This window comes from Haliotis cracherodii, unplaced genomic scaffold (assembly GCF_022045235.1).
Source record: "Haliotis cracherodii isolate W230 unplaced genomic scaffold, xgHalCrac1.p SCAF_18, whole genome shotgun sequence".
Lineage (NCBI taxonomy): Eukaryota > Metazoa > Mollusca > Gastropoda > Lepetellida > Haliotidae > Haliotis > Haliotis cracherodii.
In genome coordinates, this window is record NW_027266273.1 from 21,617,291 (window position 1) to 21,678,238 (window position 60,948).

General features: G+C 41.0%; 1 protein-coding gene across 1 annotated transcript; it reads right to left on the reverse strand.

The window, feature by feature from the left end:
- Positions 1–16,864: 16,864 nt before the first annotated feature.
- LOC139465398 (dual oxidase maturation factor 1-like) lies at positions 16,865–58,986 on the reverse strand. The gene is made up of 9 exons (XM_071247103.1): positions 58,937–58,986; positions 27,341–27,503; positions 27,113–27,170; positions 23,893–24,027; positions 23,497–23,562; positions 21,686–21,839; positions 20,192–20,403; positions 19,616–19,752; positions 16,865–19,284 (listed from the first exon to the last, which is right to left on the reverse strand). Exons 2-9 carry the CDS (start codon positions 27,500–27,502, stop codon positions 18,742–18,744), a joined length of 1,467 nt encoding a protein of 488 aa, XP_071103204.1. The 5' UTR covers position 27,503; positions 58,937–58,986; the 3' UTR covers positions 16,865–18,741.
- Positions 58,987–60,948: the final 1,962 nt, after the last annotated feature.

Consider the following 60,948-nt stretch of genomic DNA (forward strand, 5'->3'; position numbering starts at 1 on the left):
CTTCAATTTTCGGGGACAGTGAGGGATAAGCATGATTGACTAAAGTATACTATCCGCAACAAGGTCAGACTGTCAATTGTCAGTACTATGCCCTAAAACTGCGGCAGCTGAGGAAGAAAGTCGAGTAAACTTCCTCTCCGGTGTTCACCTCTTTAAATTAATTGTAAATACTTTTCTTCTGAAGAACCTTATTTCTTCTGCCGTTTTCAGATGCGGAATCAGGGAAACTAGACTTGCTTAGGCTATGAGTAATATACACACATACGTATCACCTCGTCGTTAGTCATGACGCAAACTAGGGTGTTCTTCTGCTCGAGGACACAACGCAGTGCACATACACAAGTGACAGAGGGCGCTGCTGCAGATTGTGGCTTCCCACTTCCCAGAGTGTGGTCTCCCCGTGACTCTTACTTCTCTGACCTAGTACCCTCTGACCTTTATCTTATCCTTAAACTCAAATCACACCTGCGCCGTAGAGTTTTTACCAGCAGTAACGCTGAGGTGATTGGCGCCCTCTAGGCCTTCTGGAAGCGACAACGGGGAAGACGTCTACAGGGCAGAAGCTGAAGCATCCCTGAACCAATTGTGATGAAGCCAAAGAAGATTAGATAGGAGATAATGTGGAACACCTTTTATTCTGAACAAGTTTCCAGGTGGGGGCACGAACGTTTCGATTACCCTCCTGCATATGACACTGGCCTTTTCACCCGGAAACTTATGCTATATCTGACTAAGACCGCACAAAAACATCGCTAAATGTGGGGACATTTGATATCTGTGAATATTGATGATATGATCCGGTTTGTAGCTCATGTAGGGGTCACATTATACAGCTCATTTAGGGTCACATTATACAGCTCATGTTGGGGTCCCATTATACAGCTTATGTTGGGGTCACATTATACAGCTCATGTAGGGGTCACATTGTACAGCTCATGCAGGGGTCACATTGTACAGCTCATGTAGGGGTCACATTATACAGCTCATGTAGGGGTCACATTATACAGCTCATGTAGGGGTCCCCTATACAGCTCATGCAGGGGTCACATTGTACAGCTCATTTAGGGTCACATTATACAGCTCATGTAGGGATCACATTGTACAGCTCATGTAGGGATCACATTGTACAGCCGATGTAGGGGTCACATTGTACAGCTCATGTAGGGGTCACATTATAAACCACATGTAGGGTCACATTATACACCTCATGTAGGGATCACATTATACACCACATGTAGGGGTCCCCTATACAGCTCATGCAGGGTCACATTGTACAGCTCATGTAGGGTCACTTTATACAGCTCATGTAGGGGTCACTTTATACACCACATGTAGGGGTCCCCTATACAGCTCATGCAGGGGTCACATTGTACAGCTCATGTAGGGTCACTTTATACAGCTCATGTAGGGGTCACTTTATACAGCTCATGTAGGGTCACTTTATACAGCTCATGTAGGGGTCACTTTATACAGCTCATGTAGGGGTTACATTATACACCTCATGTTGGGGTCACAAAGGGCGTGCAATCTTAATGTGATTTATGTCATGTTGACCTAAATAAAGTCTTTAGATGGTAGATGTTAATAGCTGATCCTTATGTCTTATATGTCTGACGTAAAGGACATCCTCATTCCACGGGCAGGAGTAAGTGTATTCTAATTTTGCTCAATTTTTTATTCCACTCAAAGACTCCACTCCATGTTTTACAGTATGCTGTGATACGTGACAACCGACATGTTGGAACGCTGTAAGCGCTTTGTTAGACACCCGGATTAACCTGCACAGTGTGACCCAACTGCACAATGCTTACAGCATGTCAATGTGTTATTAATCCCAAAACACATTGCTGGTCGCTACCGCTTCCTGGTATCGGCAAACAAGTCTCATGCTTGTGAGAAAATAGTTGCACCGAATCAGATAAAACGTCTCACCATGACACTGTACGTCCTGATACACTACTTACTGGTCTGGTTTGGTTACATTTGTTTGTGTGTTTGTTTGTTTGTTGTTTAACGCCGCACTCAGCGATATGTCAGCTTTTTGACGGCGGTCTGTAAATAATCGAGTCTGGACCAGGCAATCCAGTAATTGACATCATGAGCATCGATCCACACAATTGGAATACGATGACATGCACCAACCAAGTCAGCGAGCCTGACCACCCGATCCCGTTAGTCACCTCTAATGACAAACATAGTCGCCCTTTATGCCGCGGGTTGCTGAAGACACGAAGGCATGGGTTGCTGAAGACCTATTCTACCCCGGATCTCCACTGGTCGGTTTGGTTGCAGGCCGATATCGTAAAGCAGAAGTACTGTTGTGCTGAAGAACTGTTGTGCGGCATCAGGTAACAAACATACGCTCGCTTTTTCATACAAATTGTGTGAGTGTCGGGTGTTACCGTTAGGTCAGGACATGTTTTTCGGGAACACCTGGTGTCATCACAGATTTTCAGTAATCTGTGTAATCCGCTATTTTGCTTTTACGCCCAATGAAATCTGTTTTGGGTGGATAATTTAAATTGATTCTCTGGCGTTGTCGGTATATATTTAGTGCATGGACTGTGTCGCGAAACGTTCATAACTATTTTGCTAGCGTTCAGTATGTTACAACATTACAAATACAAGATCATTGACAATTACCACATACATCGCACTAACACCTACACCTATTTCTACACCTACATAGTGATTCAATATAAATCACTATACGGAACACCTGGTGTCGTCACTGATTTTCAGTGATCCATTCATATACTTTTATTGATATTTTGGGTTTTACGACCTATAGGTGGCTAATCGAAATTGGTTATTCTCTGGCGTTGACGGGGTAAAGTATATTTCTACATGAGTATCAACAATTAACAGAAGCATTTGATAGCATATTTCACATAAACTTACTTACTAAATCTAAGGCCATTGACGGGGTTAAGTATATTTCTACATGAGTATCAACAATTAAAAGAAGCATTTGATAGCATATTTCACATAAACTTACTTACCAAATCTAAGGCTGAAACCGAAATAAAAGAATTTAATAGCTATATTCAGTTCTTTAAAAAGTAATTCGCGAACACCAGGTATCATCACTATTGTTATTAATAAACACATGCTCATTATATAGTCGGAATCGCAAAATCGACTTTTATATGAATATGGAAAGGGTTTTATCGCTTTTATTTCCCTACGGTTGCATGTGGTCTTCAATCTTAAAGACATAAATGGTGGATCCATTCAGTCAGCTCGGCATGCAGGTGGAACCCAACGATGAACACACCCATCTGTCGTATAATAAACCCATAACGTTATATCAAGCCACAATGTAAAATGAATGGGTGTGTGCTGTATTCTGATTGGCTGGAAAGCGTTATTAAATGGGAGTGGGTCCCGGACATGGCTTGATGAAATAGATACTACATTAATGAAATAATAGGTTTGCTCTATATCTATTTATTAGAGAGAGAGAGAGAGTTCTTCGGAAAACAAAGTAGCTTTTCTATTTTACAATATCATAAGAAGGCAAAATTAGGTTGGGTCTCGCCTTATTGATACAAGCCATCAATGTACATGTATCTAACATATTGTTATGGAAATAATAGGTTTGGCCAATGTCTCCTGTTATCACAGCAATCAAAATTAATATGATCGTATACTAGTATGCAGTTAGAACAGTATATTGTACTCCCTGGCGCGACCTACTGCTTGTGGTGTTCCGATTAATTGAAATAATCGAATATTGACCTGAAGATCCAAACAACCAAGCTATCAAACGCAATTTTCAATTTTCGAACGCTGACGCTTTTACCCCTCACTTAAGTTCTCAACTGTTCTCATATTTTATAACGGTTTTTCGCGACTTCCTACTTCGCACTTGGAGGGGGATAAAACGTGTGATTGACGTCAAATGCTGTGTCTCAGCTGGCGGGAGCTCGCTTCTGGTTTCTTTCTCTTTAATTTTGTCTCGTTTCATAAATACAAGTATGAATATTACTCACACGTTGACGCTTTACAGCAGGTCGCAGAAATAATTATTTTGTTATAACATTGTTTTAAAATGTGCCACTTAATGCGAGTCACATAACACTCTGCGGTGTTGGATCCTTCAGAGGGGCAGACCCCTATTATCCTTGGTTGAAACTCGCCAGGGTTTTGTTTCCTGGGTTTTCAGCACCAAACTTGGGGGTATGTTCCCCATCTAGACCGAGAGCTGCCTACACTTGCTCTATCAGTATGATTTTATATAGGTGTCTCACACACATGAATTGTTTGATAGACATTACTTAGAAGTTGACGGATGACAAAGTAAACACAATTTATGGAATCCAAATATTGTGTCTACTTTGTCACACACGTGCTATATCAGTATGACGTCATATAAGTATTTCATTCACATGTTTTATCAGTATGCCTTTATATATCTCATATGCATGTTATATCAGTACGCCTTTATATAAGTATCTCACACACATGTTATAGCAGTATGCCTTTATATAAGTATCTCATACACATGTTATATCAGTGTGACTTTATATAAGTATCTCACACACATGGTATATCAGTATGCCTTTATATAAGTATCTCATACACATGTTGTATCAGTATGCCTTTATATATCTCATATGCATGTTATATCAGTATGCCTTTATATAAGTATCTCACACACATGTTATATCAGTATGCCTTTATATAGGTATCTCAAACGCATGTTATATCAGAATGACTTTATATAAGTATCTCACACACATGTTATATCAGTATGCCTTTAAATATCTCATACGCATGTTACATCAGTATGACTTTATGTAAGTATCTCATACACATGCTCTATCAGTATGCCTTTATATAAGCATCTCACACACATGCTTTACTAATTAGTATGACCTTATACTAGTATCTCACACGCATGTTATATCAGTATGACTTTATATGCGCATCTCATACGTATGTTATATCAGTATGACTTTATATACGCATCTCATTCGCATGTTATATCAGTATGCCTTTATATAAGTATCTCATACACATGCATTACTAATTAGTATGACCTTATACTAGTATCTCACACACATGCTATAACAGTATGACCTTATACTAGTATCTCACACGCATGCTATATCAGTATGACCATATACTAGCATCCCACACGCATGCTATATCAGTATGACCATATACTAGTATCTCACACGCATGCTATATCAGTGTGACCATATACTAGTATCTCACACTCATGCTACATCAGTATGACCTTATACTAGTATCTCACACGCATGCTATATCAGTATGACCATATACTAGTATCTCACACGCATGCTATATCAGTATGACCATATACTAGTATCTCACACTCATGCTATATCAGTATGACCATATACTAGTATCTCACACTCATGCTATATCAGTATGACCATATACTAGTATCTCACACTCATGCTATATCAGTATGACCATATACTAGTAACTCACACTCATGCTATATCAGTATGACCTTATACTAGTATCTCACACTCATGCTATATCAGTATGACCTTATACTAGTATCTCACACGCATGCTATATCAGTATGACCATATACTAGTATCTCACACTCATGCCCTATCAGTAATACCTTATTACTAACTAGTATATTTATCGTATCACACCCATGTTGCATCAGTATAGCCTTGTATAAGTATTTTCGTCATATCACACAGATCCTTCGCCATTCTCACGTCATAAGTATTGTTGATATGTGGCACATGACTCATCGCCACTTATAGAGGATATTTCACGTGTCTCGTGACGGGGGAAAAGGAGATACCCCTTGAAACAGAAATGGCGTTTTGCGAAACGAACGGTCTCGATTAACGAGTTAAGTGAGAAATTTACAGTTTATAACGGAATATTTTCAAGAGAATAACAAACGTCATGGACCGATAATAACTCCATAAATTACCATCTGTCATGTGAGACAATTTGAGGGGAGGCCACTCTTGTATGACAATAGTTCCGTCAAAGTGTTATGTTAACAGCAGTGAAATACCAAGTGTTATGTTAACAGCAGTGAAATACCAAGTGTTATGTTAACAGCAGTGAAATACCAAGTGTTATGTTAACAGCAGTGAAATACCAAGTGTTATGTTAACAGCAGTGAAATACCAAGTGTTATATCCACTGCAGTGAAATACCAAGTGTTATATTCACTGCAGTGAAATACCAAGTGTTATATTCTCTGCAGTGAAATACCAAGTGTTATATTCACTGCAGTGAAATACCAAGTGTTATGTTAACAGCAGTGAAATACCAAGTGTTATGTTAACAGCAGTGAAATACCAAGTGTTATGTTAACAGCAGTGAAATACCAAGTGTTATATCCACTGCAGTGAAATACCAAGTGTTATATTCACTGCAGTGAAATACCAAGTGTTATATTCTCTGCAGTGAAATACCAAGTGTTATATTCACTGCAGTGAAATACCAAGTGTTATGTTAACAGAAGTGAAATACCAAGTGTTATGTTAACAGCAGTGAAATACCAAGTGTTATATTCTCTGCAGTGAAATACCAAGTGTTATATTCACTGCAGTGAAATACCAAGTGTTATGTTAACAGCAGTGAAATACCAAGTGTTATGTTAACAGCAGTGAAATACCAAGTGTTATGTTAACAGCAGTGAAATACCAAGTGTTATGTTAACAGCAGTGAAATACCAAGTGTTATATCCACTGCAGTGAAATACCAAGTGTTATATTCACTGCAGTGAAATACCAAGTGTTATATTCTCTGCAGTGAAATACCAAGTGTTATATTCACTGCAGTGAAATACCAAGTGTTATGTTAACAGAAGTGAAATACCAAGTGTTATGTTAACAGCAGTGAAATACCAAGTGTTATATTCTCTGCAGTGAAATACCAAGTGTTATATTCACTGCAGTGAAATACCAAGTGTTATGTTAACAGCAGTGAAATACCAAGTGTTATGTTAACAGCAGTGAAATACCAAGTGTTATGTTAACAGCAGTGAAATACCAAGTGTTATGTTAACAGCAGTGAAATACCAAGTGTTATGTTAACAGCAGTGAAATACCAAGTGTTATATTCACTGCAGTGAAATACCAAGTGTTATATTCACTGCAGTGAAATACCAAGTGTTATGTTAACAGCAGTGAAATACCAAGTGTTATGTTAACAGCAGTGAAATACCAAGTGTTATGTTAACAGCAGTGAAATACCAAGTGTTATGTTAACAGCAGTGAAATACCAAGTGTTATGTTAACAGCAGTGAAATACCAAGTGTTATGTTAACAGCAGTGAAATACCAAGTGTTATATTCACTGCAGTGAAATACCAAGTGTTATATCCACTGCAGTGAAATACCAAGTGTTGTATCCACTGCAGTGAAATACCAAGTGTTATGTTAACAGCAGTGAAATACCAAGTGTTATATTCTCTGCAGTGAAATACCAAGTGTTATGTTCACTGCAGTGAAATACCAAGTGTTATGTTCACTGCAGTGAAATACCAAGTGTTATGTTCGCTGCAGTGAAATTACATGTGTTATGTTCACTGCAGTGGAAAATCAATTGCTATGTTCACTGCAAAGAAATATCACTTTTCTCAGCTTCGGAAAATTCAGCCTTCCACACTTAAGTATATAATTAGATTAAATATGAGGCACAAAGGTAAACTACCCAGTAACTTTAATTGGAGAATCAAACACATAACTCTTCGAAATGGATTAAACTAGTACCCTGGGGCCCTGTAGACACCAATCAAACATCATTCCCCTGCCATAGAATATTATTCATATTAAGTAGACTAAACATTTTGGGCATTTAGTCAAACTTCCACTTAAATTTAAGATAACATCTTTCCAACGTTTTCTATGAAAATTACACATAACTCGCACAAGTAGAACTAAAAACACAACTTCTACCAATGTGGAACAACAAATATCATTATCAGTATCAAAAGTTTTAAAAATTGTGATAGGCTGCAGGTTTTATAAAATCCATCAAATAGACGAACGTCAGCAAGTACATGTAGATTGTATTCAAACAATACTATCCAGGATATTAGATTGAATAAGCTTTTTGGAGTGGTTAGGTTTAAAAATTAGACATCTGTGGATGTAAGTACTTTTCTTATTTCATCAAAGGAGGCACACATTGATACGTGGAAGGCGCTGTGCCTTGGGGCATTCATACCTGTGATCCTGTCACATAATATGAAACAAGTCAGACATCCATTAAAATAATAAGGTGAGGTGAGGTGAAATTGGGTTTAACGTCGCGTCCAAGATTATTGCACTTATATAGCGACGTGCATGCACGTGTGTGTGTTTGTGTGGCTGCTTGTACTAGTCCGGACTGATGCCGATTTATAGTGCTAGCCCACTGAGATACCATGCCGCAGTTTAACATGAATTTCCCACTCAGACACAGTATACTGACTACGAGCAGACCAGTCCTTGCTTTAGCCCATTAATGCCGAGCGCCAGACAGGGTAACAACAAGTACCATCTTTTAACGTCTTTTGGTATGACGCGGCCGAGGATCGAACCCCAGACCTTCTGCTCTCCGGGCGGAGGCGGTCTAAAATAATAAGAAAATGAGTAAGAGATTACCCAAGTGTCCCCTAATACACACTTGTACACTTGAACACCCCGATGTGGAGATGTAGCTGTAATTTGTCATGCCATTTCACAGAAAAGTGACTCTCGACTTTGAATATAGGGTAGTGCTTGAAGAAATTATTTCCACCTTGATATTTATCTTTGCTTATGCTCATCTAAATGCTGACTATTTTGAACAGTTTAATAATAATCATAATCGTGGCGTGGTTTGATTAACGTGGAGGCTCTTCATAATAGAATTGTTCTGTGAACTTTTGCACACATTTAATTGTCTGATGATTCTCGGAAAAATTCTGTGTGGGTTTGACTAGGCAGCACGTCCTGGGAGAAGTCCCACTGGCTGTCTGGGCTGCCTGTAGAGAGGGCAAGGGCCCTGAGCTGATGATGAGCCTAACCAGCCTGACTGTGCCAGGATCACCCAAACCCTCTTTGCAACATTTATTTATTTTCATCTGTAAATAATAAGAAGAAGAAAAAGAAGTTATTTTGCGTCATATTGCATTAACCAACTGAATCTACACGGATCTATATTATTTTTGGAACATGGGATGTATACCCCTGTGCGTCGACTTAACATGGGAGGAATATCCGAGCGTCTACTAAACATGGGAGGAATATCCGAGCGTCTACTAAACATGGGAGGAATATCCCAGGTCTTCTTAACATGGAAGGAATATCCGAGTGTGGACTTAACATTTGAGGAATACCCGCGTGCCGACTTAACATGGAAGGAATATTCGAGCGTCTACTTAACATTGGAGGACTACCAGAGCGTCTACTTAACATGGGTGGAATACCCCACTGTCGACTTAACATGGGAGGAATACCCGAGTGTCTACTTAACATGGAAGGAAGACCCGAGTGTCGACTTAACATTTGAAGAATATTCCAGCGTCTACTTAACATGGGAGGAATACCCAAGGGTCGATTTAACATGGAATGAATACCCGAGTGTCGACTTAACATTTGAGGAATATCCGAGCATCTAATTGACATGTGAGGAATACCCGATTGTCGGCTTAACATTCGAGGAATACCCAAGTGTCGACTTAACATGGGAAGAAGACCCGAGTGTCAACTTAACATTGGAGGAATATTCCAGCGTCTACTTGACATGGGAAGAATACCCGAGGAGTGTCTACTTAACATGGGAAGAATACCCGAGTGTCGATTTAACATGGAATCAATACCCGAATGTCGACTTAACATTTGAGGAATATCAGAGCCTCTTCTTGACATGGGAGGAATATCCGAGTGTCGGCTTAAAGCGGAGGAATACCAGAGTGTCGACTTAACATGGGAGGAATACCCAAGTGTCGACTTAACATTGGAGGAATACCTAAGTGTCGACTTAACATTGGAGGAATATCCGAACGTCTACTGAACATGGGAAGAATACCCGAGTGTCAACTTAGCATGGAAGGAATATCCTAACGTCTACTTAACATGGGAGGACTACCAGAGTGTCGACTTAACATTTCAGGAATATCCGAGCGTGTGCTAAACATGGGAGGAATACCCAAGTGTCGACTTAACATGGAAGGAACATCCTAACGTCTACTTAACATGGAAAGAATATCATAACGTCTACTTAACATGGGAGGAATACCAGAGTGTCAACTTAACATTTGAGGAATATCCGAGCGTCTAATTGACATGGGAGGAATACCCGAGAGTCGGCTTAACATCGAAGGAATACCAGAGTGTCGACTTAACATTGGAGGAATACCAGAGTGTCGACTTAACATTGGAGCAATGCCCAAGTGTCGACTTAACATGGGAAGAATACCCGAGTGTCGACTGAACATTGGAGGAATGCCCAAGTGTCGACTTAACATGGGAAGAATACCCGAGTGTCGACTTAACATGGGAGGAATACCCGAGTGTCAACTTAACATGGAAGGAATATCCTAACGTCTACTTAACATAGAAGGAATATCCTAATGTCTACTTAACATGGGAGGACTACCAGAGCGTCGACTTAACATGGGAGGAATATCCGAGCGTGTGCTAAACATGGGAGGAATACCCGAGTGTCGACTTAACATGGAAGGAATATCCTAACGTCTACTTAACATGGAAGGGATATCCGAGCGTCTACTTAACATGGGAGGAATATCCTAACGTCTACTTAACATGGGAGGAATATCCTAACGTCTACTTAACATGGAAGGAATACCCAAGTGTCGACTTAACATTTGAGGAATATCCGAGCGTCTAATTGACATTGGAGGAATACCCGAGTGTCGACTTAACATTGGAGGAATACCAGAGTGTCGACTTAACATTGGAGGAATACCAGAGTGTCGACTTAACATTGGAGGAATACCAGAGTGTCGACTTAACATTGGAGGAATATTCCAGCGTCTATTTGACATGGGAAGAATGCCCGAGGAGTGTCTACTTAACATGGGAGGAATACCCAAGGGTCGATTTAACAAGGAATGAATACCCGAGTGTCGACTTAACATTTGAGGAATATCCGAGCATCTACTTAACATGGGAAGAATACCCGAGTGTCGACTTAACATTTGAGGAATATCAGAGTGTCGACTTAACATTGGAGAAATACCCGAGTGTTGACTTAACATCGGAGGAATATCAGAGTGACGGCTTAACATCTGAGGAATACCAGAGTGTCGACTTAACATTGGAGGAATACCAGAGTGTCGACTTAACATTGGAGGAATACCAGAGTGTCGGCTTAACATCGGAGGAATACCCAAGTGTCGACTTAACATAGGGGAAAACCAGAGTGTTGACTTAACATTGGAGGAATACCCAAGTGTCAACTTAACATGGGAGGAAGACCCGAGGAGTGTCTACATAACATGGGAGGAATACCCAAGGGTCGATTTAACATGGAATGAATACCCCAGTGTCGACTAAACATTTGAGGAATATCCGGGCTTCTAATTGACATTGGAGGAATATCTGAGTGTCGACTTAACATTGGAGGAATATTCCAGCGTCTACTTGACATGGGAAGAATACCCGAGGAGTGTCTACATAACATTTGAGGAATACCCAAGTGTCGATTTAACATGGAATGAATACCCGAATGTCGACTTAACATTTGAGGAATATCAGAGCGTCTTCTTGACATGGGAGGAATACCCGAGTGTCGACTTAACATTGGAGGAATACCCGAGTGTCTACTTAACATCGGAGGAATATCAGAGTGTCGACTTAACATGGGAGGAATACCCAAGTGCCGACTTAACATTGGAGGAATACCCGAGTGTCGACTTAACATGGGAGGAATACCAGAGTGTCTCCTTGACAGGAAGGAATACTAGAGTGTCGACTTAACATAGGAGGAATACCCGAGTGTCGACTTAACATCGGAGGAATATCAGAGAGTCGACTTAACATGGGAGGAATACCCAAGTGCCGACTTAACATTGGAGGAATATCCGAGCGTCTACTTAACATGGGAGGAATACCCAAGTGTGGACTTAACATTGGAGGAATACCCGAGTGTCGACTTAACATGGGAGGAATACCAGAGTGTCTCCTTGACAGGAAGGAATACCAGAGTGTCGACTTAACATGGGAAGAATACCCGAGTGTCGATTTAACATAGGAGGAATATCCGAGCGTCTACTTAACATGGGAGGAATACCCAAGTGTGGACTTAACATAGGAGGAATACCCGAGTGTCGACTTAACATGGGAGGAATACCAGAGTGTCTCCTTGACAGGAAGGAATATCAGAGTGTCGACTTAACATTGGAGGAATACCAGAGTGTCGGCTTAACATCGGAGGAATACCCAAGTGTCGACTTAACATGGGGGGAATACCAGAGTGTTGACTTAACATTGGAGGAATACCCAAGTGTCAACTTAACATGGGAGGAAGACCCGAGGAGTGTCTACATAACATGGGAGGAATACCCAAGGGTCGATTTAACATGGAATGAATACCCCAGTGTCGACTAAACATTTGAGGAATATCCGGGCTTCTAATTGACATTGGAGGAATATCTGAGTGTCGACTTAACATTGGAGGAATATTCCAGCGTCTACTTGACATGGGAAGAATACCCGAGGAGTGTCTACATAACATTTGAGGAATACCCAAGTGTCGATTTAACATGGAATGAATACCCGAATGTCGACTTAACATTTGAGGAATATCAGAGCGTCTTCTTGACATGGGAGGAATACCCGAGTGTCGACTTAACATTGGAGGAATACCCGAGTGTCTACTTAACATCGGAGGAATATCAGAGTGTCGACTTAACATGGGAGGAATACCCAAGTGCCGACTTAACATTGGAGGAATACCCGAGTGTCGACTTAACATGGGAGGAATACCAGAGTGTCTCCTTGACAGGAAGGAATACCAGAGTGTCGACTTAACATAGGAGGAATACCCGAGTGTCGACTTAACATCGGAGGAATATCAGAGAGTCGACTTAACATGGGAGGAATACCCAAGTGCCGACTTAACATTGGAGGAATATCCGAGCGTCTACTTAACATGGGAGGAATACCCAAGTGTGGACTTAACATTGGAGGAATACCCGAGTGTCGACTTAACATGGGAGGAATACCAGAGTGTCTCCTTGACAGGAAGGAATACCAGAGTGTCGACTTAACATGGGAAGAATACCCGAGTGTCGATTTAACATAGGAGGAATATCCGAGCGTCTACTTAACATGGGAGGAATACCCAAGTGTGGACTTAACATAGGAGGAATACCCGAGTGTCGACTTAACATGGGAGGAATACCAGAGTGTCTCCTTGACAGGAAGGAATATCAGAGTGTCGACTTAACATTGGAGGAATACCAGAGTGTCGGCTTAACATCGGAGGAATACCCAAGTGTCGACTTAACATGGGGGGAATACCAGAGTGTTGACTTAACATTGGAGGAATACCCAAGTGTCAACTTAACATGGGAGGAAGACCCGAGGAGTGTCTACATAACATGGGAGGAATACCCAAGGGTCGATTTAACATGGAATGAATACCCCAGTGTCGACTAAACATTTGAGGAATATCCGGGCTTCTAATTGACATTGGAGGAATATCTGAGTGTCGACTTAACATTGGAGGAATATTCCAGCGTCTACTTGACATGGGAAGAATACCCGAGGAGTGTCTACATAACATTTGAGGAATACCCAAGTGTCGATTTAACATGGAATGAATACCCGAATGTCGACTTAACATTTGAGGAATATCAGAGCGTCTTCTTGACATGGGAGGAATACCCGAGTGTCGACTTAACATTGGAGGAATACCCGAGTGTCGACTTAACATCGGAGGAATATCAGAGTGTCGACTTAACATGGGAGGAATACCCAAGTGCCGACTTAACATTGGAGGAATACCCGAGTGTCGACTTAACATGGGAGGAATACCAGAGTGTCTCCTTGACAGGAAGGAATACCAGAGTGTCGACTTAACATAGGAGGAATACCCGAGTGTCGACTTAACATCGGAGGAATATCAGAGTGTCGACTTAACATGGGAGGAATACCCAAGTGCCGACTTAACATTGGAGGAATATCCGAGCGTCTACTTAACATGGGAGGAATACCCAAGTGTGGACTTAACATTGGAGGAATACCCGAGTGTCGACTTAACATGGGAGGAATACCAGAGTGTCTCCTTGACAGGAAGGAATACCAGAGTGTCGACTTAACATGGGAAGAATACCCGAGTGTCGATTTAACATAGGAGGAATATCCGAGCGTCTACTTAACATGGGAGGAATACCCAAGTGTGGACTTAACATAGGAGGAATACCCGAGTGTCGACTTAACATGGGAGTAATACCAGAGTGTCTCCTTGACAGGAAGGAATATCAGAGTGTCGACTTAACATTGGAGGAATACCAGAGTGTCGGCTTAACATCGGAGGAATACCCAAGTGTCGACTTAACATGGGGGGAATACCAGAGTGTTGACTTAACATTGGAGGAATACCCAAGTGTCAACTTAACATGGGAGGAAGACCCGAGGAGTGTCTACATAACATGGGAGGAATACCCAAGGGTCGATTTAACATGGAATGAATACCCCAGTGTCGACTAAACATTTGAGGAATATCCGGGCTTCTAATTGACATTGGAGGAATATCTGAGTGTCGACTTAACATTGGAGGAATATTCCAGCGTCTACTTGACATGGGAAGAATACCCGAGGAGTGTCTACATAACATTTGAGGAATACCCAAGTGTCGATTTAACATGGAATGAATACCCGAATGTCGACTTAACATTTGAGGAATATCAGAGCGTCTTCTTGACATGGGAGGAATACCCGAGTGTCGACTTAACATTGGAGGAATACCCGAGTGTCGACTTAACATCGGAGGAATATCAGAGTGTCGACTTAACATGGGAGGAATACCCAAGTGCCGACTTAACATTGGAGGAATACCCGAGTGTCGACTTAACATGGGAGGAATACCAGAGTGTCTCCTTGACAGGAAGGAATACCAGAGTGTCGACTTAACATAGGAGGAATACCAGAGTGTCGATTTAACATCGGAGGAATATCAGAGTGTCGACTTAACATGGGAGGAATACCCAAGTGCCGACTTAACATTGGAGGAATATCCGAGCGTCTACTTAACATGGGAGGAATACCCAAGTGTGGACTTAACATTGGAGGAATACCCGAGCGTCGACTTAACATGGGAGGAATACCAGAGTGTCTCCTTGACAGGAAGGAATACCAGAGTGTCGACTTAACATGGGAAGAATACCCGAGTGTCGATTTAACATGGGAGGAATACCAGAGTGTCTCCTTGACAGGAAGGAATACCAGAGTGTCGACTTAACATGGGAAGAATACCCGAGTGTCGATTTAACATAGGAGGAATATCCGAGCGTCTACTTAACATGGGAGGAATACCCAAGTGTGGACTTAACATAGGAGGAATACCCGAGTGTCGACTTAACATGGGAGTAATACCAGAGTGTCTCCTTGACAGGAAGGAATATCAGAGTGTCGACTTAACATTGGAGGAATACCAGAGTGTCGGCTTAACATCGGAGGAATACCCAAGTGTCGACTTAACATGGGGGGAATACCAGAGTGTTGACTTAACATTGGAGGAATACCCAAGTGTCAACTTAACATGGGAGGAAGACCCGAGGAGTGTCTACATAACATGGGAGGAATACCCAAGGGTCGATTTAACATGGAATGAATACCCCAGTGTCGACTAAACATTTGAGGAATATCCGGGCTTCTAATTGACATTGGAGGAATATCTGAGTGTCGACTTAACATTGGAGGAATATTCCAGCGTCTACTTGACATGGGAAGAATACCCGAGGAGTGTCTACATAACATTTGAGGAATACCCAAGTGTCGATTTAACATGGAATGAATACCCGAATGTCGACTTAACATTTGAGGAATATCAGAGCGTCTTCTTGACATGGGAGGAATACCCGAGTGTCGACTTAACATTGGAGGAATACCCGAGTGTCGACTTAACATCGGAGGAATATCAGAGTGTCGACTTAACATGGGAGGAATACCCAAGTGCCGACTTAACATTGGAGGAATACCCGAGTGTCGACTTAACATGGGAGGAATACCAGAGTGTCTCCTTGACAGGAAGGAATACCAGAGTGTCGACTTAACATAGGAGGAATACCAGAGTGTCGATTTAACATCGGAGGAATATCAGAGTGTCGACTTAACATGGGAGGAATACCCAAGTGCCGACTTAACATTGGAGGAATATCCGAGCGTCTACTTAACATGGGAGGAATACCCAAGTGTGGACTTAACATTGGAGGAATACCCGAGCGTCGACTTAACATGGGAGGAATACCAGAGTGTCTCCTTGACAGGAAGGAATACCAGAGTGTCGACTTAACATGGGAAGAATACCCGAGTGTCGATTTAACATAGGAGGAATACCCGAGTGTCGACTTAACATCGGAGGAATATCAGAGTGTCGACTTAACATGGGAGGAATACCCGAGTGTCGACTTAACATTTGAGGAATACCTCAATGCGGGAGGAAAGCCTACAGAGACGCAGGCTGCAGACATCATACAAAGGGCAGGGCCCTTCAGACATGGGCATGGTACTGAGAAACCAAGGATCATTGAGCTGAATCTTTGTGTGGATTTAAACACTTCCCTAGCAACGCAAGCGTCTAATTCATGCATTGGTAAAACATGACAACATTACAAACTTCAACATTTCAAATAATTTTTAATTCAAAAATAAGTTTAACAGTGTTATATTTGTACAATAATCTCATGACACGGAACATAAATTGTCAAACAAGACTGCACATATACTGTTCGTACACCTACAGTAGACACTTACCTATATTGATCACACACATCAACTGTACATACGTACAGATACTGTACTTCACAAACGTCACTTCTAAATTGGTATCAACATAGTCTGTACACGAATCAACAAATATTAGATATGTAAAATATACAATCGACTTCTAATCAAACACAATACCTATACTACTAAAAAATAAAGGATCACCTGCTTCTTTCATTTCAATATGGTTGAGCTGTCGTGTCATGGCATATGAACTGTGATAATATGACACAACAGGGTGATCAGTCACTATTTTGGAGTAGTATATATCTTTTAAAGTGGATTAATGCTTATGGTGTCCAACATCTCACGAGCCACGGATGGCGGTATCAGGTGATTGAGGGTCAGCATACCTTGCCCATGTGGTGGGAGGGGGCAGTATCACGTCAGCTACAGTCGCTTCCGCTACCAAAGTCACAAGAAATCCCAGGTGTGAGACGAACACACAAGATTAGATCTATACCTGTATGATCTTGTATTTTTTCATAATTAAACAAGAATCGAAATATTGTACAATAACGAAATTCATTTTGTATAAACTAGTTGACGTGAAAACCCTCGTTTGAGATAACAGTTTGTGGATATTTATCACTCTCTCTGTTCTTATTTCAAGACTTGACACTGGTATTCAATGGCTCAGAGAGGGCGGGGGTATTCTTCAATATAACCAGATTTGACACGGATTCGACAGTTGCTTGATATATATTCTTTCACAAAAAAAATTACCAAATTGTTAATTATATTAAACCATAGTATACCAATGATGTGATAGTGATATTGACATATGATATTCTTAAAAACACGTTTTGTTATAAAGTTTTACCAGGAATATGATGGCATTTCATTTCATATCATCTTAAGTTAATCTGTTGTTAAATCCCACACATAGCACCCACCATGATCTGCTGGATATATAACATATTCTATTCTACAGCTACACAATTAATAGCATACGTTCACATGAAGGTTATATCCTAGTTTTAATCATCAACATTAAGTCAACTCCAAATTTAATGGTTGTTTCGTTGTTTATACTGACAAGTTTCCAAGGAAATAATCTCCTTCAACGCATAATACATAACATCTTACCATTGGGGACTAAATATAATATTGTTCTCTAATATAAATGTGGAAATCACGAGAAACTAAACCACATATTTACATGACGAGGAACACTACTGGTCGCCTGACGAGAACATGGGAGACGGCTTGGCATGCAGTAGTTCCCACGTGCCATGTATGTGCTACATGTGAGTCATTATACACTCGCTGCAACAGTCTAGTATATAAAGAGATTGAAACACAATCAGTAGTCTGTTTCGGATTATGCAGGTATGAAAGACAAGGGGGTATGAGCTGATGATCAACGTCAGACAAAATGGCGAGGATGGCGTGGTTACGTCAGTTGTCATGGTCCTGGAAGACGCCGGAGTTCAACCGTTGTCATGGCAGCAGGAAATGTCTGGCATGGCGGAATGCATCCTGGTGTCATTGTAAGCAGGAAGACAGAAATACATGCGGTAGAAAAGCGGAGACCTTGACCTCTACATAACGTCACTGATGAATGGACACTGGTGGACAGATTGCAAAACCAAAACTCCGTCCTGAAACGCCAAGCGTGTACTCAATGATTCGAACATGTATGTCAGGTCATGAGCGAATCTCTTGAAGCAATTTTGATTGATTCTGTGAGACGTTACACTTTCTAAAATATGTACTCATTTGATATTTTAGTTGAAATTTATAGGGTTTGAGCCATAGCAAGAAGGAAGACAATGGTTTGCAATCGGAATGTCCACCGATGTTCAGCTTGTGTTGGAGTCTAGGGACTGACTGCATTCAGCACAAGCATCACTGGATGAGGTACTGTCAAAGTCACGAGTCTGAACACAGCCGCTTTCATTCCCCGAGTCGTGCGACAACTGTCGGCTCAACCGTCCAATCTCTAGTGTAACACTAGATGAAGCCTGCTTCTCATTTAAGTCATTATCCCTGTCCTCCTTAGCAGACGAACATGAGGACTTCCGGTCCGCACCGGAAGTTATATTACCCTCTTCATCTTCAATGTTTATTTGGACTTCTGTTTGGGTTTTAGCAGGTAAAATTTCATCCTCTTCTGTAATGCTGTTCCGCCCTGTAAAAAGGGGGTTCACTCTGGTCTTTTCATCAGCTGAAGTGAAGCCCTTGTTGGAATACCATGCCATGCCACAGAAACTGCCTCTTCTCTGCTGATCCCCAAACACGCTGGTCCTCCTTTCCGCCCCGGGGTACAAACTACTGCGTCTTTCTCGGTCCTGGAATATGCTTCCCCTCCTATCTTGTGTGAAGAAGATACTTTCTTTTCGATCCTGCAACGATCATAAACACATCAGAAAATGATGACATGCAACAACCAAGTCAGCGAGCCTGACCACCCGATCCCGTTAGTCGCATGTTACGACAAGCATAGTCGCCTTTTACGGCAAGCATGGGATGCTGAAGACATATTTTAACCCGAACCCTCCTCTCTCTCTCTCTCTCTCTCTCTCTCTCTCTCTCTCTCTCTCTCTCTCTCTCTCTCTCTCTCTCTCTCTCTACTCCATCATGCAAATACATTTCTCTTACACGGAACGTTTTTTTTTTTTAGTTTTGTGCATTTAAGAGTCATATGGGGAGCTAGTTACTAGAACGTGATCTCACCCTGAGAGAAGCGAAGGCCCCAAATTCTCCCCTGTCGTCCTCAATACCAGCATCGACGCCCATCACCTCCGCCATCTTCTTTGGGAAGATATGGTCCAAGAACACAATCAGGAGACCAAGGACGAAAGTCGCTAGTCCTAAAACAGAGAATGTGGTACATTGAAGGATCAGATGCTGAGGTGAATAGTACCCCTGTCCCAAACCCTGCCTCTTGGTGGATTTCGAAAATTATTACCAGAATGTGATGACATGGTGTATATACTACTCAAACGATTCTTTCATATTACTATGGTTAATATGTCATGACATGAAATGGCAAATATAGTACAATGAAAGAATCAGGTGATCCTGAACTTATTTTGAGTAGTATATTTCCACATTAAACGAGTTATCAAATTTCTCCACAAGCTGCTTGTCTTATCAAAGAATTACTCCAATAAGTTCATAAAATAGGCTTGACAAATTTCTTTACCCAAATATTTGGCCATCGATGGTGCTAACCGATACAGACACAAATGGTTTCTTTTGCACCTCTTCCTCTATCAAGGACAGCAGCGCTCTATATTGTGTTCTCACCTGTAACAAGGATGAGCCAGAACGACCAGTCATAGTATGTTCTGAGGATGTGCTCGCCATACGATATAACGAGCGAGTTGCTGGGTTGGCAGACATGGTACACCAGACAGGTCAAGGACATTGTGAACCCCGTCAGGACGAACATGTAGCCCCCGTAGCAGATGACACTGAACAACAGTATATTGGTCACGATCCAAAATGCGAAAGCTGTCCTGTGAAAAGAAATAAGACAAAAGCGATAAAACACTCCATCTAGATAACTAATTAAATTCTACGTATTAGTTGAGTTATATCTTTCGTTAACAGCTGGTGTCATGACTGATTTTCAGTGATCTATTTTCATATAAGTTTCACCAGTTTTCACCAGAATCTGTTAAGATTGATTAATCTCCAGCTTGGACGTTCTAAATTTACATAATTTTAATCAATCTCTCCCGCACTTTCAAATTAAATGCCAGCATTGCTTAACTGTATTTATTCTCCTATCTATTCTTTCTATATTCTTTTATTTCTTAATTTGACAAATTATTCATAAATGTTTGCGGATTTAGAATCAGGGCATTCTCTTCTTGATGTTTCGGGGTCGCAAGAGTGAGTGAGTGAGTTTCAGCTAGATGTTGGAGGGAAACGGAAGTGTTTCGGGTTTTAGACGTTTACCACTTTGTTGAAACCAAGGAACGGCTTTGGTGCAGATAAACCTAGAAAAATACTCAGGGCGAACAGGGATTTGAACCTATGACAGATAAGGATGCCGTTTCAATTGCGACGCATTAGACGACATGGCCACACACAAAATATAATATATGACTTATAGTCAAAAAACACAAATACTCAAATCACGGATAATAAAAAATGCAAACAAATAAAGTGATGTTTGAAAAGTAATAGCAAATATTAACAAATATTTTGGGAGCATATTTTCGGAGTAGTCATACTTCATTTCAGAATGACATGATATGAAGTTTGAAGGAAAAAACTGCGGCTACCGAGAAGCCATTGTCCCATTTGAGGTCATATGGTCACGGACATACGACGTGACATACGTTGCCTGTGATCGCTCAACTGCAAAAGCGAGAACATTAACCATAGGCCCTTAGACTTATTTTCATATAACTGCCAATGGATATATAAAGCGGTTCTTTAGAAATACCATTATGTTTCATAGTCGGTAGCCCGAGGGTTAGTATCTTTGGTGACACGGTCTCATTAACTAAAAGAGATTGTGAATAACACCTCGATTGATAATTTTTTTGTCTCATTTATAACAAAAGACGTGTTGGTGCAACCTCTTAGAAACCAGACTGGCTAGGTCCTATCTCTTGGCACACAAACACTGGCCGTCATGCCCGTGTTTTATAGTTATTTGTAGTTACAGTGACATTTTGTTTGTATCTTTGATGTATATATTTTTCTTGAAATGGCCCGTACTGCTAACAGTGGCGTTAAACCCAGCTTACTCCCACACTCACTTGCTCCTGTGACTGCCTGACTTACCAGAGCAGGGCACATGCGAAGTCGCCGGCTGTATGGAACGCCTTCCCCCACCGCAGTCCCCCGGCGTCAGCACACAGGTGTTCCACCACCCTCAGGATTGGGTCAGGGAGACCACGCCCCACAAAGTCATGGAAGGCGTCGGATTCATGACCAACTAAAAAAGGGACCATTCCAACATTACAGACAGACCATTCCAACATTACACAGTTGGCAAGGGACCATTCCAACATTACAGACAGTTGGCAAGGGAACATTCCAACATTACAGACAGTTAGCAAGGGAACATTCCAACATTACAGACAGTTAGCAAGGGACCATTCCAACATTACAGACAGCTAGCAAGGGAACATTCCAACATTACAGACAGTTAGCAAGGGAACATTCCAACATTACAGACAGTTAGAAGGGAACATTCCAACATTACAGACAGCTAGCAAGGGACCATTCCAACATTACAGACAGTTGGAAAGACACTACCCTCTATGCCCCAACATATTGTCATGATTGTAGTCGCGTTATATTCCACTGTCAATATTTTCATTATATTCATGTGTATTTCCGTTACAAGCGTTACATCGTTGAACCTATATCACACCATGATCCACGCGGAGCCCAGCAACAAAAATAGTCCTACATTAATCTCTTCATTAACACACTAACATCGTATCAATATCGTGTACTATGGATATGCAACAAGAGACCCAGTATCAATAATTATGTGTAAAAAATAACAGATATCACCGTGCTCGTAAATGGAATACAAACGGGACGACGGCGATAACGAACCTAGCTGATGTCTTAATCGGTAACGTAGTCCTAGACCCTATGATTGATATGAATGAACATGGCTCGTTCATCCATCACCGATTCGTGTTTGTGCTGATATATTTCTCAATACATGTCCCTATAACTGTCAAAAGTGGGTGACATTGACCATGAATTGGGTACATTAACCTCGTTGGGAGTTACTGACGTAGTAGAGGTATAGAGCCAACCCATTAACATATTCTATGGATCATTTTCTTAACCTTAATGATGTTACAAAACTAATTTTGCTTTATGAAGTCCGAGTACATGGCTTCAGCTGACATAGTCTTGTTATTGTTCTATTATCGTTGGACATAATCGTTTCATATTTCTATGAATTTGGCGAACTATTAAGCATACGACTTACCACGTACATCATTTTTCTACAATTTAGTGTTAAGTATTTGTCACTTGTTTTGAATACGCTCTCGTTATACTTTATGTTAATTCGAACTGGTATGTTTCTATTATATTTTTATGATGCATGATGCATGTTTCTGTGGTATATATGTGGATAAATTATGTATGTTGCTGTGGTATGTATGTGAATGACATGTGTGTTTGTCCACCTGAGAACAGTACTTACATTAAAATCACATACTCGTCATCAATGGCCATAAAAGCTTAGATTACATATTAATTTGCTAACTTGGCGATATAGAGCTCTATTCGTTACTGACATTTAGTTCTGCCTAGTTAGTCAAATGACGCACCAAGCTGGGACTAGGATGTAGATCCGTCCACTGCAGGAAGTGGTCAGTGGCCATGGAGTGTCCACTCCATCGGTCACGCTGTGATACTGACAGACCACCTTACAGTGTATATGTTGTACCACTGCGGTGACCTTTTAGGGAGCAGAATTCCGAAGAGGAAACGTATAGCAGAAAAGTGAATGAAATTGTTTTGTTCCTAAAATATGGACAGAAACAGTTGGATGTCAATCTAAGGATTGTATTCGTTATCCGCTACTGTGATGTGGACAGGGCAGGATGTGGGGTACTTACAATCACTCCACGGGAGGCTCTCGGAGTAGGCCACGTGACCACTGTGGGGGGAACTTCCGAATTGACCTAGAAACAACATAACCACAAATGAAGTTTACTGACGTCATGTAAGGAATATTATAATCGGAAGCTGAATATAACTACAAAATAAAATCATGAAATCAGTATTTGGTGTTAAGTGAAGAAATTATGCCACAGATACCTTCCTCGAGACAAAATCACAGAAACACTGTTACAGAAACACTGTCACAGAAACGCTTTCACAGAAACACTATTACGGAAACACTATCCCAGAAACACTATCACAGAAACGCTATCACAGAAAAGATACCATAGAACGCTATCATAGAGACAATGTCACAGAAACACAGAAACATTACCAAATATCAGTCTTACCTATCAGAGTAACATTGGCCCCGTGGAGAGCAACGTGGACACCCACCACCCCCTGGAACTGCTGGGGCGACCGATAAACGTAGGGCGTGGTCACCTGTAACGTCCCTGTCTGCCAGCTGTGGCTGTAGGCGCCCACTAGAGAGAACAACATCATGTCATATATACATACACATTGATATATCGTAAAACTACTTCAATCACATTTTATGTGTGTACCTTGTCCAAATGTGTAAATGTGTACTGGATTGCTTACGTATGGTTAATTACACGTTAATAAGATTATGCGCTGCGCAGAGTTGTGTCCCTTGGGCACGCCAGAAACCTATGATTGTGGGTTCGAATCCCGGTTCGCCCCGATTATGTTTCTAGGTTTGTCATCACCATACACGTGCTCGTGGGTTTCACCGAAGTGTTAACGTCTGAAACCTGCATCACTTCGGGCTTTCCTCCCACATTAAGCTGACACGCCGCGATATGACTGGAATACTGTTAAAAGCTGCGTTAAACCCAACTCACTCACTCACCCACTCACTCACTCACTCACAAATAAGATAATGTTAATCATACTTCTATTAATATTTGTTTGGAAACAACTGACTGGTTCGAGACAAATGAAGCATGGCGCCATTCAGTGGATTCGTCAAAAAAAAAATTCATTTTCATACAAAATAATTTATTTCTTATAATTTTATCTTTATTCCAGAAAGAGGCAAATTGTATTTCAAGTTTTTCATGAAATATCTTTCATATGATCCCAGGCCCCTTACAAAATAAAATGTTTACCTTTTTATGAATAATAATGTTTATTCAGCATTTCTCAGTTAATCTTTGCAACAAGTTTTTTATCTGTACATGCATGGTGACAAAATATAAGCCAGCACATCATCTAAGTAAGAAATGCATAACTTTCCTAATTCCTTCCGCCCCAGGCAGTGCTGGGATAAGTCCGCGCGATCAGAAACAAAAACTACTGTGGTGTTAGTAAGATACAGCAATCCCGACCTCAAACGTTCATGTCGAGCCTATTTCAGGTGACATTTTAACAACCCAGCTATGTTGATTATTTATTTATTTTCATCACATCGGTAATTTTTAAGAAACTGCTGGGAGAAAAAGGTATACACTTAAAAAATGGATTTGACAAAAGAATTACAAACGTTACTCGGCTAAAAACAGTCGCCGAAAGCACTGCAAAATTAAGGTCCAAAACGCAATTATGATATTCGTATCAAGTACACCGCTATCGCATAACCATTTCATGTGTGTTTCATTTTTAGCCACCATCAAACATGGTTGTATTTTTTCCTTTGCCCGGCAGTTTAGAATGTACGTAATAAACACGGTTTGTTATGGTATAATTATTTAGGGCATACGACAGAAAATATCGTTGTACGCACAATTACACAGAATATAATGATACGTTTCGGTTGACTCAATTATAAATCAGTATAACTGAAGGATAATGGCGTGACGGGATGTCTCGTGAACTGCAACCAGCCCTTGACAGGCGTGATGGAGAGTGATGACAAGACGGGATCTCAATTATATTCCTACTGATATGACACATAAAACCATGTTTGTGAAGTTTAAGACCATTGTAAAACAAACGATTACGTCAAACTCATCCATCATCGCCGTGAAACAAAGACATTCATGACGAGTTTCGAAATGACAAAAAATAGTTTTCGTGAAAAGATTAAACCTATTTTGAGAATTAATTGATATTTATTGAATATGACTGCACGATTAATAGTTTGGATATTGTAGAAAATATGCTAAGGGAAGGGGGGTCAAATGGGGTTCAACGTCGCGTCCAAGATGATGAACTTATATAGGGACGTTAATAAATATGTTAAGAGAATATCATTTTTAAAGTCTTTACACACAGCTAAGACTACATTTCATCCAATATCTGAGTAAGCGCGCAGCGGTAATGCTAAAATGTGGCTTATATTCATACAGTAAACGAAATGTCATTTGAATTTACAAACCATATTATGAAAACAAAATATTATGCATATGTTTTTGACATGTTTTTTACATAATTCTCCAGTTTACAGAAACATTCGCAGATGTTCCACTAACAATACAATTGATGAGTAATGTTTTTCAAGGTTTGTGTCAATCTTTTCGAAATGAAAGAACCCACTGTCTGTGAAAACGTGATTCAAATCAGAAGCAACTTCCTATAGCTGTCATTCAAAATGGCTGAACAAGACCGTGCCAGACGACATCATTTCTGCACGTGGAGGTCAAATGTCACTCGTGACTAATGCTGCTTGACGGGTTTATGTGTTAAAATCACTGAGAGGCGTGATGTCGTTAGCTACCTGTTGAACACGACTCAAAGTATACGACTTGTGTCCGATATTAAGTGTCAGACTTAATTCCTGCAATTGCTTGTAATATTGTAATAAAATTATCATCTCAAACCCTATAAAAGCAGTTGCATCACTGTGATAGGTATTCGAAAGAAATTAGAAATAACACGAACACACAATTTCCCATACTTATTCGGTAATTATGGCGTTGTTCTCAAGTTATTGACCTGTTTCTTTCCCGGCATGTTTGTAACAGTGTTTGTAACCGACGCTTCAGTACAAACGTCACCAGAGTCTTCATCTACATGTTTCTGCTTTGAGTCTATGCAGATTGACACGTTTATGATTCTACGCCAACAAAATCTGAAGTTAATGCATTGATCTCTTCAAATCATTATCTACATAAAACGGACGATTATTCATGCCACAAATCTCTCTATCAAAAGAAAGTAAAACCTTGTGTATCTGTCGGTTCAATATTTAAGCGCATTTACTCTCTCCTCTTGATAAAACCCGTTAAATGCCCATTAAATCATGCCACAAATCCTTCCGTCAAAAGAACGTAAACCCTTGTTTATCTGTCTGTTAAATATTTAGGCGCATTTATCTGTCGTCTTGAATAAACCCGTTGAACCTCACCACATGTTTTTTCACCTTTCGCGGAGTTACTGTTCTCGTCTAGTATTTCTTTCTGAGTCTTTACCAAATGGTATTTTTCGATTCAGAAGGAATTTCTCAAACAGATACAATCACATGAAAGCGTCAAATGGGTGATGTATTTCTGCAGTTGGTCATTTCGTGCAACGAGGTTATTTATAACCATACCTCGCTGACATTCGCCTTATGTTGTTTATAATCTATTCTATGTCACTTAATTTGAAGCAAAATGTCCAACTTACCCAATATGATAGAACCAACAGCCAGCCCGTAAATCGCTCGCAGTGCTGTTATCCACCTCTGCAAAAAAGGACATATTTTATCCCAATGAACATTAAACCTACAACCACTTCACAACCTCTCCGGGTAAAGCAGTTAGCCTTATCAATATCAAAATATTAAAATATTTAAAAATAATTAAAAACGTGCAATAAAATTACACATTTTGAACATGATTGAGCTATACTCACATCTTTGCCTCTGATTCCAAGAGACGCTATCAGTGTTGCCACGGAAACCAGAATGCAGAAGTATGTGACCGCTGCCAGGGGGATGTCAACTGTTGCTGCGGTGGGGTTGTCTTCGTACCAGGAGAAGCCGTGACTATTTCTAAACGCGCCAAACCAGGCCATCCTGAAACAAAGAGTCATCCCATCAGAACCCCTGCAAGTAGGTGGACAAGCTGTTGCGTGATTTCTGTACACAGGTCAGACATGGCTATACAGAGGCCAAGCAAGGCAACATTGAAGTAACGCATGTGTTCACGAACGTACTCTTGTATATAGACTGTCAGACAAAGCCAGGTGTATACAGACGTCAGACAAGGGAACAGTATAGGCATACAAGACAGATGGGGTCATCGTGACGTCATCCTGTATACAGAAGTCAGACAAGGGAACATTATAGGCATACAAGACAGATGGGATCATCGTGACGTCATCCTGTATACAGAAGTCAGACAAGGGAACAGTATAGGCATACAAGACAGATGGGGTCATCGTGAAGTCATCCTGTATACAGAAGTCAGACAAGGGAACAGTATAGGCATACAAGACAGATGGGGTCATCGTGACGTCATCCTGTATACAGAAGTCAGACAAGGGAACAGTATAGGCATACAAGACAGATGGGGTCATCGTGACGTCATCCTGTATACAGACGTCAGACAAGGGAACAGTATAGGCATACAAGACAGATGGGGTCATCGTGACGTCATCCTGTATACAGAAGTCAGACAAGGGAACATTATAGGCATACAAGACAGATGGGATCATCGTGACGTCATCCTGTATACAGACGTCAGACAAGGGAACAGTATAGGCATACAAGACAGATGGGGTCATCATGAAGTCATCCTGTATACAAAAGTCAGACATGGGGATCTTGAAGTCGTCCTGTACACAAAAGTGAGACATTGGGACATTGGGATTTCTTTCGGTGTAAAAAAAATGAATTGGAATCATCTAGTGTACAGACGCAAGACAAGGGAACGTTAAAGTTACCTTTGTATACAGAGGGAACGTTGCAGATATCCATATACAGAGTACTATTGTAGCTCACCTTTCTTGGAATTATAGAACGTTCGATGCAGGAGCCTCATCTAATGTTACACGACCTCAGCTGTATCTTCAGATATACCCCGAAATCAGCTTTGTGGTGCGCAAAGATTATTGGCTCCGTGGACAGTTTATGTCATTCTTAGCCTTGAACGCTTCAGTTGACTTACTGCGATGAGCTGGCAATAGGCCTGGCTTGGTGATGTCGTGAAGGTGCATCACGTGTCACGTGTGGCCCAGTGACCTAGACATTGTCACGGGTGACTGAGCGTCATTACGTGTATCTTGGAAGAGGTTTCTCGAGTGCAAAATCATTATAATGATATGTGTAGATAAAATAAAACTACGAAAAAAATCCTCCGATTTAACGTAATTCGACAGGTGTCATTTTCATCCTCCAGCAATTCAAAATAACTATGCAAAATGAGGTATATATTTGACGCGCCAGTTCAACCTGAAAATTGATGCCCGACATGCTCCAACTAACCAACATATTTAAACGCATAGATATTAAAAATTAAATAGATGCTGTGAGATGAATACACCATATAAAAGCCTGGAGTGTAGTGAAGTAACGAGCACGGTAACTCAGACCTAATTTGAATGAGGGTCTCTGCAACACAATGTACCTTATATATACAACCGCAGCCGGCCAACAGAGAGCGCCAACAGACAGAAGTACAAGCTTGCCCTTGACGTCATGTGTTGCACTGTATTGTGAGCCGAAATCAGAAGGAAATGTCACAACGTTGACGTAGGAAACCCGCTCTATCTATATAGAGAAGCTGGCAAATCTACGACTTTCTGGTGTGGAAAATGCCCAATCAAATCAACTCAGTTTGCACCCACATAGTAAGTTTGCGTCAAAATGCTTTGTTTGTAAGCCTATAGCCCTATGATTAAGCAAACGCAGGTTGTAAAGAAGGCAATGAATGTGGTCGACGTTTGCCTAGCGATTACCGTATTTACTGACGTTTATTTAACAGGTGGGATTGGGGGGACGTGTTTACCAATTTCCAGCACGTTTGTATCGGCCTGGTATAAGCCTTGTCTGGAAGTCCTCAATGATTATCACGGCGCATGCCCCGCCTGTCTAAGAGCGAGTACGGACAAACAGGGAGCCAACCCCTAAATAATGAGACGTTATTGATGTCACTGACAGCGGCGTGAGGATGGTTGCCTGTCATGGCGACTGTGAACACCATTGGTGTTCACGGTCAAGTAAGGTTATGTTGACTGGGGAAATAGACACTGAGATATTACACGATTCCATGAAGAGGAAAATAATGACACCATGCCATACTGTTTCAGTACAGTAGTAATGAATTCATAAGTTGATTTTAACCGATTTACCAAATAAGACTTGTTCGTTTTTCGTATACCATAAGTGGCTACACCATAGGCTAAAGGTCAGGGTGCCGTTGTACAAAGCGATTTCAGCGCTAAGGTGATCGTTACTCTCATACCTTAACATAGACTTACGACAGTCGTGGCGCTTACGTTGTTTTGTACAACGTAGCGCTGTTTCGTTTTGGGTAAGGGGCATTTGTTTGGCTGCCCAAGTCAGCTGTGTGGTTCAGTAGATTGACTTGTCATTGAGGTTACTGTGGTCATAAAAAGTGTCAGAAATTTTTCAGTCAAAAAAAAGGAATTCAAATAGACCACCAAAATTTGATCCGAGAGTCATAATCTATTAATTCCAACCATTGAGATACATTTGGATGTGATTACACACATTCATGTTTACACACATGTGTTCTGTACCACTGCCTTGGAATTTCACTGATGACAATGCGCGTATATCCACGTAGAAATGTATCGCATGTTCCTAATCTACACAGTAAACATTATGCTGCCATTTCTGTACTGCTATTTTGTAAACTACCGTGTAATACGTGAGTCCGGGGCAAGGGAGTCGTGAGACAATGTTGACAAGTGTTGGACTTGTAGCACTGTAGGCCAGCCTGTGTTTGTTGTTGATCGGTAAAAACAATGTCTGACATTGAAACTGGTGTGTGACAGGCCCAGCCAGTCCGAGATAGGTGAACAACAAGCTCCTACCTGAATTTGGTCAGCTACACATCCCAGTGGACTCATGGAGAACGGGTTTCAACATATTCTTATTTTGGGTTTGTCAACATAACCGATTTTTAACCAAATGAATAAACCATACACTAGGTGTGTCTGATACACATGAAATAGTCATGTCAGTTATTCACATCCAACAAATGTAAGGGCTATGTGTGCTGTGAACTTGTGCTACATTGTTGCTGAGTTAGCTGACTAGGACTCCAGTGGTTAGTAATATTAAAAGTGTGGTAGTTATCGTTCAAGATTTTTTAAACTGAAACTCTGCTTAAAATCATTGAATATAATTGTCTTTCTTAACATATGAATTATTTGATTGCAGTTAAACCTGACCATGTTGACCAGCTGGTCATGTTTGCTGAGAGGTCACTGTATTAGAGGCTTACTGACCCATCTGTTCAGACACGGTCATGGCTTAGCAAGCAATTCTCTACCAATCAGCATTTTTAATGACATGTATACTATCTGAAATAGTTGCAAGGAATGTGGGCTAAAATCACGTGAAGTCGTTCAGGACTTTGTAAACTTCATCATGGGATGCCTCTAACATCGTCAATAAAACTCACCGAATCGCAAATATTAATTCATCATATCTCGGATGCAAACATATTTATCCGCATGCATTTCAGCGTTGAAGCAGACTGAGTAGTACACGCCTAATATGTATGTACCATGTTGTAAACACACCCAGATAGGTATGTCTGGCCTCTACTGGTTACAATCAAGTCTTCGTAATGTAAAATAACTGTAGCGATAACAAAACTTTCAACTGTTTTTCAATAGGTGTGGACTATGGTAGGCCTAGCCTACTTGATGCAATGTTTTAGGTTTGCCTTATACAAACTGTTGCGTAGTTAACACGGACTTGACAGTGACTGGAAAACACTGTGTAATCTGGCTTAGTGAACGTCGGTCGTAAAACTACACCACGGAGTACGGTAGTCCTGACTTCATGTGCCCTCGGTGCCCTGAGAGTCATGTTGGAACATAGAGAGACATTGAGGAGGGACAAAGTGGACAGTTAACTAACATGGATGAACACAGAGGAACAGGAGGGACAAAGTGGACAGTTAACTAACATGGATGAACACAGAGGAACAGGAGGGACAAAGTGGACAGTTAACTAACATGGATGAACACAGAGGAACAGGAGGGACAAAGTGGACAGTTAACTAACATGGATGAACACAGAGGGAACAGGAGGGACAAAGTGGACAGTTAACTAACATGGATGAACACAGAGGAACAGGAGGGACAAAGTGGACAGTTAACTAACATGGATGAACACAGAGGAACAGGAGGGACAAAGTGGACAGTTAACTAACATGGATGAACACAGAGGAACAGGAGGGACAAAGTGGACAGTTAACTAACATGGATGAACACAGAGGAACAGGAGGGACAAAGTGGACAGTTAACTAACATGGATGAACACAGAGGGACAAAGTGGACAGTTAACTAACATGGATGAACACAGAGGAACAGGAGGGACAAAGTGGACAGTTAACTAACATGGATGAACACAAAGGAACAGGAGGGACAAAGTGGACATTTAACTAACATGGATGAACACAGAGGGACAAAGTGGACAGTTAACTAACATGGATGAACACAGAGGAACATGAGGGACAAAGTGAACCGTAAACTAACATGGATGAACACAGAGGAACAGGAGGGACAAAGTGGACAGTTAACTAAGATGGATGAACACAGAGGAACAGGAGGGACAAAGTGAACCGTAAACTAACATGGATGAACACAGAGGAACAGGAGGGACAAAGTGGACAGTTAACTAACATGGATGAACACAGAGGAACAGGAGGGACAAAGTGGACAGTTAACTAAGATGGATGAACACAGAGGAACAGGAGGGACAAAGTGGACAGTTAACTAACATGGATGAACACAGAGGAACAGGAGGGGCAAAGTGGACAGTTAACTAACATGGGTGAACACAGAGGAACAGGAGGGGCATAGTGGACAGTTAACTAACATGGATGAACACAGAGGAACAGGAGGGGCATAGTGGACAGTTAACTAACATGGATGAACACAGAGGAACAGGAGGGGCAAAGTGGACAGTTAACTAACATGAATGAACACAGAGGAACAGGAGGGGCAAAGTGGACAGTTAACTAACATGAATGAACACAGAGGAACAGGAGGGGCATAGTGGACAGTTAACTAACATGGATGAACACAGAGGAACAGGAGGGGCAAAGTGGACAGTTAACTAACATGGATGAACACAGGGGAACAGGAGGGGCAAAGTGGACAGTTAACTAACATGGATGAACACAGAGGAACAGGAGGGACAAAGTGGACATTTAACTAACATGGATGAACACAGAGGGACAAAGTGGACAGTTAACTAACATGGATGAACACAGGGGAACAGGAGGGGCATATAGGAACTGGGGAACATACAGGAACAGGGGAACATACAGGAACATTGAGGAACATGGAACATAGAGGAACATTTATGAACAGGGGAATATAGAGAAACATTGCGGAACATGGAACATAGAGGAACATTAAGGAACACTGAGTAACAGGGAACATTAGGGAACACTGAGGAACAGGGAACATAGAGGAACTGGGGCACATAGAGGAGCATTGAGGAAGATGGACATAAAGGAACAGGGGAACATAGAGGAACAGGGGAACATAGAAAAACGAGAAATATAGAGGAACATTGAGGTACGAGGAACATTAAGGAACAGGTAACAATGAAGAACGGGGAACATAGAGGAACATGGTAACATTGAGAAACAATTAGGAACAATGAAATAAAGAGGAAGAGGGGAACATGGATGAACAAGTAGGAAGAGGGGAACATACAGGAGTGTATACTTACATGGATGAACACAGAGGAGGAACATTGAGGAACACAAAGAAAGATAAGACACATATAGGAACATGTGAGACATATAGGAAACAGTCTGAGAGTAACGCACAGAGACATATGGAAAGCCAGAGCAACTTATGGGAAGACAGAAATAACGAGTCATATAAATGTAGAGACACATAGGAACGTAGAGGAACAGCGATGAACATGGAGAACACATCACAATAATATTACAAGAATGATACACAGCTGTAAAAGGCTCAGACGTAAAAAAGTCAAAGTTCCCTACAGAGTCCATCTAATATAATACAGTATTGTTTGAAACACAGAACGTTACCACCAAATATCCGACAAATGTGACAACCCAAATTAAACCCGCCTGTGGAGATGCCGCGTTTAGCGCAATCAACTAAGAGCTTTTCATAATGCCATCTGGGAAGTCACTATCAACACACCTGATTGATCATATCCATACTTTTGTCAAAACAAATGTATAAACGGTATATACTCAGCAACATGTCAGTCATTTTCAAGTAAGTGTTGATTTCGTAGCATTTTCCCCTATCAACCAACTTAACAAACCATCAGAAAACATCTAAACCAATAACACACTGTCAAAGAAACACCAAGGAAGAGAAAATCTTTTTATTGTAAACTATGAAGAAGGAAACACCACCTGCATCCAAATAACAACAACAAACAACAACAGAGCCACAGTCCTAATTACCAAACACAACTTGTTCCAGCGACACAGTACACAAACAGGGGAAAATCAACAGACAGTGGCGTTTCTTGCGCAAGAACGCAGTTCGATCTTTCTCGTTTGCCAGATCGGTTCCTACCTGCCCATTGTACACGGTAAGGGGTGACGTCCGCTTTTCTACCTTGCCACGCCCTATTGTCCTGTCACTTTACAGCGACACTGACGTTTCCCAGGTCCTCCTGTCCGCTGGGTCGGGCATCTGACTGACTGGTGGGGAACTCACAAGCTGGCCAGCCTCACAGTCATTACCGACACACCTATCCATATTAATACGTCCTATTGTCATAAAACGTATTGAAATGAGCTGCATGACTTCTCGTTAATCACGAGACTCGGCTATAAAAAAGGCCCTCCAGGCTGTCACATTAGCACATTAGGATCAAGAAACTCTTGTCAATCAAACATACTTGGTTTTGTCACATGCTGTATATTCGATGATTAGTGTAAATACTATTAATTTTAAAATTATTTCATATTAATATCCATTCAGGTTAATCAAGGGAAGATTACAAGAACATTCTTATACAACCTGAAACTGTGAAAACTGAAACCCTTTAAGATCAGACACTCGGCTATGGGGACATTTACTGTGTACATATAATATACAATTGAAACAACAGTGATTCGTCAATATTAAATATATCCCTATCTCTATCCCTAACCTTACTTCTTACCCTAACCCTAACCCTAACCCTAGCCCTAGCCCTAACCCTAACCCTAACCCTAGCCCTAACCCTAACCCTAGCCCTAACCCTAACCCTAACCCTAACCCTAACCCAACCCGAACCCGAACCCGAACCCTTCACATTTGCACTGTGAGTCCGGATTAACGGGGTTTTACTGTATATAACTTTGAAAGTAAAGAAAGAATAATCTCACCTACTTTCACTGTTTTTAACAAACTGGAGCCGATTCGAATGAAAACAATGCGATCCTTCCACGCGTTTTATTTCCAAGTGTTTACATATTTCTTACATCTAGAAAGATACGCGATACTGTTGTAGAGTGGGTCCGGGCGTCATAGGAAATACATGATTAATAAAACACCCCCTCAGCACGGTGTTTATCAGACCCTTACGGAATAACCCCCTTTTAGTGATCAGTGAACGAGGTCACGGGATTCACCGTAATCTCTGTTTAGCATATACACATTCAGGCTTAGGCTGTGAGTCACTAAAACAGGATATATTGTTCATAACATTTTGACAATTATTGTGGGTGACATTTGACCTTTGTATTGACCATCTCACACTGTGCTTGGCTATCAGGCATCCACATGGTTGTATCACTACGCGACGGAGGAAGTGTGTCCGCGATAACAAATAGTTATAAACCTTACACATTCCCCATTATTTTGTTACTATTTAGTTTCGTGTATTTACGCAACTTGTCGCGCAGAAGAGGAAACAGCCTAAATGATGAACGCCCACGTGATGTTATTTGACTTTGGTAAACTAACGTCGTGACCTTGACGACAAACACACCCATGACACTAAGCAGATCTTTATATTGATTTAAAACAGGTGGGAACCATGAACTGATGGCTGTGAACACCTCCGGGAAGATGATGACGTCCCTATCTTTAGTTATACAATGTCTGGTTTCCGAATCTGCATCTTCGGGGCCAAATCATCGTGTTTTTGTTCCATAATACCAAGCATGAACTATAAGAGAGGAACCACGAGGTATTAACACTTCCAGTTCGTGGTTGAAGGCATGATTGACTAACATTCTACATCATTACCAGCATCACTTGTCAGAGTGAGTTGTGTTAAACGCCGCTTTGAACGGTAATCCAGTTTTATCACTGCTTGTCAGCTTGATGTGGGAGGAAAGCCCGAAGCGATGCAGGTCCAAGACGTAATCTAGGAACATAATCGCAACTCTGCACAGATGACTGAGCCACACATGCGTGTAAGAAACGTGTCACCAGTTCATCAAACTAGGTTGCTGCCGTTCATATATTTCTCATCGCCCTACTGATCCTATTTATGCTGGTAACCAGATAGGGCGAACGAACATATCCGACAATAGATGACAAATAGGCACTTAATACGATAGTAATTCTCATATGATGTGAGCCACATTTGGAATATCATTTGCAAAATAATTGTTCTTCGTACTTTGATGTGTCAGAGAAACCACCCACAGACGTATGGGGTCATTGGCTTCTGACATCTCGGACTGATGTGACTCACCATCTTGACATGATATACGGATACCCTACACATGTAATTATCACGCCTTCAACCATATGAGGGCAAGGCATATGATGCAGAGAGCTGTTCCAGAACTGATAATGCTTCATCACAATCGTGATGACGTCCCTACAAGACAAATATTTTGTACACAACAATGAAGCCTTTTCATTCAGTTAAAGTTAAACTAAAAACATAAAAAAACAAATTGACCTTGCAAAACCATCTCATTATATGTCAGATGGTTTACATATTCAGCATATTCCTTGTGATTGATTGCCTTAAGGAACGTATTAAAATCGGTTCTCAATGTGAGGATGTAAGGCAGAATTCCTGTTTCCTGGGTCCAGTGGGCACGTTGTTGCGACACAAGCAGTGACAGCCATGCGACATAACACTTGCCGCTAACCTGCACGGTAATACATCACTGTAACTTTCTAGCCCAGAGAAGACGTGGCGCATCGAGATGGGCCAGCACTAGGTGACATACACAGGAATTCCATTCGGGAATTTCAACAGGGCATGAATCGTCAAGCTATCTCTATTTATATCTCTTCAGGGCATGGGGACAAAATCATGGCTGTATACAGATGATGTTTAGAAATATACACGCTATAGATATTATCATTTAATTTTTAATTAAACAATATATATTAATATATAACATTTTCTTCTCTTTCATATATGCTGGTTTATGCATTTTCTCCAGGCCTCTTGGCCCCAAAGACAATAATTTTAATTTTAATTCTATTAATAATATTTTTTTAACTTACCGCTCCAACCCGTCAGCCATACTGTTCGCGCACGCGTCATTTCACGAGCACTATGTCAAAACATAGTCATGATATCCGTCCACGTTAACGTCACGGGGGGTACAGTGGTCTTTAGGTGAACAGTGTATAGATGAGCTCCTGAACACGGTGTCTAACGAACGTCCAGCAGTCTCCTCGGACTGAGGAAACAACTAACTTCTCACAAGACCCGGCTATCTAAACCTCCCGTTCGTTTGCTCAAGAGATCCCTCAAATGTTTACAGCTTAGTCAGCAAACAAAAAGGTGCACAAAACGACCCATAATTGATTGGAAACCGTTTGAATCCCGTAAACAGCGCTGTCCATTCATTCTCCGTGCAACGGGAAAACAAGATGAGACATTTTTGACGTTGCGAGATGATGACGGCGTTACACTGAAGGTAGGTAACGGTGGTTTCGATTTCCGTCTGTCGGTGGAGCGAGCGAGCGAGCGTCTACAATGTTGACATTCCTACCCCCGAGTGCGACACAGGACGACATGCTGGCTCGACCGACCGCTGTCTTACATGGCGGCACGAGGCATGTGGAAGGATGGTGGAAAATATCCCACTCTACATCCCACAATGGTTGTAATCCCTGGTCCACTGTCGTCACAACGTCATTTTTGTCAACGTCATTGCTATATCATAATCTCTGCCACAACACTGGCGTAGTGTTGTTGTAGATCTTTATATTTATTGATAATGCACGGACGCTGGACCAGGAATCCAGGTGTATCGCACTCTGGCATGTCTTCCTCTACAACGCAATCTCCTCACCTGTTGTTTATTGCACAGACGCCGGGGTTGTATAAACCGTCATATTAACAACATATCTACTGAAGCTTCCTGTACAGACGCTGGGGTTGTATAAACCGTCATATTAATAACATATCTACTTTAGCCTCCTGTACAGACGCTGGGGTTGTATAAACCGTCGTATTAATAACATATCTACTTTAGCCTCCTGTACAGACGCTGGGGTTGTATAAACCGTCGTATTAATAACATATCTACTGAAGCTTCCTGTACAGACTCCGGGGTTGTATAAACCGTCATAATAACAACATATCTACTTTAGCCTCCTGTACAGACGCTGGGGTTGTATAAACCGTCATATTAACAACATATCTACTTTAGCTTCCTGTACAGACGCTGGGGTTGTATGAACCGTCATATTAACAACATATCTACTTTAGCTTCCTGTACAGACTCTGGGGTTGTATAAACCGTCATAATAACAACATATCTACTTTAGCTTCCTGTACAGACGCTGGGGTTGTATAAACCGTCATATTAACAACATATCTACTTTAGCTTCCTGTACAGACTCTGGGGTTGTATAAACCGTCATATTAACAACATATCTACTTTAGCTTCCTGTACAGACTCTGGCGTTGTATAAACCGTCATATTAACAACATATCTACTTTAGCTTCTGTACAGACTCTGGGGTTGTATAAACCGTCATATTAATAACATATCTACTTTAGCCTCCTGTACAGACGCCGGGGTTGTATAAACCGTCATAATAACAACATATCTACTTTAGCCTCCTGTACAGACGCCGGGGTTATATAAACCGTCGTATTAATAACAGATCTACTGAAGCTTCCTGTACAGACTCTGGGGTTGTATAAACCGTCATAATAACACCATATCTACTTTAGCTTCCTGTACAGACTCTGGGGTTGTATAAACCGTCATATTAACAACATATCTACTTTAGCCTCCTGTACAGACGCCGGGGTTGTATAAACCGTCGTATTAATAACAGATCTACTGAAGCTTCCTGTACAGACTCTGGGGTTGTATAAACCGTCATAATAACAACATATCTACTTTAGCTTCCTGTACAGACTCTGGGGTTGTATAAACCGTCATATTAACAACATAACTACTTTAGAATCCTGTACAGACTCTGGGGTTGTATAAACCATCATATTAACAACATATCTACTTTAGCTACCTGTACGAATGCCGGGGTTGTATAAACCGTCATTGTAATATGACCACAAGTAACAATACCAGTCAGTCATTGATTGTTTATGTGAAATACCGACATCTTATAGCAACACGCACATATATCCATTGTATAAATATTTGCCACATCAAAAAACGGTGATTTGAAAATTACTGGGTTTTTAACACAAGACGAGACGTAATTTGAAAAAAATAGAACATAAATACATTTGTACTTGTAAACCATTAATTGATATATTTCGAAGAAAACTATTAATCTATTTTTATAAGAACACTGGCACTATGATCGCGGGCGAGGCACCGACGTATATGCAGCGGGATAATTCTGGAGTCAATTTAACTGCTGGTCCGAGGCCCATGACCAGCACAAATAGAAAAGGGTCCGTTACTGAACGTCAGGTCAGGTGGATTGTTGATGACAAATGCTCATACATACACACTGCAACTGGCTTGTGGGAACAGCTCTCGTCAGCTATGGCGCTGATTCCCAGTAGATTTTTCTTTTCTAATTTCCCCCTGTTTTTTTCCCTTTCTATATAAGAATAGTGTTTAGTAGTACCCCGTAGTATATTGTATATATTTGGATGTAAGTAAGTAGGGATGTGACGAAACAGCAGCTTACATCGATGCTGCGCTTCAATACGTATAGTATCGATGGAGAAATAGTATCAATAGATAAAATAGTATCCAGAGAGAAAGCAGTGTCACTAGAGAAAATAGTATCAATGGACAAAAAAGTACCAATAGAGAAAAATAGTATCCAGAGAGAAAGCAGTGTCAATAGAGAAATAGTATCAATAGAGAAAACAGTATCAATAGAAAAATTAGTATCAATAGAGAAAATAGCATCAAAAGAGAAAATAGTATCAATAGAAAAACAGTATAAAAAGAGAAAATAGTATCAATAGAAAAACAGTATAAAAAGAGAAAATAGTATCAATAGAGAAAACAGTGCCAATAGAGAAAATAATGTAAATAGACGTACAGAAAATGAAATGAAGAAAATAATGTTAACCATAAGCTTTTCCTTGCGTTTGATTCTACATATACCTTGTTTAAAAAGATGTGTGGTATTCATTCAGAATTAATTCATGAATTCACACCAGACAGTAATCATGGGCACATGCCTCAAGTTTACCAAATCTGTATTACAAAAGGAAAGGCATGCCTATCCTAATACTATTGCAGGGGTGTCAAAACAGTGTTGTTAACTATTGAAAGTACCACTACTGGAGTGGGTTATAAAAATGTATGTATTTTACTATTTCATGTACCACTATTGCAGTGGTCTCATAATAGTGTTGTTGACCATTGAATGTACCACTATTGCAGTGGTCTCATAATAGTGTTGTTGACTATTGAAAGTACCACTATTGCAGTGGTCTCATAATAGTGTTGTTGACCATTGAACGTACCACTATTGCAGTGGTCTCATAATAGTGTTGTTGACCATTGAACGTACCACTATTGCAGTGGTCTCATAATAGTGTTGTTGACCATTGAACGTACCACTATTGCAGTGGTCTCATAATAGTGTTGTTGACCATTGAAAGTACCACTATTGCAGTGGTCTCATAATAGTGTTGTTGACCATTGAAAGTACCACTATTGCAGTGGTCTCATAATAGTGTTGTTGCCCATTGAAAGTACCACTATTGCAGTGGGTCAGAAAACTTATGTGTTTTACTACTTCACGTACAACTTCGCGTACCACTATTGCTGGGGGCTCATAATAGTGTTGTTAACTATTTAAAGTACCACTACTGCAGTGGGTTATAAAACTGTATGCATTTCACTATTTCATTTACCACTATTGCAGTGGACACACAATATTGCAATGGTATCACAACATTGTGTTTTTTATATTTAAAGTACCACTATCGCATTGAGAGGGGCTGTTCTTACCACTCAGTGGTATTATTAAGTGTTGTTAACTGATGAAATATTACTTAAGTAATGGCATCACAGAAGTATTTGTTCACTATTCAAATATTTGATTAATATTTGAAATGCCCCCAACAGTGACCCGTATATAAATTAGAAGTGATGTTTCTGTTGACACACTAACCCTGTCCACGTAATTGCTTGCACCGTAATGCGACCTTCGCCCAAGCAGTACCAAGTCAAGCCTGATCACTGTACACTGCAAATGTCGGTGTAATGTGCATGAAATCTGAGAAAGGTCGTCACTGCAGGTGACATTTGGTCTTAGACTGATGAACAGGAAAGCTTGTCATCAATGCAGGTAATTATTGCACTGCAAATGACAAGGGAGTAGAGTTTATTTGCTGGAGAATCTTTGGTAGCAGTAGCTCACATTATGAATCTGGAAACAGCCCCCCCTTCATTCCACCTGCCAACATTGGTTTCATGCTAGTCTCACCCACGCACTTACAGTGAATTAATGGGGTGGTGGCGCAGCCTAGTGGTTAAAGCGTTCGCTCGTCACGCCGAAGACCCGGGTTCGATTCCCCACATGTGTGAAGCCCATTGATATTGCTGGAATATTGCTAAAAGCTGCGTGAAACAATATTCACTCACATGAGCCAGAGGTTCGGACAATTATTCTGTGTGAAAGAGACAACCAGCTTCTGTTCACACCTCTGCCGGTATCCACCCTAGGCCTGCACAGCCCTTGGGGGTCGTGCGTCGTCATTAATACCCTGACTGACCACGGTCATGTGTCCGAACCTCGTTGTGAAAACATTACAATATTACTGTTTTAAGATACATCATGTCGAAACCTTTCCAGTGGTGTACAAAATACTATCCCAATAGACAGTATAGTTAAATTGCCGAGCAAAAATTGTCTTTATACAACAAATAGTCAGTGCAGAAATTAATGTTACGTTAGAGTTATCAGTGACGAAAACAACAATCGCAATCGAGATTCGTTCTGTTGCCATGGATATCTTGTTTGACTATAAGCAAAATTCAGAACAGGAGAGGATGTTGGCGTTCTATTTATGTATATATGGTGTTGAAGAGTATTGGTATAATAACCAACTCCATACATAATTGATATGACCATCCATTGTCCAGCAGTTTTAAACATACGTACTGTGTTTTATTTCGTGGCCATCCTTTCATCTTCACAATAAAGTAACTTATCTCTGTGTTTAAATTCTTCACACAAGGGATCAGTGTTAAGTCTGATCAAGCAAAGTGAGCTATTCAGTCCCCCTCCCCCTCCAAGGACCGCCAACACACGTACGTTTTCCATCCCTTGCTTAATGCAAAGGTCGAGGATGAGACAAAAAGTGTCACCTAGCAAACCCTGGTATGTAATCTGCTTCTGTAGGTGTAGCACGTATGTTAGGGGACAGTTGTAGAGACTGCGTAAGTGGCCGGGAACTGTTGTCAAGGGTATCTTAGGGGTCGGGGTCGGGGTCGGGGTCGATGTCAGCAGGCATGTTCGGTTTCTGGAGCTGTTGTAACAGCTATACCTATGTGATAGAGTTCGCCCACCTTGCTCCAGACAGACTACATGCCCAAGCTTATCCGCGGAAGTATCTAGGCGATATATGCACATATACAAAATCTTACTTGAACTCTGAACTCTGCTTGCATTTGCATGCGGCATCTACACTGATATCGCGTAGTTAACATTTTACTGAGTCGCTTATATCCGTTATCTGTGGGTTTTTTTACAACAACACATCGTATGTTTCCTGATTTATTGCATGTTTTTCCTTTTTAACTCGTTGCTTTCAAGATATTGGCTTTCAAGAGTGAGTGAGAGTTTTGTTTTGCGCCGCTTTTAGCAATATGCCATCATTATCACGGAGGGAATACCACAAATGGGCTTCACACATTTTACCCATGTGGGGAATCGAACCCGGAACCTCGGGGTGACGAGCGAATACCTTAACCACTAGGCTACCCTACCACCCCTGCCCGCAAGAAGTAATCCATTTTGTCAATAGATCTTGGATGACACAACGACTTGATATCCCCCAAAATATTGATAACATTTTTACTACTGAAACAAGGCCTGCGGCAAGGAAAACACAATTAAGAACCTGGCTGGTGATGGGTTTGTACGCAGTCACCCAACTGATTATGAAATCTACTCGCAGCAGGTATAAGTTGCGTCTAAGTTGGTCCTACTTTGGACAGTCTTACAGGTAACGGAGGCACATCGAAGGCAATGATACATTAACAGTGAATGCTTTTCTTTGAAAATACATTACGTAAACACCGGAGAATAATCAGTCTCGATTATCTGCCGAAACTTATTCCATTTGGCGTAAAAGTCAAAATTGTGATGAAAATTATATGACTGCATCACTGAAACTCAGTGATTACAACAGGTGCTCGGCAAAGGGGGAATGTCCCGCTCTACCTGTAGCACCGGTCAGTCACACAATTATCATAAAAAGTATGTTTTGGTTTATTGCCTAACGCCGCACCCAGCAATATCCCTGCATTACGACGGCGGCCCGTTAACAAGCGAGCCTGGACCAGACAATCCAGTGATCGTTGGCGCACGACGCCACGCTGTCATCCAAGTCACCTCCCGATTTATTAAATGAAGGAATGAATATTGTTTTACGACGCATCAGCAATTTTCCAGCTATTCACGGCGAACCGATCCATGAAAGTAAATGCTGGTAAAGAGGCGGGAAACCTCCCTGTAAATGCCACATATGTTCGCATATATATATATATATATTTCTCTATATTTACTAATGGTTATCACAGTGTCACAGATGGCTGGAGACGTTTGTTACAAGTCACTGGATCTAACGATTGAGTTGGTATTGATAGATGTGGTATAAAAGGCGTTCAGGCATTATCAACCTAAATAGGCATTTAACGCACGTCATCAACAAGAGCACTGACCTGGTGTTGCCATATTAAACAAAGGCAAATGTCATGATAAATACCTTGAGCTACATTTCAGCGTTAAATGTCTTATACATTCAGAGACATTACGAAAGCTTTAAATGTTAAATGTTGGTACTTATGTTGCTGTGTTTACTGTCCTGATACTGACAAGAATCGTACTGCCACAAATATGATGTAGACTTATGAGTTATGTACGATATTTACATTTCATGGTTTTCTATGAAGAAAGAAATAAGAGTGAGTGAGTTCTAGGGAGATTTCAAAGAGCGTCATACGATCTTGCTCAAAAGTTGTTTGATCAGGGTTCGATCAAGAATTCAAAGCCTTAGTAACGCTTTCAATTTCCAAATTCAGAGACCAAAATTATGATTGACGCGTATTCCCTATTTTGAGTTTACCATATGTTCCCGTGTTTTTAGGTGAACACTTGACTTGCCTTTGCATGTGTTTGTGACTGGTACCACCGGTGGGGCAGAATACGCTCAACTTTTAGTGAACACCGGGTATCATCACTAATAAATATTGATTTATAAACACATGCTATCGATATCGTCGAAATCGTAAAAACCAGTAGGATCCTTGCACAACAAAGGGGCGCTACTTTTTTACTGTCTTTGTGAATAGGGAAGGAAATACGTTTTCATGGAATAGGCTAAGAGAAAGAGATAATATTGGTTTTTTTCTGCTACATTATTGTTCCAAGCTTATATGGAACTAAATCCTTGATATAAATTATTAAAAGTGATAATGTTAAATTAGGGTATAGCAATTTTGTATGATTTCAATGACTATTTCATGTTTTATAGACATTATATAATAAATAATAAATAAATGTGTCATATCATAGTATCTTGCATATATTGAATACATACTTCCCTAATCATAAGAGGCTAACAATGAACACATTTACCTTGCTATTGTCGTGGGAGGTCACATTTATCCAACCGGTACTGTATTGAATGTAGCTGATGAAGCCAATGGGACTGAGTCCCGATGAGCGTTATAGGTTTGGAGATTACTGCCACAGGGGAATTACTATAGCTTGTGGTTAGCCAACCTATACTCTGATTGGTGCACGTGTGCGTGACGTTACCAAAGGCCGTGTAAAATACAGTATATTCAAATATAGGATAGGGTTCTTAACAGATCTGAATATCAACAGGTGTATATCCTTCTTAGATCTATTGATAGTAATTAGACATGACTCTCAGCGGAGCTGAAATCAGATATGTCCGTCACGTTCAGGAGATTAAGTGAACGTTTGGGTTAGCGGAACGATGGTAAACACACGGCCGCAATTAGCCCAACGGGGAACTAATTACACAATATTTCCCTTCCAAAATGTACGTGTTTAGATATAGCCCGGGTATTGCAAAGTGAGTGTTTTGTTTCGGCTGGGAATGGTCTTTGTAAACGTATTTTTATTTCATGAAGTATTATGGGAAATGAGTTTAGAAAGGCAATGTTCTTTGATCTAAGTGAGTGAGTTGTGTTTAACGCCGCTTTTAACAGTATTCCAGTCATATCACGGCGTGTCTTTGATCTAACGAGTCTTCAGTTTGAATAAGTATATTAGAAGAAAGGCTTCATTGTTACCATAACAAGCGTATAGTTGACAAAGTCATCTATATCCCCCGCCCATTTTAACACGTTATGGTCCCAAACCAGGTAACTGACCCAACATTTCTCTTAGCCCATGTCAAAATAGCTGCAATGGAAATTCTAAAATAAACATTTCTAAAACTCCTTAATATCAAATGGCACTAGTTCAGTATGCGCTTTATATATAGACATGCAATGTTTGGCAAGGATATATTTAACAGTTTATTTGTTATAAACCAATCCTATATTAAAACTTAAATCCAACTTGTTGTCATGGAAACATAAACAATAAAAATTTCTAAAAGTGCTATATATCAAAAGGCACCAGTTCAGTATGTGCCTGGTAGACATGCAAAGTTTTGTAAGAAAGTATTTAACAGTTTTTGAGTTATGCTCCGGAAACGAACACCACCCTTATAGAACCTAAGTCCAACTTGTTGCCATGGAAACGTAAAACATCAAAAATTATAAAATTCCTAAATAGCAAAAGGCACCAGTTCAGGATGAGTCTGATAGACATGCAAAGTTTCGTAGAGAAATATTTAACGGTTTCTGAGTTATGCTCCGGAAACGATTTCGGGACGCACACACGCACACGCACACGCACACGCACACGCACACGCACACGCACAGACGCACACACACACTGACGGAACTAATGTCTATATCCCCCGCCAACTTCGTTGGGGCAGGGGATAATAAGCAAAAGGTGGTTGATCTGAACACTTCGTTGTAACCATGTCATAAATTTGATAGTGCATCGACCTGAACATAAGACGGCGATCTGGCTATAACCCACAGCCGCACAATGGAAACAAACCACTGCGCAGTAAGAAGACTCGTCAGCCCAAGGCACTGCCTGACTGATAGCACAGACGGAAGCGAAACAAAGCTAGTTAGTTCTTTAAGTGGAGAAAGTGTCATTGCACGACACTAAAGTAAATGTAATGTGGAAATGCTAACTAGTCATTTTGTAGACATGGTGTCGTGAACAGGAAGAGATTCCAGGGTCTTGCTACGTCTACATTTGTTTGCTGGTGAAAACGATACCAATATCCAGTAGACATGTTAACTTACATCTCTTAAACTGAAAGACGACACCTTAACATTTAGATATCCTGTACGAAACTTTCTATATCAAATATCTATAGAATGTTTTAATGCAACTTTGATTAAGCAACATGAGATTGCGTAGCACCTTGTGATTAATCAAAACTTGCCATGGCTGAACTTGAAAAATCCCATTACCTTATGGTATCATGTATTTGTTTCATATGTAAACCTACTGCTTGATGTAAAAAAATGTGTGTAAAGCCAACTGCTTGATATAGAAGAATGTGTGTAAGTCAACTGCTTGATGTATAAAAATGTGTAAAGCCTACTGCTTGATGTCTAGAAATGTGTAAACCTACTGCTTGATGTCTAGAAATGTGTAAACCTACTGGTTGATGTCTAGAAATGTGTAAACCTACTGCTTGATGTATAAAAATGTGTGTAAACCTAGTGCTTGACCTATAAAATTGTGTGTAAACCTAGTGCCAGATGTATAAAAAACTATGTATAAACCTACTGCCAGATGTATAAAAACTATGTATAAACCTACTGCCAGATGTATAAAAACTATGTATAAACCTACTGCCTGTTGTATAAAAACTATGTATAAACCTACTGCCAGATGTATAAAAAATGTGTAAATCTGCTGCAAGATGTATAAAAACTATCTATAAACCTACTGCCAGATGTATAAAAACTATGTATAAACCTACTGCCAGATGTATAAAAAATATGGGTAAATCTAGTGCAAGATGTATAAAAACTATGTATAAACCTACTGCCAGATGTATAAAATCTATGTATAAACCTACTGCCAGATGTATAAAAAAAATGTGTAAATCTACTGCCAGATGTATAAAAACTATCTATAAACCTACTGCCAGATGTATAAAAACTATCTATAAACCTACTGCCAGATGTATAAAAACATGTGTAAATCTACTGCCAGATGTATAAAAACTATGTATAACCCTACTGCCTGGTGTATAAAAACTATGTATAAACCTACTGGCAGATGTATAAAAACATGTGTAAATCTACAGCCAGATGTATAAAAACTATTTATAAACCTACTGCAAGATGTATAAAAACTATTTATAAACCAACTGCCTGGTGTATACAACTATGTATAAATCTACTGCCAGATGTATAAAAACTATGTATAAACCTACTGCCTGTTGTATAAAAACTATGTATAAACCTACAGCCTGGTGTATAAAAACTATGTATAAACCTACTGGCTGGTGTCTTCTTATATTTGTAAACCTACTGCCTGGTGTCTTCTCATATTTGTATTCCATGCACCTGTTGACTGACGCTCTCCTACATATTTTTCTGCCTGTCCTGGTGATGTCATCTTATGTTTATTCACCTATAAACCTAGTGACTAATGTCATCACAAATAACTATTTGTTTTCTTCTCTAAACCTACTGACTGCAATCACCCTTACTGGATTTATCAGTTGATTAAACAGTGTGACGTCATCGACACCTAGGGCGCCAATGCTATCTAATCTACGTGGTATTCAACGCGCATCGTTTAGCCGGATACAGATATGATAATCGCCCTCTCTAACCTATACTCAACTACAAGGCTAAACAGACAACAACCAGCTGTTAAAAAACAACGAAAGTATTGTTATATAAACAGGAAGAGGTTGAGATATCCGTAATGTTACTTATTTCGGTAACTTCGTGTAATTAACACAGACATCTTGTTCGGGTGTACTGTCCAGTACAGCGACAGCAATCCACAAAAATATACCGGAATTATGTCCAGCCCATGTTTCTTAACTGTCACAAAAAAACATTAACTTTTTTTAAGCTTATGGGGCGGTGGGGTAGCCTAGTGGTTAAAGCGTTCGCTCCTCGCGCCGGGTTCGATTCCCCATATGGGTACAATGTGGGAAGCCTATTTCCGGTGTCCCCCGCTGTGATATTGCTGGAAAATTGCAAAAAAAGAGGCGTAAAACCATATTCACTCGCTCACTTTATAAGCTTAAGAACGCACGCCCATGTGACTTCGCCTCTTGAAGAGTCTGAACAAAACTTGAAAAATGCTGATACCACCTTCAATAGTTAAATGGCAAACTTAGCTGAGAGCTAATGCATCTGGCTTAGGGATATATTTTTTTGAATATACACTGTCTATTTTGAACACATATTTTATATTATCATCAAATCTAAGATACGCCCAGGAAAAGGCCAGCTGATTTCGTTACACAATGGACTGTTGGGGCAGATTGTCTGGCTGGCCCTATTTAGCTCAGGGACAAGCGGATCTTGGTCCACGGTTTCTATTGGATTGCCTGACAGACAATGCATGCTTAAGTTACTCTGACGTGGGTACTTGAATGTAGAATGTTTTCTTTTCATCTATAAATGTTGTATGTTCTTATAAGTCATATCGGCGGGTATTGTACATATACGACCGGAACACTATATTGTTAATGCTTTACAATGCCTTACACTTAAATACACATCAAAATGCTTTTCTAGTGTGAATTTGGGCTTGGGTGTTTAGAAAAGAAACACAACCCTTTATATTTGATAGTACTCACATTAATGAAAGTCTAATGCCGACCGCTGTGTTGGGGTGGAACAAAATCAAAAGGGAAACTGGAATTAAAAACCTTGAAACCGACACTTAAAGAGTTTCAAAGGAATGTTGGCTGTAACGTTAGTGGTTTGATTGAATATGCACCTGCAACAAGTCAAGAAGTCATCGTACATACCAGGGAGGCATAGAGTATGGGGGCTGTTATGCCATCATGGGGCGTGTTACGTGATATATTTTTTGTTTGTTGTTTAACGCCGCACTCAGCAATACAATGCATGCTTAAGTTACTCTGACGTGGGTACTTGAATGTATAATGTTTTCTTTTCATCTATAAATGTTGTATGTTCTTATAAGTCATATCGGCGGGTATTGTACATATCCGACCGGACCACTATATTGTTAATGCTTTACAATGCCTTACACTTAAATACACATCAAAATGCTTTTCTGGTGTGAATTTGGGCTTGGGTGTTTAGAAAAGAAACACAACCCTTTATATTTGATAGTACTCACATTAATGAAAGTCTAATGCCGACCGCTGTGTTGGGGTGGAACAAAATCAAAAGGGAAACTGACATTAAAAACCTTGAAACCGACACTTAAAGAGTTTCAAAGGAATTTTGGGGTGTAACGTTAGTGGTTTGATTGAATATGCACCTGCAACAAGTCATGATATCATCTTACATACCAGGGAGGCATAGAGTATGGAAGCTGTTATGCCATCATAGGGCATGTTATATGATATATTTTTTGTTTGTTGTTTTACGCCGCACTCAGCAATAATCCAGCTATATAACGGCGGTCTGTAAATAATCGAGTCTGAACCAGACAATCCAGTGATTGACATCGTGAGCATCGATCCACACAATTGGAACCGATGACATGTATCAACCAAACCAGAGAGCCTGACCACCCGATCCCGTTTGTCGCCTCTTACGACAAGTATAGTCGCCTTTTATGGCAAGCATGGGTTGCTGTAGACCTATTCTACCCCGGATCTTCACGGCTATAATGACTACATTTGTATATCACGTGATTAGCAAAATACAACGCAAATTCAAACAGAGCGCCGTGTTATGTGAAATGTTAATCAAACCGCACATAAAGTAAATGTGACACTCAGATACTGCAGTTATCTAGACTTGCCAAACATTATAGCCTTGCAGGGGCTGTATTGGATATATTTGTTTCATGGTAAGTATGACAGACTGTGCCCGTTTTGTGTGATGGGAATAATAAGGGATTCGATTTATTAAAGTAACAAATTTGTTATTCTGCATTCACGTGGGATTTTACAGCTACGCTACTGATCCACAATCAATAAAATAATCTGTAACAATTTGTAATAAATATCTACTCGAAAGTAAGAAAATCACAGATTATACAGTGATCAATTGCTTGCTGCGCCTTTCACACCAATGGTTGTCTGTCATACAGACCCCGAAACAAATATATCCAATACAGCCCATGCAAGTCTATAATGTTTGGCAAGCCTAGATGACTGCAGTATGAGAAAGTCTCTGGGCTCTTTTTTACTATATTTTATAACTATAATTTAACAACTGTTTTGGGTTTTTTCTGTGTAATATTTCATTTAAGAGACTATATGTTAATCTAATACCAAGGGACACGCAACAGTTATTTACTTAGAACACTTAAAATGTCAAGTCATGTCATTTAATTTCTTTACCTTGTACGCTTGAGTTATTAGATATGACTGTTCGGTTGACATTTGCAAAGCTATAAATCAGCCTTTAAAAAACCAAAAACCAAAACGTTTACACCGAGGATAGCAACCTGTGGTTCACGTAGTGTTCATGTTTATGTACACTGCAGATAATGCTCAGTGCTGGGTGTGAATCGCCATGATTCGCGAGGGGAGTCCTCGTCAAGGGTCTTGACAACCTGACGTTTCCTACAAAAAGCTTCAAATATATCATGAATAATGGACTCCTCGTCAGAGACACACGCGCGGTAAAGGGCGACCAGTACTTCTTTTCTCAACATCCTCTTCGGTTTTTCATATGCAGTAATTGTTTCAATTAGCATATACATTTTTATATGCGTAATATATTCATTAAAACGTTTGTGAATCAGCAAGTGATGTGTGACGTCGCTTTCATCATTGCACAGTAGAACGTGTTGGAAACTGTCACGACGTAATATTCATGGTAAATATTCATGTAAATATTCCTGGTTTTATGGCCACGGTTGAAGGTAGCTATGATCGTGTAATTAATAGCGACTAAAACCTTTCCATAATCATAAGAAATCCCTGCTAAATCAGAGTCCATTTCACGATTCCGACCACAGTATAATCATGTGTTTATGAATAATTATCGAATAGTGATTATGCTTAATGTTCGCACCCGTCACAAACACATGCACAGGCAAGTTAAAAGTTCACCGGAAAAGTCAAAACAGGGAATTGCATCGGACATCATTTAGGTCACAGATGCCTCATATTAGGAAACGCACTCCATGAGACTCCGACAAAACGTTTTGAAAACTTTGCTCAGGCCTTGCATGTTGTAACCCTGATCAAACAAGTTATGAGCAACAGTTGAGCAATAGTTGTATGACGCTCTTCGTAGTAAGAGAAGCCTTTACTAATACATTTGGATATTACAGATACCTGCCCCACGTGGGCGGGAGGAGCAGGTCCATTGTACTACATCGTGGGGGCGTGGTCACACATGTCATGTAATACATGGTGGTGATGTACGTGACGACAGTTGTAAACTTTCAACGTCGCCGTCAAGTCACGCTGTCCTCTTGACGCTGTTACAAGTATTGAATATACAATTTATTTCTTTGAAACAGTTTGAAGGTAGCTTTAATGACAATGAATCATATACGTCGGCACTTACACCAACATACCCTTTACAGAATAGAGAATCCCCCTTTAAACGTGCTTCCTGGCCTAATCTGTATATACTGAAACCTTGTTTATCCGGACAGCATGTTTATGTTCATAAACTAAGTCCGGATTAGCGAGTAGTGTGACTAAGGAAGTGTTGCCTTTTCCAGTGTTCAGGTCGTGTTGTCCTGATTTAAGGAGTTCGGACAAACGAGATTCCCCAGAACCCTGGTTCGTCATGTTTCGCAATATTATATTTAAAGTGACGCGATTGTCGCGGTACCATTTATATACACAAGCCTGGATGAGAGATGCGTGAATGACCACCGTTTAACATGGGAACCCAAAACTCCGTTCCATCATTATACACATGTAGGAAGTCGAACCCGGGTCTTCGATGTGACAAGCGAACGCCTTGACCACTGGGCTACCCTACAGTTCCCTAACACCTACCCATCCCTGAACCCCAACGTGCTTACCCGTCTCTACATCCGGGTCCCATACAGCCCGGCTCCTCCCATCTCGTGGTCGGATCCCGCAACGATGGCAGCAAAATATCCCGTTTGAAAATATTAATTTCCTGTAACATTTCACAGACACAGAGCTTTCCATTTGAAAACAGGTCTGTGACATTCAGACCACCTCTTACTTCCCATTTGTATGTATTGACTTCTTGAAAGTGTAAATAGTTTTGGGTGACAGTTGAGTTGGGTAAGAGCCGTGGACTGTCTGACGGACGAGTCTCTGACGGAAATACCAGCTGATTCCTAGCCCTGCCTGACCCCAGCCCAAAACACGGTCACGTGACGTTGAAAATATGACACGCTGTCTAATTAAAACATTTGTCCAGTAAAAGTCACTTGGGAGGCGGTTGGCGTGAAGAACATCGAGGCCCTCTGAGGGAGTAAACAACTACCGATTATAAATCCACAGACCATTAAATTTAATCATTTCCAAACTACGATTAAATTATTCAATATCTATATTATTATTCTGCATTTTTAAAATATCGAAAGACCCAAATGGTTCGACCAGTTTAATTACATTTAAATATACCATTTAACAGAAACAAGCTTTCTCCGATATGTTTTTTTCTATTCATGCATGTAATTCTAAAACCAAAGATGAGGGATCTTGGGGGAAAATCTACTCTATTCATCTTCCAATAGGGAAATGAAAACACCAAACTGAGTATAGCGTATATTAAGCTGAACGCTGGCTTAATGATTGTTGTGTAAGGGTGTACCATTCTCATTAGGTGCAGCCAACCCATACAGGGCCCCTACCTACGGAATCACGATTTCGTCTAACTTAAATATCTCTCTCCATGTTTGTATACATTGCTTTTTGAACCGGTGTAAATTTGCCGGGATCGATTAACAAGGATTGTGAGCGAAAATAGCGACCGCATGGTGTTTACCCGTCGTGATCTGGGCGACTAGGGCTGGAAGTCCCGTCCCAATGACCCCCGCGATCACGTCCACGTCGACCTTACACAAGCGGAACCCCCGAATTTTGTAGACACATTTGTAACAATGATTTTAATAAGACCAAGGTCAATGTTGCTGTTTTATATAAAAATATTGTCATTATTTCCTTTCAAAACAACAGTTAAACTTGTGCAAATATCAGGATTTGCGGAGGGTAAATGTGATATATAAAAAAAATTCAGGCGAAAGGCTTTCCGTCTACAGAACAAGAGAAAGACAAATGTTGAACAAATTACGATAGACCTTAACAGGTGTTTGCACTGAAAATTTATTCTGCATTTGGGATTTAATGTTCACATGGGTAAATGTCTTGACGGAATGGCGTCTTTGTTTCCGAGTTTCTTATGTGAAAAACGAGTTTGTTTTACGTCACCGTGTATAGGGAGAGCCTATGTGACGTCATAACTAAGCCTAGTTGTGAAAGCCTTGAAATGTGTCCACACTGTGGGAGATTGCGAGTACAGCACACCGTCTGCATGATTAATTGTTTGCCCAATGCCTGGCAGTGAAAGAACGTCTCCCAGTCGATGCGATCGGCCGCGGTGTGAGAACACGCTCGCATATGTCCCCCGGACTGTTTAATGACGCCAAACGTTAAAAAAACGCTTAGATTTAGATAAGAATGCAATGAAACAACCAGTTAGGAAGTTAACCTCCAAGATTTAACTTTAGGTATAAATACTCTTTTACCCATACATGACTATCTGTACGTTGTTTACGACATCCAATATCGACACGTCTGCCGTAGAGGGTACGCAACGTCTTTATTTAATGGAGCCACTAAACAAATGTGTGGCTTAACTAAGCTGGGCGGCAAACGAAAGTATAGGTCGAGTTCCATGATCGATAAAAAAATAACAAGAAGATGTTTTGTTGTGAATTATAATATAATCTAGGGAGGGGTAACATATGATTGATCAACCACAGTTTGAATGAAATTGTGCAATCACAGGTCATGTAAGCTCAAGGTTAACAATGGTGGGGTAAGAAATTTTATTTTCAAACGTTGTCTGAAATGTCACCAAAAAAATGTCAGACACACTACAAGTTCATTTTCGACACAGTTGCCTTCAATAGCGTGTATGACTTCCAGCTGCCTCAATGCATGCTGTGATACGCCGCCTCATCGATGACGTCAGTCTTCTGATGACGTGGACTGAAATCCGTTGCCACTCGTCTCTCAGGGTCTGCTGCAATTCTTGTCTGTTGACGGGAGGCTGATGGCGTGCTCTAATCTGTCTGTCAAGATGGTCCCACAGATGTTCCATAGGGTTCATATCGGGTGAGTGGGCAGGCCAGGGCAAAACGTCAACGTTCTGCTGGTTTAGAAAGTTCCGAGTCAGTCTTGCAGTTATGGGGCCTGGCATTGTCGTGTTGAAACAATGTCCCCTGCTATTGGTTTTGTAAGAACGGAAGTCACAACTGGCTGCAACACTTGGTCTCTGTACTGCACAGCGTTCAGTTTTCCCTGTATAATCACCAAATCAGTCTTCTGATTTCAACAAATACCGCCCCACACCATGGCACCTCCCCCGGATCGGCCTCTCGAATACACACCGGAGCCAAACGTTACCCTCTGCGTCGTTTCTGCCGTCATTTCAAAACAAGTTAAACCGACTTTCATCAGTAGATAGCACTCGACGCCAATTTCTCACTTGCCAGCATCGAACCTGCCGCGCCCATCGCAGTCTCAAGCGTCGATGTTGAGCAGTCAGTACCATTCCTCGGAAAGGACGACACGCTCGGATTCCGGCAGCACGAAGTCGTCGTAGTAGTGGACGTTGGCTAATGGGATGTCCCAACGCTGTTGCTGTCGTCGCCGTCGCCGTTACGAATCTGTTTCGCAGGTGAATGAGCCGTATCTGACCGTCTTCCAGTTGTGTTGTCACTTGGGGTCGTCCGGTTCTAGGCCTGTCCTGTGTCCTCCCTGTCTGCCTGTACCGTTTGATCATCCAAGCTACTGCCAATGGTGTACAACCAAACGTTCTGGCAATTTGGACCTGTGTTGCCCCCATTTCGGCCATACCGATGGCCCTCTCTCTCTGCTCCTGTGGCATTTCTTTTGTGTGCTTTCATCACGTGTGGTTATACACTGCAGACGAACGCATTTATACAGCTAACATCCGGGAAACCTGTTTCACAATTTTTTTGTCTCCGCACGAGCACCGTCAAAGGTGGCGCGTTCGGGTGAGGTGTTTTTTGGTACCTGTTCCTGGGCAGTCATATTACAAACTGCCAACCTATACTTTCTTTTGCCGCTTAGTTTAGATGAATACACAAAAACTGACTGCATGGAATTTATTTTATTGACTTCGGGAGGCATGCATAATAATTTTGTTAAAGTGCGCCGCCATATAAAGGTGATCTTAGTTCGGTAAGTCGCGTGGACATCCTGGTAATACGCTAACGTCTCAGGTCACAAATTAAGTCAGCAGGTATCAAATCTGCGGTAATATACCCTAAAACATATAAAGTGTATCTATATTTACACACCTGATTGTCATCGAATCGTTTCCCCCAATTCTAACCACCTTCCCGAAGCAAGAGAGTTGACTGACTTTTCAAAGTCCAGTTTCCACCCTTGCCGAACTAGGCTGGAATTACTGGGTTCGATCGTAGCGCCACCAGTGGCTATTACCAGTTATGTCCCCTCTAAGCCTCTCCTATGGACCAATCAGATTCCTCGTATCACTTGCGTTTGCTTCACCCAAAATGGTGGCGCCCAGTCAGGACGATCTGATCGATAAGCAAGATCTATATTGTGATAAAACGGGTCTTACATCGCGAAATGCATCAAATCTCGTGAGCTCCTTGATTAAAAACATGAAACGATTTGGAAAATATCTGCTGACAATGAGTTGGCGGTGCACATGCTTTGCAAATCCTGCATTCGACCGAAATCTGCACGACAGTTTACGAACCGGATTTCGATTTCGGTGTGCGATTTTGATTGGTCTATGCAGACTCGTTAGTCCAACCAAAATGTAGAAACTGGTGGAAACTGGACTTTTATAGTTAGTTAACTCACTTGCCTCGGGAAGATGAATTCTAACACACCATGACACACTCTGTGTGGGTGGGTGTGGGGGGGGGGGGGGGGGGGAGGGGGGGGGGGGTTGTAGACGAGCCCAGAGTGAGACCCACAAGTGCTAGCTGACGACCACTGATCATAGTCAGGGAAAACGGACGAGTAACGGAATCGAGCTGCTTTGAGACGCCTTAGGCCGCAAGTCTACTCGAGGTTATTGAATGAGAGAAATTTTATTCGAGTGAGGTTATTCCAAGCAGAAAGGCTATCGAGAGAGGGTATTCGAAAAAGGCTTTGCTGGTCAGGTTATACAAGAGACCATAAAATCTATTTTTAGGGTTTACAAGAAGAAAGGCTATTCAAGTTATTCGAAGAAGGAAGGCTATTCGAGAGAGGGTTTTCGAAACAAAGGCTATCCTGGTCATGTAATTTCAAGAAGAAAGGCTATTCTTGTCATGTTATTTCAAGAAGAAAGGCTATTCTGGTCATGTTATTTCAAGAAGAAAGGCTATTCGAGTGAGGTTATTCGATGAGGAAAGCAATCCGGGTCAAGTTTAACCAAGAAGAGAGACTATTCGATTGAGGTTATTCCGTGAAGAAAGGCTTTTCGAATAGGTGTTAGGGACCGACCATTTGACATTCGAGGAGGGGGTGGGGGGGTGGGGGGTGGCGATATTCGGGACGATAGTCGGGTCATGTTATTCCAAAAAGAAAGTTCTCAGAAGGAAGGCTCGCAAAATGCGTGCAGGTACGTCAGCACTGCAGTTAAACGACGTTGTACAAGGTAGAACCTTAACGCGGATGTGTGTGTACCCTTTCCTGATTCTGAGATAGCATTCGGTGATTCAATATGCCCCGTAGTAATCTCTCTGTCGACCGGACCCGGCACCAAAACCCTTCCCAGCTCACGAGTCACGTGGTGACGGAGATCCTTGACTGGCTCACTCCGGGCACATCGGATAGATCCGTGTCCTGTCCTCACAACAACCGAATAGTGCAAAATTGCAAACGGGAAATCCCCGACTCGCGTCTTTTCACGGTAAAACCGGATCCAGTTTCAGGTTTGGTACGAAGATTCGGTAAATGAAATATATGCCTTTGACATAATTATTTCATGAAGAGTATCGAATATCCAAAAAACATTTCTAAGAATAAACATTAATCCCATATCAACGTATGAATAAAGAGAAACAAAAATGTATTTGGGTGTTAATGTGGGCATTCTTGTCGGTTTTCACTTTTGGAAAATAATTGAATGTATTTACACTTCTGAAACAGACGGACATTTTGTTGGTGGTTGGTTGGCTCTGCAATAACTCTGTCCTTTCACTTATATAAATATACCATTAAAGGAATTGTTTTCTATAAATGCCGGTTTTCCTAACATGTGTTGTGAAAATGGTTCGGCAGTGTATATCTTGATGCAGTGACTGGTAAAATATTTTGTCTCTACGTTAAAACACAACTCAGTCTTTTCAAGAAGTTTGTTCTCATCTATCATTGTACACACTTGCCGGAGCTCGTTAGTGACGTCATTCTATTAGATATGTTTGGCAAAAAACAATTGATTATTACGAATTCCCCTGTAATCCTAAGTCAGAGGGAAGTAACGGTATTCACTCGAATGAAATGTCAGAATATGGTACACTAAGAGTTGGCGAAACACGGGCGACATAACGTGCTCCTACATGTACAAACATGTCCGCTTAGGTAGGAGGTGAGGTGAAATGGGGTTTAACGTCGCGTCCAAGATTATTGCACTTATATAGCGACGTGCATGTACGTGTGTGTGTTTGTGTGTCTGCTTGTACTAGTCCGGACTGATGCCGATTTTATAGTGCTAGCCCACTGAGATACCATGCCGCAGTTTAACATGAATACCCCACTCAGACACAGTATACTGACTCCTAGCCGACCAGTCTTTGTTTTAGCCCCTAAATGCCGAGCGCCAGACAGGGTAACAACAAGTACCATCTCTTAACGTCTTTTGGTATGACGCCGCCGGGGATCGAACCCCGGACCTTCCGCTCTCCGGGCGGACGCTCTACCACTAGACCACGGAGGCGGTCGCTTAGGTAGGAAAACAGAGTACCATCGATTTCCTATCACTTTCTTTTCTTCCACCCCATCGGAGTTCTAGGGGAGACCTGGCTGATGGTGTGGTCTCGTACCCCGACGGCGGCATGAATTATACTCCTTCTATCAACCCCTAGTTTGTGTGTCCGTTCGTATGGTTCTGTACTCTTCAGTGGTGTCATTCCCAGTCATGACAATGAGGAACAATTTCTCTCTACTTTACACATCCAGGAATGTTTTCCGCTATCTAAATTACAGTTGTCATTTCTGTGTATAACATAAAGATATTGCATTAAAGTTGAATACGTAATCAAACGTACCTTTTTTCAAACGTTGGCTTTTCTCTTGGAAACGACGAAGATGCCTCGGATCACCCGATAAGGAAATGATAGTTTGTATAGGTGTAAATATCTTTTATACACATTTAAAGAAATATGAACGCACGCATAGTCTTCCGCCCTGATTCGTCATCTATTTCTGTCACACTGTCTCTGATTGGTCAGTTGGAGACAGTTGCGCGCGCCCACAATCTCACTTGCAGGGTTTAACCCCAACCATGCAAGGAGCTAGATTTACTCCGTTCTGGCGCCTTATTTCTAATTACCCCGCCCTATTCCGAGAACGTCAAGTTATGATAGGCTTACCGCTTACATAACATGTCCATACGAGCATTATACATTCACGCTGGGGATTGAGAACCAGGAAGTCAAGGGTTAAAGAGAACACGCAAATTCAAAAGTTGATTTATTTGAAACGTGGTCTTGCTGGCGATGTGTCACGATATGGCAGAACAATTGTCGATGTGAATCTATATTTTAACTCATTCAGCTATTAACAATGTGCAATTGCAATATGACGTGACAGGTTGTTTAACATGTATGATAGGACTCATATCGATACCGACAAGGCATACGTTCCGCTCAGTACACCAATGTTGCCCATGGTTTCGGTTGTCATTTAAACTTGACTGATAGATCCGAAATCTATATCGATGCAAAAGGTTTTAGCATTCATAAAATCGCTAACAAAAATACAGATCAATATTAGAATTTCTAAACAGGTTGTATCCGGTCAACACGCTCACTGTATCTATGTATGTGACGTGCACGCGCCGCTCACCCGGACCCGGACTCTTGGTTACTCGAGAACTGTGCGGTTGTTGCCGGACGTTGTGAGGGAAACGAAACGAAAACTAGTCCACGAGCGTTGGGTGTCCCCCAGTCATTCTTTAACCTCTGTGGGGCGGTAGGGTAGCCTAGTGGTTAAAGCGTTCGCTCGTCACGACGAAGACCCGGGTTAGATTCCCAACATGGGTACAATGTGTGAAACCCATTTCTGGTGTCCCCTTCCGTGATATTGCTGGAATATTGCCAAAAGCGGCGTAAAACCATAGTCACTCACTCACTTTAACCTCTGTTTCGTCTCAGTTAATATCACTCAGCAATATTCCAGCCATATGACGGCGGTCCGTAAATAATCGAGTCTGGACAGGACAATCCAGTGATTGATATCATGAGCATCGATATACGCAATTCGGAAACGATGACGTGCTTCAAACACCCGATCCCGTTAGTCGCCTCTTACGACACGCATGGGTAGCTGAAGAGCTATTTTAACCCGGATCTTCACGGGTTCATGGACAATGTACACCTGGTCAGTCAACCAATAATATTTCTAGAAATAATGTCATGTCACGCGTGGATGGTAATACACATCCTTTTGCTGATTGATATAAACCGCCGAGCAAAAGAAAGTATATACTCATGTTTGATGATGACTAAAAATTAAACAAACAAGAAACGGTTATTTTATGGTGGTATATTTGATACGGGTACATAGTTGTGTTTTGGACCTTAAGTTTACAGTGGATCGGTGACTGTTTTCAGCCTAGTTACGTTTTGATAACGTTGTAATGTTTTGGTCAAATACAATTTTCAAGTGGATACTTCCTTTTGTCCGGCAGTGTAGTTGCAAACAATCGACAACTAGGAGCACCAGCTTCACATGGAGTAACGTGAAAATGCCGTGGTTAGCCCAATGGTCCGAGTATTCGCTGGTCACCTCAAATACCAGGTTCGATCCCATCATGGTGGAAAAGAAAAGAGTCAAAGAAAGCAGTTTACTTTCTCGCTCCTTAATGGCGAAATTTCTGGTGTTTTGTCATGAATGAGAGCGAGTGCGTGAGTATGGTTTAACGCCGCTTTTACCCATGGTAAATCGATCCCGGGTCTTCGGCGTGACGGGTGAACGCTTTACCCACTAGGCTCCCCGACCGCCCCGAATGAGAACAAAGTGTGAATTATGTTCATCTGCAATAGCTGGAGGAACAGGC

What these genes read in the sequence shown, in the direction of transcription:
- LOC139465398 (XM_071247103.1), bottom strand. Translation starts at nt 27,502, where the DNA reads ATGGCCTGGTTTGGCGCGTTTAGAAATAGTCACGGCTTCTCCTGGTAC. An exon ending in TGTTGGTTCTATCATATTGG is followed by an intron (nt 24,028 to 27,112) that starts GTAAGTTGGACA and finishes TGTTCTCTCTAG; the next exon opens with TGGGCGCCTACAGCCACAGC. An exon ending in GGCCAATGTTACTCTGATAG is followed by an intron (nt 23,563 to 23,892) that starts GTAAGACTGATA and finishes TGTTGTTTCTAG; the next exon opens with GTCAATTCGGAAGTTCCCCC.